At 37.1% G+C, this 58,059-nt stretch overlaps 2 protein-coding genes across 2 annotated transcripts; one reads left to right on the top strand and one right to left on the bottom strand.

Annotated features, from left to right (window-relative positions):
- Positions 1–20,334: 20,334 nt before the first annotated feature.
- On the top strand, positions 20,335–25,417 carry LOC145788501 (uncharacterized). Its single transcript, XM_082600267.1, has 4 exons — positions 20,335–20,520; positions 21,890–22,002; positions 22,935–23,461; positions 24,966–25,417. The coding sequence occupies exons 1-4, from the start codon at positions 20,335–20,337 to the stop codon at positions 25,415–25,417; spliced, it is 1,278 nt and encodes a 425-aa protein (XP_082456393.1).
- Positions 25,418–26,812: 1,395 nt separating this feature from the next.
- Positions 26,813–37,487, bottom strand: LOC145788520 (uncharacterized). The gene is made up of 4 exons (XM_082600284.1): positions 35,456–37,487; positions 31,049–31,174; positions 27,102–27,121; positions 26,813–26,944 (listed from the first exon to the last, which is right to left on the bottom strand). The coding sequence occupies exons 1-4, from the start codon at positions 37,485–37,487 to the stop codon at positions 26,813–26,815; spliced, it is 2,310 nt and encodes a 769-aa protein (XP_082456410.1).
- Between the last annotated feature and the right edge of the window lie 20,572 nt (positions 37,488–58,059).

The following is a 58,059-nucleotide window of genomic DNA, read 5'->3' on the forward strand; positions in this document are numbered from 1 at the left end:
TAAGTTCCGTTCTTAGGCGATCTTTTCTGATGGTATCGGGCAGGGATATCTAGAACAACGGGATTGCTGACTCTGTTTTGAAGTGGACAATAGGAGGGTTACTACATCAGACTATGTTGCAGTGCATTTAAGGAAGAATAAATGTTCCTCAACATGCATTTAGTGATTGGCCGTTTAACGCTTGCTTTTCAAGATCATGATTGAATGGCACTGGTTTAAGTCTCACACCAGATAAAACAAAATTAATAAAGCAGTAGCCTATACAACATTAAATTCAGCAATTTAAACATCAGAGAAATGAATGTTAAGTACGGTATTCACAATTTAGATGAATATTCCTACAATTTATTACATCGATAGGAGTTAAACACATTGCTACAAATGCAAAAGTGCATAAATATAAAAGAATATTAATTTAAACAGCAAATAGATAAACAGCGTTGAATTGAAACACAAAATGGGGTAATTTTCATTTAGTTTATTTAGCACTTTTGGAGTTCAGTTTGCGAATAGTAGCCTACGAGACATTTTTGCTGGTGGTTCAATTTCCACACGATTCAACCGTGTCAGTTCATTTTTCGCAAAGCAATTAAATGAGACTCTTAAAATTAAATCGAAATTGTTATGGCCTGAAGTACATGTTTGCGAAAATAAAACATTGTAAGACTCTGAGTCCTTCGCAAATTTGGCAGCAGCTGCAACAAATGAACCTCGCTGATTGCTGGTAGCAAGCAGCTTTTTCCGAATGAGCTCATCTGCTATTACTGCGGCATACAGCTGGTTCGCAAAGCTACAGAGAGTAAAACAGTATTCTGTTGGTACCGATAATCCGCCACGATTTGCCATCGCAAGTAGTTCATTTGGATTATTTTTTAAGCATTCGTCGGTTATGGATGGAACAGTGTTTTCTTGAACTAACATATCTTTGCACGGGGTGCATTTCCTTGTCCGTGATACACTTCTGGCAATATATCCACTCACGTAGTATGTGATGGAAGAATCTGTTTCGGAAATTTCGTCTATGGTTGCAGTTTTAAAAAATTCCAAAAGCCAATTGTCTTCCGTAATTTCAACATAGTCCTCATGTAACGGTGTATTTTCACTTTGAAGAGCAAGGTTAGATTTCTTGAAAATGGACTCTTTTTCGATTAGGCTTAAGCAACGGATTTTTTTCTCAGCTTGAAAAAGTTGATGGACATGAAAAAATTGCCACCATTAACTTGGCGTTACCACCCAAATCTTCCCTCAATCGGATCGGAGCAAAACTTTCCAGGGAGAACGTAGATAAAGTCGTGGTGGAATATTAAATGCTCAGCCAGAGACACCATTGCTTGAATACTTTGAATGCATGCTAAGAAAGTTTCTTTAGTTAGTCCTGCTTTGCCTGATTGCTTCCAAGATATCAAAATATTGGCAGCCGTGTTCAGAAAAGTGAACCTGCTGTCCGATTCGCTTTGCGTCAGTTGAAGAGGCTCGCAAGCGGCACCCCTTTTTCTGTAGCCTGCATACAAAAACAGCAACATAATATTGTTTACACAATATATAAATATAAAATGTGCTAGATATAAATAATATTATGCTCCAAAATATTATTTAAATGCAGCAAAAGCTAAATTGCTGCGCGGAAACAATCGGCCACCCCCACTAGTGGGGAACAAACCGACGATGGATTATGATGATGATGATGAAAAGTCTTGAAACTCAACTTATAATAAGTATTAACAAAAATCAACCACTCCTGATATTTTTCACGTAAACAGACAAGTCAAAAGAGGACAAAGAGACAAACGATTGAGGTTTTGAGTTTGCAATAAATTAATAGTTTTCAGTTAAACTTTATCATTTTGAAATAATTCTTCAAAATTAAGCTAAATTTAGTGGAAGCGGTGGTGCTTAACATTGTGCAGGTCATTACATGAAACAATAACTGCAAAGGTCAAACAAACAGACACACAACATAATGTAAAATCATAACACAGATACGTTTTCTGTCATGCCAGAGCTTTTAGTCTGAGAATTGAACTTTGGGCACATGAGGTGGACGTTTTAACTACGGTAATCAACCATTTCTACTGCTAGCAGATTGAACTTTGCAAGCGTAAGATATATGTACTAGCAAAAACTAAAACCGTACTGTCACTTTCAAACTCACATTTGCTCGGCGTTTTCAAGGACAATATTTTCCAAATCTCTAGTACAAATTTTAAAAATCGAGCAGTCCCCAAAAAGTCTGGATTGTCTTTTGCATAATACTCCAAGGCAGTGATTGTTGGCTCACTGAATAGCCTACATCTGAAAAGTAATAATTTTTAAATTAAAACAAGAGTAAACATAAAATTTAAAGTGAGTAAAAGTTGCACAAATTCTAGTTCTGCGATCAGCAGCAGGTGTCATCGTATACAAACGCATACAGGTACTTCTTACATGTGACTTGTAGTTGTAACCGATAAGAGTTAGGCTAATCAATAGAAAATTAGCATATGTTTTACTGTTTCATGAAACACATGCACCATCTTCTCCACGGAAAACAAATAGTTAAACGGAATTGAATGCTGTACGTTAGGTATTCTATTGCAAATTAAAACTGTTTTAAAAGCGACTTACACAAAGTATGTTGCGGAGATGTTCGTGACACATTGCTGGGATTTAGCGAAACTTTCTTCAAGGTGTGGGCAACTTTTAAACATTTGTGTTCTTCAATTGCGTAAAGACGTTTAATGTGGTTGAAGCTGGCATGGCATGACTCCCCAAGTACACTTTCAAAACCTGCATTTGGTATCGTCATGTAGCATTTAGACATAAAATTATTGAAAATGTTCTTGAAGTTGTGCGTGAAATCAAACAAAAGAAAAAGTTTTTCGCCAGATCTTGTAGGATGATCGATAAATGGTTTGAGTTCCCCTCCACACAAATCAACCATCATCTTTCTATAACAACAAAGAAAATACATAAGAATAAGTACTTCCAAAAGATCCTGCTTGGCTCTTTCCCACAATAACTACATGATTAGTTGTTAAAACTCTCGCATTTGTGCACGGTAATGTTGTAGGCTATTTAACTTCGTGCAAACTACTAAAAATAAAAACAAAGATACTAGAAATAAACCTTGATACACAGAGTGGAATTTGCTGTAGGTGTAGAACAACCTAACATAAAACAAGATTTGAGTCTTACAAGATGTAGACCGAAAGAGCAAGAACACAACTGTGATAACACATATTCATACAGAGCGCCAGATCTGGAAATCAGATCTGATAAAAATTGCTAACAATTTATCAACGCTACGACATTGCACTATGCGTGCAAGCAGCGGCGCTTGTAAAATCCGAGGAAAAGGACTGTAAACAAGTATTAATTTTACAAACGTTATTTTGTTTAAAACAAACCACATGCGAATGCCAAAATACAGCCTATTGCTACTAAGCAATTTTAGTTTACAATAACTCACGACTGCTGAAAATGATGAAACACAGTCTTGCAACCAGTAACTTAATAGAAAAAACATAGCCTACCTGTTGCAAACATGATTGTCTGTAGAAACTGCAGCCACAAATACTAAATCATTAAGGGCCGCCATCACTTTGTTAAACCAAAAGTGCAGTAGTTTTGTGTCCAGTTTGTTTACAGGAATCAGACATACAACATCACGAAATTTTGAGCATGAAGATTGAATCATAAATGTAAGAACCGTTTTAGCAGGAGCTCCATCTTCAGTGATTCCTACAAAAGCTCCATTGCTGTATTCGACTCTGCGTGCTGTGTAGACTTCATCAATTAAGAGAGTGACAAACTTTTCGTGCTCAGTCAAATCAGAAATCCGTTGCTTCAAGTATGGAAGGTCTAGTTGGCCAGACTCAACGGTACGTCCACTGGAATATGAGCGAAGCGTGCTCAAGGATGGCAAAAGAAAAACAGTTTTCAATTTTTTATATAGCGATGTACTGGTCAATTGCCACAAAAAGGCCATTGTTATTATTGTAGCAGAATATCGCCGACCTTCTTTTGGTTTAAACAGCAGTTGCAATTGTTCAATTATGAAATACAATAATGCAGCATTTGCTACATTTTCACCTCTTTCAGCCACGACGCTGATGTAGTCTTGTAATGCGCAAACAGCTACATCAATAAAAGCAGCACTAGTGGAAGTGCTCTTATCAGCCACAGCTTTGCAGTGCGCTAATAGATTGCTCAAACCAGAAAAGCTTTTGATGTTTTTGCCTTGCAACAAGTGTTGATAAGTACTTTGAGGCAAGCGGGAAGATGACGAAAAGGCCGAAACAGTCAGGTTGTCAAATACAAGCACTGAAGCAAGCAATTTTGGGGCTTCTTTCAACTTAGCATTGTCAATCAGGTGAAAAGAAATTTGGTTTTCTTCAGTTTTGAAAACATATCCAAAAAGCAGTGTTACTTTTTGAAGTTCATTCTTAAGTGCAAAAAAGTCTTTGATTTCATCGACTGCTAAAAACTCCATATTTTCTTTTACTAGTTTTGCGTTTTGTTTCTCGGCTCTTTCGGCTGCAGTGGACGCAGACGATCGTTTGATAGTTTGAACTGATGATAAATATTTAGGAAGTCCTGGAAACACTTTTGGAATTACAGTAGGTTTTAGCCGTTTTCAAACTAATTCGGTGGTTTCTCGTTTTACTTTTCGTCTTTTCTTTTTATCAAAGGAAACTGTTTGAAAGTCATTAGCATGAAAATGCTTATCGCAAACTCTATGATTTTTACTTAAAGTCCAGTTTTTGCGTGGAATAGCTGCAACCCATTTTCTTCGAATATCAGGATCTGCAGGGAATTTAAATAAAGCGGGCTTGTCTTCTTTGCTCGACTTGTAGCCACTACTACATCCCGGTACACAGCACGTGTTCACCATTGCGACAAGATTTTAAAAATGAGCGATGAACGGAATAAATTGGCAGATAACTTAATTAACTTGAAATCAACTTACACTGTGACAGATTATAGAAACTTTTAGCATTTCTAAATTATAAAATCCGACAATATTTACAGACTAGTAGGTACGACGTACGAGAACCTATAGCCTAATAGTCCCATGCAGTTGTTGTAGCTATTTTAGATTTAAGCGTTAAAATCTTACACCTCTTTTAACAACGCTTTTTTACAGTTTAAAATGTTGACTCCAAGCCTGCCTCTTGTTTATTCAATTCAAACTGTGACCTACCAGAACCGATGCCGTACTAAAATGTATCAACATACTGACAGTAGTCCAGCAATCGTGTAAAGTACAAAATGTACATTTAAAGTAACGCCAACTACCGATATTCTTCGAAGTCTGTAATAATACTAAACTTAACTGACTATGTTCTATATAACTAGCCAATTGAATCTTAACTGCCAGTGTACTGGTACTAAAACGCTGAAACTATCACACTATCCTACATCGTTAGATTCTCTACTTTACACAGCTGCAAAGCAACGACTGGATTTCTTTTTCTGTCATACAGTCACGAGACTTGCTTCACAGCAGGGATATTGCAGTGTTTCGTCATAGAAACCATTGTTATATTTCACTATCGTTTTGTAATACGTGTACAATAAAGTGGTCTGTGTGTAATCTATTAAAGTGTGGTGTATCTAAGTTAATCAAACAGAAATACAACAGATATCTAGAAAAGGCGACTTCTCAACAGCGTAATTGACACGCGCTTTCGCCTTTTTCATTTTCGGGCGTTAACAGCGCTGACCCTTCTAGTGTCCATCGCTTTATCGAAATTTGCAAAGTCAGCAATCCCGGTGTTCTAATATCCCTGGTATCGGGTAAGCTGATCTCAGTATCAGATCTCTCCTCACCGTTTGCACAGCTCAAAAGGGCCTTCTCTCTGTTGGCTGCTGTAAGCAGATCCGCCTGGTCGAATATTCGATCAAGCTCAGCTTGAACCAAATCAAGGGCTTCGATCCTATTGCCGTTTCCACGATTCTTCCCCCGCAGACGACAAAGCATTCGATTCCTCTGTGTTTCGAAATCTTGCTAGGAGTTTTGCTCACTCCGGGATCCTTTGGCATCTTTAGGTTATTGACAGACGCAAAGACGTTCGCTACTTCCTTAAGCTTGGAAACGGATTCATCTTTTCTGAGATTTTTGATCCGTTCGAGGAGAATGGTGATCGATTCCAAAGCTGAAGAAGCAAAGATTCTGTTTTGGAGCTGTCTTGCAACGGCTTCTGCAGGCTGAAAAACTTCAACGCTCCAGATAATCGCTAAATAAAGCCGCATCGTGCGTGCTTGTTTTACCAAGCCGAATATGTTTACACGTGCGTCTCCTCTCATTGCACTATCTTCTGTCATGTCGGTCAAACATGACAAAGCAATTGGCCTATCATGTATTATTGTAATGTTCAGAAGTATCGTACGCATGAAATGTAAATATTACAGAATGATGTCCAATAAACGATTGATCGCCGTGTTAGTAGGGAGGCTGACATAATCCATGTTAGTTTCGATTTGTTGGGTCAAGGTATGCCTGTTTGGCGGACAATTTTGTATTTTCTTACTTTCGAAGTAAAATTTTTAGCGTATTAAAAACATCTTATGCGTCGATATCGTTAAAGATAGGCAGAAGTGTTTTGGTGTGTGTCAGCTGTAGGTGTTCTATAACACCAAGAAATAAACAAATTTTAGTCCAATGCACCATGCTTGAATATTTTAGGAAAATAGTTTGTCATATGCTAATGGCAGTGATGTACGCGCATACAAAAAATATTGACGCCGTCAGCGTAAACGCAAACGTTCGAAAAAACATAGCCGTATGCGTCAACGCAACTTGTAAAAAAAGTTGGCGGCGTCAACGTCAGCGCATACACTAGCGTAAACTAATTTTGTTTGCTAGGTGCCAAACATTCACACGGTTTAAACCACTCGAAACAAACAAGTTTTATTTTGAATTTCCACGAAGAAACACAAGCATCTGAAAGTGTTCATCTGACATTTTGCTTTGTTTTAGTTCCAATATGTCTTTGCCCATTGAAAACATTCTTTCAACTGCAGCGCTGGAAGGTATTGGCGTGTTGTAGCGAAAAAATACATTAAAAAGTATGTGTTGACGCTATGCGCTAAAAAACCGCGAAAACTTTACGGCGTAGCCTCAAGCTCAAACTATCCAAAAAATGTGGCCGCAAGCGTTAGCGCAAACAAAAAGTCTACGCCGCAAGTCTGCGGCGTATACGTACATCTCTGGCTAATGGGGCTAGTTAGAAAATAATGGGTGGGGTTAGTTGGAAAATGTTTTGATAACGGTATGACCACGACCTACTAGAACACGGCCTAATATGTTGCTATTTGAGGAAATTTCTAAGAGTCTGAATTGTTACAATCATAGCTATGATAAACCTGTCATCTTCCGATTACCAGAAGTAAGTAAAGTAAGAAACATTTGCACCTAGACATATGTTTGGCTTGTTTGACTGGAGATTAGGTATGCACGTAGAGCACAGTATACACAATAATAATGTAATATGTAAGACTTTTCAACTGCACCCTGGAGGTACTGTAGTATCGTTTGGTGTAATTGCATGTTCCATTTAAAATATCAAGGATTTTTGTGGATTCTATGTTGTAAGCTGTTCATTTGATGTGTCAATTTAAAGTTTAAATCGTTTGTTTTTCGCCAATTTAGTATTGCAAGTAAAATATGGCTATTGGCGAAAGATCCTGCTTTACAAAAAAACCCTAACGACTGTACAATGAGACTACCTCCAGGATGCAGTTAGAAAGTCTTACATATCTTACATTACTATTGCATAAATTGTGCTTAACATACATATCTTATATCTGGCAAAACAAGCCAACAATATGTCTAGATGCTTTAATCTTGCTTGTTTTATATACTTCTGTAATTAGAAAAATGACAAGTTTATCATGGCCATGATTGTAACAATTCAGACTCTTAGAAATTTTCCCAAATAGCAACATATTTGGCCGTGTTCTATAGTAGGTCGTGGTATGACTATGTAGGCCTAGTATGATACGAGTATATCGTCGTGGTATGATAATGAGTAGTAGGCTATAAGCTCCAATGTACTTGTTTTAAGCAGACATACATTGTAAAACTTTAATTTGAATAACTTGGAAAGTGCTATAGGAAAAGTGCATCACAAGTTTTAACAATGCGTTTATTAAAAAATGTTTTTACGATGATTTAGTGTAGAATTCATTGCATTTTGATTTTAAAGCAAGTAAAAATATTTGCTTACAACCCCATGTAAATGTTTGTTGGTTGAAATAATAGCATCCAGTTCATTAGTGTGCAGTAAACTGACGTTTTTCAACTAACCCCAGGCATGGGGTAAGTTGAAAAATCAATTGTATGTTTGTTTATTTTAAATTTCCATTAAAAGCTGAATTGACTGAATACTTATTTTTGGTTGTATGATCGAGGACGCCATAGGTGATAATTTAAGCCGCTTCAAGTTGTCAGGTTATGCACCAATTTTTTTAAATTTCACTTTAAAAAAAAAACTTTCCGACTAGCTCCACTCTCCCCTATAGCTCGACCCTGTGATTGACGACTCTTTATTGCAAATGATGAGCGCGACCACACGTAACAGGAACTGGATTCATCGTAGCGATTATTGTTCGACAAAAATTCTGAAAATTGTCATGTAGGCCTACCTTAAATTGTCAGAATTTTCTGTGGGGGGCTGAAGCAATTATTGAAAATTCCAGGAGGCTGAATTTTCTCTAGGGGGGTTGCAGCCCCTTGAGCACCCCTACTTCCCGCGCCCCTGTATCTATCTCAAGTCTTTACAAGGATTATTGTTCCTAACGAATAGGAGAGACTCAGGTCCAGCAAAACGTAAAATTGAATTTGTGAGCTACAGTAGAATTTGCCTATAACGGCACCTCTAGGGGATTGCAAAAAGTGACGTTATAGCCGAATTGACGTTATAGACGAATTACCGCAAACTATTCCAAAACTGTCTTTTGATAAAAGAAAGAGGTGTATAATCCAGTCAGGTTTTCTGTGTACCACCAAACTGACAAAAGTCACGCAGAAAATACAGTAAACAAAGAAATTGTTTAAAAAAAATAACCTACAGCGAAAGGTAGGCTACAGGAAACTTGAGCAATACAGCTCGTTGCATACGTTAGTACTGTGTAACACTGCGGCTGCTAGTTTATACAGTACTGCACGTACAACTGTTGCTTTGAGTTGTTTAAAGGTCAGCTGTAGAGCTGCTTTTTGCACGTGATAGTTTTCACGCGGTAACGTTATAAACGTTATAAACGAACAAAAGACGTCTGGGGACCAATAAAGGGTGCTGTTACATGCGAATTGACGTTACAGGCGATGCTGTTGTAGCCGAACTACAATGTACGTAAAAGATAGGAATTCTGCCGGGACCGAGCGAAATGTGACGTAATAGGCGAATTGACGTTATAAACGAAGCCGTTATAGGCGAATTCTACTGTAATAACAAAACATAGCCTATTAGTCCGGTTGCCAAATCCAATTTTTTGGCTGAACCTGGAAATTTTATGCAAAGTTGTTTTTTTTATTGATTTTTGTAGCCTAGGGTCTACTCTTTCAGAATCTGCCGGGTGCACTCCGTGCATCCTTGAGCGTTTTGAGAAATTCAAGATGGCGTCCAAAATGGCCGCCGTTTCAGATAACTCCTTATAACTCAGTTAGTATTTGACCTAGGGTGATAATTTTAGTGTCTAACCGTACATCACAGGAAAATCCAACATGGCTGCTGATATATTTGCCGAATACTTACTGTAAATTTCTTAATCTCAAACTCCCACTATGCTACGTAATCACTTTGCTTTCTGACTGATAAGCGCGAACTTCGTCTCAGCAGGCTTGTAAGAAAGATCGATAAAGCGTTCTCTCTTTCGAAGCCGCAGTGCTTGTTCTAATTCAATGTTCTAGTTATAAGTTCTTATTATATATATTCTTCGAGGAGTACTTGATTGCAATACACTTGAGTCAAAGGAGGATTTCGTGGAGGTCTTGGAGAACATAGCCAAAAGGAGTAAGACTGCCAAACTGTGGCTGGACATGTTGATCAAACCAGTGTTCCTTATCATGAGGTTTGTCCGAGCTGAGCGGGAGGCTGATTTGCTGTTGCATCTTGAGGCATGCAAACAAATGCTTCCCTATTTCTTTGCCGCTGGCCATGTGCATGATGCAAGGTATGAGATGTGCTACCTAAGGGCAATGGAAGCCCTCCCAGAAGAGGTACTAGTCCTGTTCATGAAAAGGGAGCATGTGATGAGGCACCAGCGCGGACTATGGAATGGCCTGTGGAGTGATAGTTTATAGAAATTACTTTCATGAGATATGGCCATACCCCAAATGGCATCATAGGAATAACCAGAGATGTACGTATACGCCGCAAATTCTACGCTGTAGACTTGCGGCATAGACTTTTTGTTTACGCTAGCGCTTGCGGCCACATTTAACGCTTGCGGCCACAGTAGTTGTCGCTTGAGGCAACGCCGTAAAGTTTTCGCAGTTTTTTAGCGCATAGCGTCAACGCATACTTTTTATCAAGAAAATGAAGTATCTTCTGACAGGTGTCAAACCCACAACAATGCTTGATATGAACGACTAGGTTACATGTCTTGTAATGCAAAGAAATTTATTCTCACACGAGTCAGTTCAATCATATATTGCTAAAAATCGATATCGATCAGCTAGAAGCTAGATCATCTTCAGTTAAGCTAAGCTTATTCAAATAGAACTAAGATTTCTATTTGAATAAGCTTAGCTTAACTGAAGATGATCTAGCTCAGGGTTGTCCAAACTTTATGGGACGCGGGACGCATTCGGCAAGGAAATTAGATCGCGGGCCGCAGTTGACATTTTTCCTCTTATACACTGTCTCACCGTACCAGATGTAAAGTAAAACACGTACATGTGTAAATGAATCTTTATATTTATCATGAAAACATATTGGGGAATAGATTAAAGAAGCCAAGATGTGAATACTACGAATAAGAGAGTTTTGGAAATTTTAAGCAACGTCAGTAGACCAGGAAACCTTATAAATAACTGACAAGTATGAATAAGAATAAACCATAAATTTATTCGTAAAAAATATTTAAGGAAGTACGTAAAACGGTACAGTTTACTTAAAATTCAGTGAGATGGGTGTGCCTGCATTTTGGAAGCCAGCTCCTTTGTGTCAATGTCAACTGAGGTTAAGGCTAAACGAAGGCAGGCTTCGAGAGATGTTTGTTTAAGTAGATTCCTCTCTTTGGATTTAATCGACTTCATTGCGGAAAATGCTGCTTCACAAAGGTAGGTACTGCCAAACACTGACAGCAAGTGCAATCCAAAACGGCGTAAATTAGGATAATGCTCTTCAGAAAGAAGAGGCCAAAATTGAGTGATTGGCAGTGTAGCTTTGCTTAATAAAAACTGGTCACTTTGCAAGTCACACAATTCAAGCTGCAAATCGTCATCGGCTTCTGATATAGTTATAGTCAGCGGAGCATTGAATACATTGAAGTTTTTTGGATTTAGCCATCAAAAGTGATACATCATAAGAAGCAATGGTTGTAGAAGACGAAGGCTTCACTAATTGAAACATGTTTTCTTGACGCTTACGCAGGTTTGATTTGAGATCATTGAGTAGGGCTCGCCGCGCCTCACCAGTGTATTTATCATAGCCAGTGACATGAAGAGTGCTGTAGTGTCGTTGTACATTGTACTCTTTCATAACAGATATCATTTCATTACAAATTAAACATAAAACTTATATGCGGATTTTTATAAATTTACCATTTTAAGGTTGTTTTTCTAGGGTCGGCTTATATGCGAGGATATACGGTAATTTTTAAAAGTTTTCTAGAAGAGGCGGCGGGCCGCATTGAAGGAGGTCGCGGGCCGCATGCGGCCCGCGGCCAGGCTTTGGACAACCCTGATCTAGCTGATCGAAATCGATTTTTAGCAATATATGATTGAACTGACTCGTGTGAGAATAAATTTCTTTGCATCGCATACTTTTTAATGTCTTAACTGTTGTTTGCATTTTTTTTTTTTTATTAAACTTTCCAAATTTTGACTAAGTTGAAAGAATGTTTTTAATGGGCAAAGACATATTGAAACCAAAACGCAGAAAAATGTCAGATGAACACTTTCAGATGCTTGTGTTTCTTCGTGGAAATTCAAAATAAAACTTGTTTGATTAGAGTAGTTTATACCGTGTGAATGTTGGCACCTAGCAAACAAAATGAGTTTACGCTAGTGTATGCGCTGATGCTGACAACTTTTTTTTACAAGTTGCGTTGACGCATACGGCGTATGGTTTCTCGAACGTTTGCGTTTACGCTGACGGCGTCAATATTTTTTGTATGCGCGTACATCACTGGGAATAACTTTGAAGCCGGATACGTTCAAGATACATGTAGTACCGTGGAGGCTGCTCTGGGCGAAATGCTTGGAGATTCTGGAGACCAGGGAAGTGGACATAAGGAAGAAAAGAAGGCACAGATAGAGAATGACAACAAGGACCGAGAAGCCATAAGGACGAAGCTTCAAAAATGTATGGATCCACTTGATCCCGAGGAACATCCAGAAGATCTAGTGAACATTGCAACTGGTCAACATGGAACCCCGGTGGCAGTGAATGTGCAGGAGGCTGTGCAGAAAGGATTCAAACAGATGTGCGAGTTTAGAGAGAATTTACCTGATGGCTTACATGAAACAATTCACAAGACCGTGACTACCATGGTGGCTACAAAGAAACATGTGAATGTGGGAGGAAGTGAAGTGTACGACATGAATGTCATCTACTCCAGGGTCATAGGCCAACAGGTTAGTGGGCGTGATGTTGACATAAAAGATGTCCTATCCTACGAAGTGGCCCCAGTACCAACGTCTATGCTTGACCCAACAGGAGAAATGAGAGCTGCAACACCAAAGTCTTCCTTAAAGCCACAGCTTCAGGTTGAGGTATCTGCTCGGACAACAGCAAGTGACACTTCAGTAGTTGTGATTGATGGTTCAGCCCTACTCTGGGTGATTCCTTGGCCTGCAGAGGGCACCACTACAGACTACGCAAACATCTTGAAACACGCCATTGCCAAGAGAATAAAAGTTGGGGACGTTCACCTAGTGTTCGATCGGTAGCCTACTACGATTATAGTACTAAGAGTGTCACCAGAAGTGCTAGGGCCACTGGAGTTAGCCGACTCCACGAGCTGCAGTTGAACACCAAGTTACCACCTCAAAAGACTGTATTGACGGTGACTGAAAACAAGAAGCAGTGGATAAACCTGATTGTCAAACTTCTGATTGAAGACGAGTTATTCCATGAATACACCCAAAGTCACAAGTTGATAGTGATTGGTGAGGACGTTGCCCCATTTGAGATCAGCCATGGTGCTGTAGTGATCAGGAGGGCGGACCTTTCAACTAGTCATGAGGAAGCGGACACTATCATTGTCCAACAGGTGATGCTGTCTGCTCGAAATAATGAAGAGAATGATATAACTGTGATATCCGATGATACTGACGTTTTCATTCTCTTGCTTCATTATTATCACGCTGGAAGCATGAAAAATCGTATCACCATGGAATCACCAATTAAGGAAAGAACAGTCTTTGACATTGGAAAAACCGTATAGAGAAGCATTTGTCTTTTGTGAATGAACTTCTGCCACCCCATGCCCTTACAGGGTGTGGTACGGTAGCATGCTGCTATGGGGTTGGCAAAGGTACCGCATTGAAGGTTCTGAAAGATGGTCACTCACTGTCACTTTTAGGGGTCATTGATTCTCCCATAGAATCAGTGATTGCGCAGGCAACCACATTCATGTCAGCCTGTTACGGTCAATATACTACGAGTAAATCAATGTCCGAAACACGCTGGAGGGTATGGGCCTCCGCGGTACCACCAAAACTTTGTTCCCTTCCTCCTACAAGTGAGGCCTTTAAAGAGATTGTAAGAAGAGCCGGGAGCCCATTACCAAGCCATTGTGTGGCGTTCACTGGAAGACAGCAATCCGCCTGAACTTGATGCATAAATGTACGGATGGGTGAAAGACTCGAAAGTTAAAACGCTACAACCGGTCCTCCTTCCCGCAAATGTTGAACTCGCCCCAGAAACTGTCATGCGCATGATCAGATGTGGATGCAAGAGTGACAACCTCTGCAGAACGCCTTCTTGCAGCTGCACAAGGGATGGTTTGAAATGTACAATATTCTCTGCGTGTTATGCTGCAGGTTGCAGCCAGACTCTTACTTAGCATTTTAATTCAATTGGACAACGTCACAGATTTATGGACTAGCTCAGTGGTTCCCAACCGGGGTGCCGCGGCACCCTGGGGTGCCAATTGCAATGCTCAAGGGTGCCGCGAGATATTGCAAGAGTGCGGCCCATTCTTTGTTTTATCTTTAACCCGTTAAGTGCGAAATTTATTTATTTCTAACCGAGTTTCAGTGCGTGTTAAGTTTCGCGCCTCGTAGTTATTCCCGGCTCCTTTCTAAAGAGTCGCTTAGTGGGGAAGTCGCTGGGCTGGCGGTAAGCCTTCGTTTTTTCGCCCAGGAAAAACAGCGTGAAAGATATTGTGACTCGTTGCTGTTCTTTCCATAAAAACGTTTGAAACGCATCATTATTACCAGATTTCATGATTTTATTTTGCGTTTCACGCGCACATTTCGCACAAAGTCAAATTGCAGTGATGGATTATTGGATTGTGTGACCCGGCCCGATTATAAAATTGCACGATTGTTTGCGAACCATTGTAAACCGATGGTTGGGTCAAGGTCAATTGAAGGATTTGTATCGTTAGCAAAAAGGCAAAATAGTGATATTATAACAACACACTGTTTTCTTCATCGCTAAGTTCTTGTCGGAAAACATTAGGTTCAGACCTAAAAAAGTGTTAAACAAAGTTGTCAAAATGGTCAACTACATCAAAAGTACAGTAGACCACTTAAATCACGTCTATTTGCCAAGCTTTGTAAGGATATGGGAGCAAACTACAGTATGCTAATCTTCTGTTGCATACCGTCCCAAGTAAGATGGTTGTCGCGAGGAAAAGCATTGTCACGAGTATAGGATGCATGGGTTTCTCGGCAGTCAAGTGTAGCAAAAACTAGTGGTGCGGTACTGATGAGCCCAGCCTCATAGGCGAAACAAGTGTCTATCGCTGAGTTCTTGCTACACTCGACTGCCGAGAAACACATGTTTTTGGGAAAAGTCTTAATGGCTAGTGTGGAGGCTACACCGGTATGGTTAGCGAAACACAATGCTCGCTGTTCTATAGTAAGTAGTCAGGTAGTGCTGACGCCAGGAAGATCGCTCCTTTTCAACTAGGCTACAGTATATGAGTTGAAGGATGAAATGCTCCTTTTTTCAGCCTTGAAAAGCAAAAGGAATTTTGTGAATTGCTTTGAGATTACAATTGGGTCTCCAAGTTAGGGTATTTAGTAGACATCTTCGACCATTTAAATAACGCGAATGTGAGAATGCAGGGCAAAAATAAAACTCTCTTAACTTCAACCGATAAAATGAAAGCACTGAGAGAAAAACTGCAAATGTGGCCCTTAAAAGTGGAGAACGAAAACTTTGACATGCTTTCACATTTCTCTGAAATGAACAACAAAGAATTTGTTTCATTATTATAACTCAGCACCTAAAATCATTGGAAGAAAAAATTTAGAAATATTTTCCCCAGCTTGTCCACGGAAAATTACGCATGGGTGAGAAATCCACTTTTACTGGACTCTCAACGATGGAAATTTTAAGCTTATGCACAAGCAGATGCCTCTCGACGAGTTCTGGAAAAAAATTCAAAATGAATATCCTTGCGTTGGAAAGAAAGCTATCGTGCTTTTTCTGCAGTTTTCCACGTCATACCTAGGCTATGTGAGAGTGAATTTTCCGTATAAATGAACATAAAAACGAGAACGACTGCTTATAGTCGAGGAAGAAATGCGGGTGGCTTTATCGAATAGTGCCCCCAGATATTAAGGGACTTTCTGCAAGAAGTCAAGCTCAAATTTCACACTGACTTTTGAATAAATACATTTATTTAGCCTACACGCCTATACTGTATAACCGGTTCTGTGTTATTTCATACAGTTATTTGAAATACAGAAACCTCATAAAATTGATCCAGTTTTGCCAGGGTGCCGCAAACTATTTATCTCTTTGATAGGGTGCCGCAAGGTCAAAAAGGTTGGGAACCACTGGACTAGCTTAATGACGAGATGATAACCACAACTGACTGTCCTGTGACTGTGAGAGAGGCTTGTACATTCTACTAATGGTAACATTTGTGATAACTAATGGTGACATTTGTGAGTGATGTTATATGTTAGATGGTATTTCACAAGCAAAGTTGCAGAAATAATGATTTTCTGTAAGTATTTCAGCAAATATATCAGCAGCCATTTTGGATTTTACTGCAATGTAATTCATATGCAACTGTTTTAATCCCTTAAATGGAATCCTTGTCAACGAAACATGTGGATAGACACCAAAATTATCATTCTAGACCAAATACAAGTGAATTTGTTTGTTTTTGTTTGAATTTTGTAATATGGCAGCCCTATTGGCGGCATTATTGCATTTCTACATGATGCAATCCCCAACCAGTCAAATAAATAGTTTCAATGTATTCGTTGCCCCTCAAAACATACGGCTAGACACCAAAATTATCATCCTAGGTCAAATACTAACTGAGTTATAGGGAGTTATCTGAAACGGCGGCCATTTTGGACGCCATCTTGAATTTCTCAAAACGCTCAAGTATGCACACAGTGCACCCGACAGATTCTGAAAGAGTAGACCCTAGGCTACCAAAATCAATAAAAAAAAACAACTTTGCATAGAATTTCCAGGTTCAGTCATAGTTCTGCCGGACTATATGTAAAAGCGAATGCTATTGAAGAGTAGAGAATTTATCACTCTAGAAGTTGACATAGGCCTATTCTTGCATCAAACCAATATTCTTAGGTAGGCTACCTTATGTAATTTTTTAAGTTTTCCGAAAAAATTAAAATGTACCGTCTTGCCCTCCTATGCAGGTAATTTGGCCCACCATGGAAGGTAAGTTGGCCACGTGGCCAAAATGTCCATCTCTTGGTACGGTATACTAAACAGGGGAAAAGCGCTCTTTCTCCTCAATTTTACTTTTTTTCTAATTATTGCTTGGTTTTATACAGGCATAGGCCTACATACATAATTTATTATGTTTGCATTCATGTATGGTTTATGATATAATCTAGTGTAATAATAGTAATGCAGTATTTTACCTCAGTCAACTTTTTTTTTTACATGAGTAGGCCTACACCAAACAAACTTTCGAAAATAACGAAGGCTGTACCCTATCAAATATCATGTAACCTAGTTGGAGCGGCATGTCTTTATTCTTAACGACCTATGGTCACCTTAACGATACTGATAGGTAGGACCTCATTTTTGCATGGGTAGGCTACCAATATGGGAACATTTTTTAATGTATCTCGGAAACGAGGCAGGCTACGTTTTAGTTAGACCGTCGCTTGAGAAGTGGTTGCATAGTTTTCTTTGACTCACACCATTCCTTCAACATCTTTAGCCCTTCTTCATACACCTGCTGAGAGCCTGAGACACATTTCCACAATTGGTTTTCTTGATATAATTACTTACCATTATTCTAATTACAATATGGGTTAGGAACAATTTGTCGCAATCAGTGGCATAAAAACGATGTTAGGAAGTGTATTATTGTTATTGATCGCTTAATGCTGATGTAAAGCCGCTATTTAGGCTACTTACTTTGGATACTTGAAGATACTTCAATCTTACAAAAATAAGTCATCGTATTAATTAGTCAATTATTATATTCACATTATCAAGGATTGCCGGTGTAGCAGTCCAAGAGTTACTGCGGGCCAAAAGTTACAAGGGTTGCCAAATATTGCATTTAACTTTTATTTAATTTTGTTTTAAAAAATAATTAAATTTTTAACCTCTCAAAAGGTCATATTAAATAATTATAAGTATTTTGTAATGTTAACTGAAAAGCTTGCATTAGTTTGAGAGCAATGAATTCATAACACTTAGTTAAAACAATTTTCGCTTTTCCATCGATTACGAAAACGCCGGGCACCCCTGGTAACTTTTGGACTGACAGAAACTTCCAGACCGCAACGCCGCAGAAGCAGTCCAAAAGTTACTGCTATTGTAAGTGGGTGTGCTTTTTCGAAATTCGTTTGGGAAAACTTGTAAATGGACTGAAAATTAAACTTCACTTGGTCAGTTGATTAAACCCTCTGCAAGTATGCGAAAGATGAATCCCAAGGATAAATATTCTCACCACGAAACCATTATTCTTGACTTTAAGTTTCTTGCCACGTGTTTTCGATGGGAATCCAACGGAAATTCATTGGAATCTCAAAGTGTTCAACACTTTCGTAAAAGTTAAAGCCTTCCCCGCGTGTGAGACTGTGATAGCTTACTCACTGAAGGTTGATGGCGTTTTGACTACCGGTTGGCCTACATGTAGCCAAAGTTACTTTATATTTCTTCAAAACGATAGTTATGAAAAACCAGACCAAAATTAGGCTCATTGCTTCATTCACTAGAAAACTTTGGTTTTAAGTTTTATGAAATAGGCTACATAAAATATAGTCAAAGACTACGTTCGTCAACTATAACTCAAGACCAGCGGTTATAACAAGTCAGCCTTCAAATGCAAACTTTACACGATACATTAAGGCCTGTACTGTAGGCTGTAGCTTATTAAATGCCACCGATTCACGTATAGCCACGATTCAAACTTTGAAATGTTTGGATCGATGATCAATTAAATTGTTTGTTTCAACTGCGCCATATAGCCTACAACGAGTCAATAAAACACTCATAACATTACATTGCGAATCGTAGGTTGCATTCACGGCGAGCTATAATAGAGGGCGCCATGGTTGCATCATAACACAATCAGGATGACCGCAAAAGACTATAGGCTAAGTGGTCATCTATTCAATCACCTTCCCATGCAAATTTATTTGCACAACTTCAAATGGTATAATATAAACAAATCAGGTTAAAATAATAGCCTACGTAAATTGTTAGGTTACAAATGAAAATATCATTCCACACAGCAACAATTTCTGGTACAAAACTCATCTTTTAACTTTCATCTTATTTTCGCTTCATTCCCAATTAGGCTACGTTTCTGCGGTAAACCATGTTGTTAAGATGCAACGGTGGATAAGTCTTCAAGTTCAACATGTTTCCAATGTTGAAATCATTTATACTGTACAAATCTGCTGCAAGCGTCAAATCTGACAACCCTGTTTTAGTAACTTATGGACTGGCAGTAACTTTCAGACCGCAGTAACTCCTGGACCGCTCCACCGGCTATACAGACCACCTCATGGTATGGAAGGCCTAGTTTATATCGATGACGACACCAGGCAGTGTTTAACCAACGGATGCCCTGACATATAGCGACAACACGAGAGAAGAATTATTATATAATACCTCATGAAGGCAAGTTGGCCATGGTGGCCAACGTACCCAGTAACCACCCACGAAATGGGCCAACTTCCCTGCATGGCAGCCATATTGTAAAAACTAAAGTTTATGTCAAACTATCGAGCTTCACCGTCAAAGTGAGCCTTAACTACTCTAGCGCTGCACTCACTAAATAATAACCTTTCTTATTAGTCCAGTCGCTGAACTTAAAAATATGGTCTAACCCGGAAAAAAAAAAACAATATTTAGCTGAAACTTTGCCAGATGGTTCTATTGATGATGTGTAGCTGTGGTGTAGCGCGTGTCGTCACGCACCACATCTCTCTTGCTAACAGCGTAGTGTGAGTTTGCCGATTGCCTGGCTTGGCTTCTCTTGGTTTCTTTCGTGTTGGTTCATTCTCTAGTTTTCACCAGCTCAGTGGCCGAGTGGTTTCGTTTTCGGCTCTGGTGCTGGTAGATCTGAGATCGATTCCAGGTCGGGTCAAACCGAAGACTTTAAAAAAACGGTACCGATTGTGTTCTTTCTTGCATAGCGCAGTGAGAATGAGTCGGGTAATAATGTGATAACATCGTAGCCTAAACCTGATACAAATTAAAAATGAGCCCTGTCGCTAAAAGACCTTAGCTGTTGTAGAGCGACAATAAATAAAACCATAACATTATTATTCTCTAGTTTTCAGTTAACAGTGTAGCAGTGCAATCGGCAGAGTAAGAGTTTAGTAGAGTCTTGTTTTAGTTTGTCATTTAATACTTTCTGTTAACATTCTTTAAAGCTAGTTTTCAATTGCAGGATAATCACGTTTTATTAAAGCCTACTTTACTGAAATGAGTTTGTTGGTTTCAATGTAGGTCATGTCAATTTAATAAACTTGTTTAAGCAAGAATCAAAAAGATGGACAGACATATTCCTCGTCCTAAAAACCTTTCAGTTGATCCTAACTCCGCTGACGCTCCTACCATTTTCAAGTTCTGGTTTCAGACTGTCACCGACAACATCGCTACACTTGAAGAGGTTCGCCAGGAAGGATCTCCTAATATCAACAAAACTAGAATAATACGTAGCTTCTTGTCCCCAGAGGTATAGGAGAAAGTGGGGTTAGTTGGAAGGCGGGGTTAGTTGAAAAATTATCATTTTTTAAATCTCGATGACTTTTTTAAATATTTACTGCCACCATGTGATGTAGTTTATAAAAACACATAATCCATGTTAATTTCGATTTGTTGAGTCAAGTTATGCCTGTTTGGCTGACAATTTTGTATTTTCTTACTTTCGAAGTAAATTTTTTGGCGTTTTAAGAAACATCTTTTGCGTCGATGTCGTTGAAGATAGGCAAAAGTATTTTGGTGTGTGTCAGCTGTAGGTGTTCTACAACACCAAGAAATAAACAAATTTTAGTCAAATGCACCATGCTTGAATATTTTAGGAAAATAGTTTGTCATATGCTAATGGGGCTAGTTGGAAAATAGTGGGTTGGGGTTAGTTGGAAAATGTTTTGATACCAGTATGACGCTGTAATATGATGCGAGTATATCGTCGTGGTATGATAGTACGTAGTAGGAGAAGGTGGGGTAAAGCGGACCAACGGGGTAAAGTGGAACCCCGCCTTTTTTGCTATTAAAGTTTCAATATTGTGCGGATACCATTAAGTTTAGTGAAGCATGACGAAAAGTAGCTGCACACGCCATTATTCAAGGTTTCATGGTTTAGAAGACACAAAAAAGCGCGGAAGTTACTTTTGGCACCCTTTGATCTATTGAAAGATATGTATGGTAACTTAAATTGTATCTTATGTACATAAGGTAGAAGTTTTTTTGAATAATAAAAATGAGCCTCACTATATCACGTACGCATTACGTAGATTCACTCTTGTTGCTGACTAGCCTAAATTTGACCAACAGTTAAATTAGTAGTAATGTAAAAGTGGGGTAAAGTGGACCAGTGGTGATCCACTTTACCCCGTCATAAATATTTTTTCTTGTTTATGATTTCTTGACCGAATTAGGTGCTGTGTTACTTATAATCTTGTAGCTTATTTTACACAACAGCTGTGTAGGCCTAATTAGCACTCAAGTGGATAGTTGTTCTGATATGGTTGGTTGGTTGGTTATTGAATCTTTATCCTCGGACTGACAAAGACTTGATAGGCTATTTCTGGTAGTTTCGCACACTTGTAGAGGCTCTTGACGCAGGGCCGGTTACCGAGATTGGCTGAGTGAAGTTTCCGATTGCTGAGGTGTTGTTGCCTGAAATTATTCCATCCATTAAGTGCCGCTAAATGGAGAGCAGTCTTGAAATGCGTTGCTCAAGCGCACATCCCGAGAGTCGAACCAGCGCCGTGTAATCTTGAGCCGGGCTCGTAATCACTGAGCTAACGGGCGGAATATCCCACCAATCATGATCGAGTAGACGAGCTGGTTCTAAACTTAGTTATATTCTTGTTTTTCAGAATGCCTCGTTGTCACCAAAGGACATCCTGTGGGCGTATGAAGCCTGTGCTGGTTGCAATGAAGAGGATGACAACTTTATCTGTGAACTCCGTTTTTTAAAAAATTCTTCAAAGTTTGATTCGTAATGGACTTATGAACTGCAGTTGTGAAGTTTCATAATGTCTTCGCTAATGATGCTAGTTGTAAATAATTTGATTGCGTGGAAAAAAATTACGGAATTTGCTCAAAACTTACAATGGTCCAGTTTACCCCACATATGTGGGGGTAAAGTGGACTATTGGAGGTAATTTTAAAATTAAAAAAATTTATATAAAAAAGCTGGCAGTCATCAAAAGTGCACTTTAAAAATTGTCGAAATATGTTAGAGTTAACGCTCAAATAAAAAAGTTAATTTTTTTGGCAAAATCAGTGAACTGTACTGAATTAACCCTTAGGTATTCCACTTTACCCCACCTTCCCCCTATACGCTCCAATGTACTTGTTTTAAGCAGCCTACTGGTAAAATTTTAATTTGAATAGCTTGGAAAGTGCAATATATACGGTATCACAAGTTTTAAAAATGAGTTTATTAAAAAACGTTTTTACGATGATTAGGTGTAGAATTTATTGCATGTTGATTTCAAAGCAAGTAAACATGTTTGCTTACAACCCCATGTAAATGTTTGTTAATCAATAAAAAATCAACCAGGTTTGGTAACTACAAAAATTTAGTGGTAGAGCTTTCGCCGCCGTAAAGGCGGCTTCATCAGTACTCTTATTCAAATAGAATGATTAAATGTTTGTTGGTTGAAATAATAGTATCCAGTTCATTAGTGTGCAGTAAACTGACGTTTTTCAACTAACCCCAGGCATGGGGTAAGTTGAAAAATCAATTGTATGTTTGTTTATTTTAAATTTGCATTAAAACTTAAATTGACTGAATACTTATTTTTATTTGTATGATAGGGGCCAACATAGCTGATAATTTAAGCCACTTCAAGTTGTCAGGTTATGCACTAATTGCTTTAAATTCCACTTAAAAAAAAAATTTCCAACTAACTCCAGTCTTCCCTACCTCTATGTCGAGGAAGTTGACGACTATGATGCAATTGTAGATACTCTCAAGAGAACATACGTAAAGAAGAAGAACAATGTCTACGCCAGGCATTTACTAATCAGCCGAAAGCAAGCCAGTGGAGAAACGGTCTTGGAATACCTTAGAGCGCTGAAACTACTCTCTAAGGACTGCACTTTTGGAGACGTTTTTGCCCAAACGTATAAAGAACAGCTTATTCGGGATTCTTTCATAAATAGCTTACAGTCTCCTATCATTCGCCAACGTCTTTTGGAAGAGAATAACATAGACCTTCAACGTGCTTCGAAACTGAGCGACAGTATAGAAAGAGCACAACAACAATCTTGCATCATGCGGAGAGCTGCAAACACTTCGATAGCCTCAACGACAACTTATGCGCGTGAAGGTAACAACATGCGTCCAGAGCACAAGGATCACGACGTTTCTGCAGCCACTTCCAAGTCCAAGGTACAAACCAGAGAATCATGTTACTTTTGTAACGGACCACTCCATGACCGTTGGTCCTGTCCAGCACACAAACAGAAATGCTACAATTGTGGAAAACTAGGGCATTTTTCCAAGGTCTGTCTCAGTAAAAGTTCATCAGTATTTTTGGCTTCTGCTGCAGAAAACCCAGTTGCTAACGCGGATTCTCTTAATTACTCGTCAACGCTTTCCAGGCGCAGAGGCCTGTTATAATTTGCTGGAGCTTCTAACTACCTACATCGCACAGTGGTGGACGCTTTGGTAAATGGACATCCAGTTAAAGCCTTGCTGGATTCAGGTGCCTTGGATAATTTTATTGATAGAAAATTGGTAAACAAGCTGAAGATAAACCTTACGAAACAACCTCATACTGTGACCATGGCGTCGACCCATCACTTGGTCAAGACCGATGGCTGCGCTTGTTTGCATCTTGAACTCTTCGATAGAAGTTATCCAAAGATTTGTTTCGATGTCATTCCAAACTCTTGTGCTGATGTGATTTTAGGCCAAAATTTCTTTCAAAAACACGAGAAAGTCACCTTTCAGTTTTGTGGCCCCGAAAAACCGCTTGCAATTTCCTCAGCAACACCGAAGCTCGTAGCACTTACCTCAGCTCGCGTGGATCCACCAAGTCTTTTCCAATACATGCAACCTAATTATAAACCTGTTGCAGCCCAGGGATATCTATAACTACGGGATTGGAAACTCTATTCAGTGCTATACATCAGTAGGGTCATCACATTACTACGACTACAAAAAGATTAACAAAATACAATACCCACTAAAAGATATACACAATTCGATTTTACAATAATAATACAAAATGTACACTCACATTAAAACTTAATTGATGTATAAAAGATTAAAAGTATATTTACGCTGCTAGAAAAAAAAAACGATGAATCCAAAAAATGAATAAATGCAATGAGTCCAAAAACCGCCTACTGTTGTTCTTTGGCATTTTGCGTACTGCAAATCGGATCAGAAGTAAATGAGGACTGTTCAGCAATCAGTGAAATGTGCTGTTGTATCATCAACTTGTTCACAGAAACCAATCCAGTACGAAACCAATACGTTTACAATGTTATCAGAACTAAAACCAATAGTCATTCTGGAAATTTTTTAAGCAGCAAACAAAATACTACATGACTGCACTAATGGAATACAGTAGAACTCGGTTAATCCGGATGAAACTGGAAGTACAAATGAGTCAGGTTTGATAGAACCGTCATCGGTTAATCCGGATCTTCGTCTAATCCGGATGGAATCGCCGGTCAAATCGAATCCGGATTAACCGAGTTCTACTGTACAAACAAATAAACAAACCAGGCAAGCGCAGTCCTTACAATTTACAGGTGAATTGATTGTTACACTTTTGGTTGTTCGTTTAGCCTACCACTTGCTGCCCTTTGAGGTCAATTTATGTGAATATTTATCACAGCAGCGCACAAAGAAAAGTGACCCTACTGGTGTATAAAATGGTTTTCAGTTCCACAGAGTTTCCAATCCCGTAGTTATAGATATCCCTGTTGCAGCCCCTTCCAGTTCTTATTCAAAAGATGACGTTGCATATATTGAAAAGGAGGTGGAAAGACTATTAGCCGAAGACATAATTGAACCTTCAAGATCTCCGTGGAGATCGCAGGTGCTTGTTGTCCGGAATCAACATAAATGCCGCCTTGTGATCGATTATTCACAGACCGTCAACCGTTTTACACTTTTGGACGCGTATCCTCTTCCGCGAATTGAAGACATTGTCAACAAGGTTGCAAAAGATAAAATCTACAGCTCTCTTGATCTTCGGTCCGCTTACCACCAAGTTTTATTCTTGCAAGAAGAAAGACCATTTACAGCATTCGAAGCTCTCGGCCGTTTGTATCAATACAAAAGACTGCCTTTTGGTGTAACAAATGGAGTTGCTGCCTTTCAGAGAGTTATGGATGTCTTCATCAAAAGATACAATCTGAAGAAATTTTACGCCTATTGAGATGAGATGACCGTTACAGGGGAAACTGTACAAGAACATGATGAAAACTTGAATGCCTTGCTTGATGCTGCAGAGAAGAGTGGATTTACTTTTAATAAAGACAAATCGAACATTAGACAATCTACAATCAATCTACTTGGCTACCAATCTCGCACAACCAAAAAAAAACAGACGCTGAAAGACTTCGACCACTGTTGGAAATGCCTCCTCCAAAAACTCTGAAAGAATTGAAAAGAATTTGTGGTATGTTTGCATACTATGCCAAATGGATTGAAAGATTTTCATTGAAGGCTGGTCCACTCTTAAAAGCTGTTATACCTTTGGACGAAAATGCTTTGAATTCTTTTAAAACACTAAAGGAAGAATTGGCGGCTGCTAGTCTGGGAAGTATTCGTGATGACGTAAGTTTCGACATCGAAAGTGACGCCTCTGACTACGCTATAGCCGCAATCCTCTCTCAAGGCATTCGCCCTGTCGCTTTTATGTCCCGCACCCTGAGTAACTGCAAACAGAAGTATCCAGCTATCGAAAAAGAAACTACAGCAATCATTGAAGCCGTTCGAAAATGGGCCCATTTTTTAAAGGGTCGCACCTTTTCACTTGTCACCGATCAGCAATCGATCTCGTATATGTTTGATAGACGCAACCGTGGGAAGATCAAAAATAACAAAATTTTGTTGTGGCGTCTAGAGCTAAGTCAGTTTCATTACGAAATCCATCACAAGCCCGGAAAAGAAAACGTAGCCCCTGATGCACTATCAAGAGTGTCTGCAACTCTGAGCCCTGGCAAAGACTTACTTTCTTTACATGAATCACTTGGACATCCAGGATATGTTAGATTGTATCACTTTATTCGATCCTGAAACTTGCCGTAGCCTACACCGGCGAAGAGACTAAAGCCATTGGCAACCAATGCCAAACTTGTGCTGAACTCAAATCACGTTATTACAAACCACCAAGAGGAACTCTTATCAAAACTACGCACCCATAGAAGGGTCCTGTTAAAGGTTTGAAGCCCTATTTGTTAGTGATTGTAGATGAATATAGTCGCTACCCATTTGTGTTTCCATGCAAAAGAATGTCTTCCGAGTACGTTATTGATTGTTTAACCAACTTATTTTGCCTGTTTGGTTTCCCTTCTGACATCCACAGCGATCGAGGAACTGCTTTCACTAGCTGAGAGATCAAAGATTTTCTTTCTACGCGTGGAATAGCTACTAGTTGCTCATCACCTTACCATCCTCAAGGAAATGGACAGTGCGAAAGGACAAACCAAACGGTATGGAAAACAATAAAACTTCTTTTGAGAACGCACCATGTTTTGGAGGACGATTGGGAGAAAGTCCTTCCACAGGCTTTTCATTCTATTAGGTCATTGCTATGTGTCGCGACTAATCAAACACCCCACGAGAGGTTATTCTCATTTGCACGACGAGCCATGTATGGCATGGCAATGCCTTCGTGGCTTTTGGACTCCGGTAAAACAGTTTTATTGTGACGCTTTGTGCGTAATAAAGGTGAACCTGTCTGTGATCCAGTAATATTACTTAATGCGAATCCTACTTATGCTCGTGTACGATATCAAAGTGGAAGAGAGGCGACTGTTTCGACTTCGAATTTGGCACCCCTCTCCTCAAACTGATGTTGATGCAGAAGAACGCCTTTCTACAACGACGGATCTTACCTTAAATGTGCCTGAAGAACCTGAAAACCATAACATATTAACAAACGATTATAACACGCCGTCAACAGACGCTCCTTCGAATTTAACTACTGACGTTCGCGAAGACAGTAGGCCTACTTGTGATATTACAAACCCGATCACATCAACTAATGAAGGGTTTACCGACAACAGTACACCTATCTTGAGACGTTCTACTAGAATTCGAAAGTCACCAGAAAGATATGGCTTCTGAGTTAACATCTTGTCTGGTCCTTTTCGAAATTTATTTGGCTGGGGAGAATGTGGTGTAGCGCGTGTCGCATAGCATCTTTTCACAAATTGGGACTAGGTGGGCAAATTTTCAAAAAAGGGCACTCTTAGCTCGAGAGTTATGTTAAAAAGGGCACTTTTCACGCGTAAATGATGGAAAAAAGGGCATTTTTTCCCGAGCGTAAAACATGTAGGCCTAAGCTTTAAAATGTAGATTTCTCAGGCAAATTGTGGGTAAAAAGGCAAAATATACCTAGACTAAACTTTTGAGACCCTTAATTGATTCCTATGTTCATCCCCGCTCACAATATTTTGTAAATAATAATGTAATAAAATTTAATCTAGCAACATTTAGTTGCAGAGGTCTCTTGTACTAAAGTAAAAAGAAACAACTGTGATAATAGCCTATGAAATACAACTGCTAAGTGCTAAGATATTTTAATGAGTTGAATCTTTGCAAAATTAGATGAATCTAAAGAGCTGGTATTTTATTTTGATGAAAATCAGGAAACAAACTTTACAAGTAAGGTCAAATGTAGGCTCATAAGTTCTAAATGTATGCTAAAGCTTTCCATTTAGCTCAGTGGTTCCCAACCTGGGGGTAAATTAACCCCGGGAGGTAATTTGCCAAATTTTGGGGGGTAACGAGACCCGATTTGGAAGCAAGTGAAGCAAGTGAAGGTTGTGAACTTTATAAAAGCAAAGGAATTGAACAGCCGTGTTTTCAAGGAGCTGCGTAAGAAGATGGGAGAAAGATACGAAGCATTACTGTACCACACAGAAGTATAGACTACAAAGGCTGTCTTGTTGCAAAATGATAACCCGCCTGGTCGAACTTCGTAAGGCTGCCTATGTTTTTCTGATAGAAAAGAAGTCCGACTTGGCTGAATATTTTCCTAACCAACAGTGAATTTCCCAGGTGTGCTACCTGGCTGATATCTTTGGTTAATTGAACAAAGGCAATCTTTTAATTCAAGGCAAGAATGTAACTGTAATCGACACCAAAGTAGCCGTAGCTGCATTTATCGCGAAAGTTAAATTGAGAAACAAGCGAGTTGGAAGAGGCACAGTGGTGCAGTTTCAGACGCTTGACTTGTACTTCGAAGGCAATGGACTTGAGTTGACAGCGGCGTTGAAGGAGGACATAGCTGACCACTTAGGCCAGCAAGTCAAGAAGATGGACATTGGCCAACTACTTTCCGAATTTGGACACGGCTAGTCTCCAATGTTACACTGAGCCTTTCACATGTGATGACAGCCAAGTGGATGATGACGACTTTCCGGCCAAAGAAGAATTTATCACTCTCCGAATGAACGAAGCGTTGAAACTTGATTTCAAGGGGAAAGGCTTAGATTGGAATTTGGAACCCTTCTGGTTTGGCAACCAGGACGCACCAACATTAGCGACACTGCATTAAATATCTTGACATCTTTTTCAACAACGTATCTCTGTGAACAAAGGTTTTCAGCTGTCTTGGGAATGAAGACAAAGAAGCGCAATCGCCTGGATGTCGAAAGCAGCACATACATCGCCCTCAGTACCACAAAGCCAAGGATCACAAAGCTGACGGCTGAAGTCCAGGTCCAACCTTCGCACTGAATGTTTACCACGCATTGTCATCTTGTATTCAGCATTGTATTGCATTTTGATTGTCATAGTTAGCCCTTTGAAATACATAGCAACAAACACTTTTGTTTTTGAAAATTTGTCGTGGTGGACTGGGGGTAATTGGCTCACTTCAGGGTGGAGATTAGGGCAACAGCGAAAAAAAGGTTGAGAACCACTGATTTAGCTGTTCATTCTTTAACTTGGATCTAAATTAAACAAAAATTAAGTCTTAAAAATTGCCCACCTAGTTTCAAACTAGGGGGGCAAAGAAAGGGCTAGAGGGGCAAGCAAAGGGACTAGGTGGGCAATTGCCCACCTAGTTTATATGTGAAAAGATGTTATGGCGTGTCGTCACGCACCACATCTCTCTTGCCGACAGCGCAGTGTGAGTTTGCCGATTGCCTGGCGTGGCTTCTCTTGGTCAGTTAACAGTGTAACAGTGCAATTGGCAGTTTAAGTAGAGTCTTGTTTTAGTTTGTCATTTGATACTTTTTGTTAACATTCTTTAAAGCTAGTTTTCAATTGCAGGATAATCACGTTTTAAGTTTATTAAAGCCTACTTTACTGAAATGAGTTTGTTGGTTTCAATGTAGGTCATGTCAGTAGCCTAGTGACCAAGAAAAGCCCCATGATTCTCCTTTGGGAATAGTGAGTTTTGGCCATTTTTCCATAATGGCAGCAGCTCCCATAGGCCAAAAAATTAAAATCGTCTAAAAGTGATCTTTTATAACTCATTAAAAAGATAATTTTATGCTGAAATCACTTTCACAAAAGAACTGTGGTCCAAAAGTGCCCACTTTTGATGTTATGTTTCATTGAATTGTCAAAAGTTAAGATTTAAATTTCTAACGAAAACGCATGTTTCATCATTAAGTGGCGTCTATCAATTCTGTACCAGCTACACAGGATCGTTTTCTTTCGAATGAACACAACAAAGCTCAATTTATTGATCTGATTTCTGAGAGTTTGAAGAAATGTGGGACAGCAAGTAACTAACTGTGATGGTTAGGCTATGCTGACATTGAAATTGTGGAAACAGCGATCAATCTTTCTGCAAGCAGACGAAATCCTATTTTTGTAACCGACTACACAGACATCATTGTTATATTACTCTATCATTGGAGGAAATAGTTTCAAGATGTTGTGGTTTTCCAAGAAAGAGCTCAGAAGAGGTGGAGGCTGGAGCATGAAAACTGTTTCACCACCACTGGAGACAATCAAAGAGCATCTATTTATTCATGCATGGTCCAGCTGTGATACTGTTTCGGCTCCATTTGGAAAAACAAGCTTTCTCAACCATGCGAAAAATCTGATGAACTGAAAGATTTATCCACAGAAATGAGCGATGTTTGGGCAGACCAAGCTAAAATTGCGATGTTAGCAGCACCAATCTTTGTACCAATTTACAGTATGGTGGAAAGAAATTTAACACCTTAACGAAACTCAGGTTAGTTTAAAAGTATGGACTAAGTCAGTTGTCGTATACATGTATATTTTGGTTTGGTTTTGAATCTTTATCCTCGGACTGACAAAGCCTTGATAGGCTATTCCTGGTAGTTTCGCTAGATCGCATACTTCAGTAAAATCGCATACTTGTAAAGGCTCTTGAAGCAGGGCCGGTTACCGAGATTGACAGAGTGAAGTTTCCGATTGTTGAAGTCTTCTTTCGAGGAATTATCCATTCACTAGGTGCCGCTGAATGGAGAGCAGTCCTGCAATGCGTTGCTCAAGCGCACACCCCGCGAGTCGAGCCAGCGTCGCGTGATCTTGAGCCGGCGCGCACTCACTGAAGATCACTCTATATTACCCTAGTACAGAAAATTAACGAACCACATGTATTAACAAATCAGCAATTTAGCACGAATCTCAAAAACATTGCATCTGTGCATAACACTTTAACTAAATTAACGCAGAAGAGAGGCAATTCAAGATAATTTCTTTGATCTTTTAAACATCTCTGTAATAAGTTATTATTTCATATACCTTCCATTATTAATTTTACTTTAGACATAGAAAGTATATGGAGATGGCAGCCAAAGGTGTGTTGGAACCATAAAAGATGCCACCAACAAGCAGAGCAGCTTATTACCATGCTCTTCGTGCACATCATCAAGTAACCATACGGGAATAGTTAAGCAATAGGGAAATAGAGTCAAAGGAAGAGGAGTGCTATTCTCCAATAATGATGGACAATGAAGTTGCTCCAAAGTGTGTCCTGCAGGTTATAAGATGCAAATGCCAATCAACGAAGAATCAATGTGGTACAAAGAGATGTTCATGGGAGAAGCATGACCTCAGTTGTGTAACAGTATGCAGTGGTTGTCATGGTGAAGGATGTGAAAATAAAGAGATAAACAGTTCTTCATACGTTTTCCAACGATGTATTTCTTGGACAATCAAGCTTTTAGTCAATAAAGGTGAATCTAAGTATAAAACGTCATAATAAACTACAACAGAAGCAAGTCATGTGGCTATTATGTTAGTTGTATAAAGTGACTTCAACTATTTATATGTCAGGTGACATGCAGTCAGATCAGATATTTCATATCTTAAGATCAGTGTTATTAATTTTAGATACTCGAAGTTAACGAATCAAGTGATGATGATAATGAATATGGACGGAATATCTTTGATTTATTCTAATATAAAATATGGAAATGCTAGTAGGCCTACTTGGACATTGGTTACAAGATTTAAAAAAAAATTATAAACTTAAATTTGTTATCAGTAAAATGTGATCCTTTGCTATTTAGGTAGGTGTTTCTATGGAATGTCCCAAAATCTAGAATTTCACATTTTTTGACATAATTTCTACAATTTTGCTATTTACCGGTCAAAATTTTTCAGTGTGGTGTGTTTTAATATCAAAAATATGTCAATATTGGTTTGGGAGTAATTCAGGATGAAATATTCCAAATATATTATAGATTCAGCAACTTTTGAATTTCTACACTCTGCAATCGGTTTTAATTTTCCACTTTTATGGAGACTAGTTGTTTATAGTGAAATTTTATTCTTGTTTTATTATTATATTATATTATATTATTTTATATTATTATTATTAAATATATATATTATTATTAAAACAATGAAAACTATCAATACTACAAAAAAGTGCTCAATGCTAAGCAAAAAGCAAAGCAGAGCAACTTAAATCAAATATAGTTATTACTATCTGAAGCCTTTACAAATTGTTTCACCTAACGGATCATCAGAAGGTCTGCAAAAACATGCAAAAAAAGTAATGAATCGATAATTCCTGAAAAGATATTAAATATTATAACCGTAATCCAATCTGCAGAAAAAAACCCTCAGAATTACTAAGGGCTACCTTCATCCATTACTACAAAGTTTCAATTATTTTGTCCATCTGGAAACCAAGCAACTTGATGGCAACCTCTATGACATCACAAAAAAGCAAAATGCAGTTTGATGATCAATGCAACCTGTAGTAATCTGAACAAAATAAATGGAAATTGTTTGTTTAAAAACCTGTAAAAACCAAATGAGATTTACAACCTGTAAGAATCAAATGAAATCCAACTTCTTCAAAATTACAACCTGTGAAAATCACAAAGAATTGTGATGATGTAACCTGTAGTAACCTGAACAAATGAAATGAAATCTGTTTCTAAACCTGTGAAAATTAAATGAGATTTATAACCTGTAAAAATCAAATGAAATTTTTTTTAAAAATAACCTGTGAAAATCAAAAGGAATTTATTTTATTTTGAAGTACTTGAGTTTAAATTTGTTTCTATGTCGACATTTACCCACCATTTCGGAACGCTTGTTCAAAAGGTGGCCACTATCAGCCTTCAGAATGGCCAGCTTTTCAGCCAAACATAGGCCACAATTATTACGACCACCTCCACTATTAGGCCGAGCACAGCTGTGGATGGACCAAGTTATTTTAGGATCAACACCCTTGTCCTTAAGGTCCCAAACTGCCTTAGATAGTTCGGTGCTGTTTCGTTTAGACCTATTATTGAAGGTACATTTATGGTTGGAAAAACGTATTTTAAAAGTAGTTTTACAACAACCAATGTAATTAAGGACCTTAGGGCCGTTATCAATGGTAGCTTTGTAAACAACGGCCTTCTGCAAGCATTGCCCATTCAAAGGACAATCTGGCTTCACCCTGCAATTGCAACCAGGCTGCGATGGTTCATTATCAGTCTGCAATATTGCTTTATTGTGGGAGGATATGATGCTTGCAACATTCGGAGTACAACTGTAGCTCAGCTTAATAGTGTTACGGTTGAATATTTTATGCAATCTGTGATGGGGCGGAAAGTGTATGGAAACAAGTTTGAAAAATTCCTTACCAATATTGCTATCAACCTGCAAGCTAAAAGGAGGGTTAAACCATAAAATTTTCCGACTCCTTTTCCTAGATGTTCGTAAGTTATTAGCAGGGTTGTAGCAAACTCTCTCCGCAAAACCACTTTTCAATAGGGCATCATTATAAACAGATGCGGTCTTATCAAATTCATTTTGGCCAAATGATGTGGCGGACAATCGCTTTGCAATCATAATCGGGATTTGTCTCTTAATGTTGGGTGGGTGATTGGACTGGGCATGGATGTAAATGGGATCATTATTGGGTTTTCGATAAGGCCAGAATTTACCAGATAGCAAATTCAAAGTGACGTCAAGAAAATCAGTTTCAATTAGACCAGTATCCACAGTAATATTTAAGCCATGTTGTTTAAATAATTGAATGACATTTTTTCTCAAACGATCAACTTTAGGACCAGATAAATTACGCAAAATAGCCAGACCATCATCACGATATAACCCAAGCATGTCTCTGTCAACAATAGCAGAAAGTGCGTTCAAAAGAAACAAGCCGACCAACTCACAAATCTCAGCACCATCAAATGAGCCCATTGTAACATCGAACAAACCATCTTTCTTAGCCCAAGTTATAGTGGAGGTGGTCGTAATAATTGTGGCCTATGTTTGGCTGAAAAGCTGGCCATTCTGAAGGCTGATAGTGGCCACCTTTTGAACAAGCGTTCCGAAATGGTGGGTAAATGTCGACATAGAAACAAATTTAAACTCAAGTACTTCAAAATAAAATAAATTCCTTTTGATTTTCACAGGTTATTTTTAAAAAAAATTTCATTTGATTTTTACAGGTTATAAATCTCATTTAATTTTCACAGGTTTAGAAACAGATTTCATTTCATTTGTTCAGGTTACTACAGGTTACATCATCACAATTCTTTGTGATTTTCACAGGTTGTAATTTTGAAGAAGTTGGATTTCATTTGATTCTTACAGGTTGTAAATCTCATTTGGTTTTTACAGGTTTTTAAACAAACAATTTCCATTTATTTTGTTCAGATTACTACAGGTTGCATTGATCATCAAACTGCATTTTGCTTTTTTGTGATGTCATAGAGGTTGCCATCAAGTTGCTTGGTTTCCAGATGGACAAAATAATTGAAACTTTGTAGTAATGGATGAAGGTAGCCCTTAGTAATTCTGAGGGTTTTTTTCTGCAGATTGGATTACGGTTATAATATTTAATATCTTTTCAGGAAGTAGGCTACAGGTTTAAAGGTTTTTTTTGCAGATTAAATTACAGTTGTAATATTTAATATCTTTTCAGGAATTATCGATTCATTACTTTTTTTGCATGTTTTTGCAGACCTTCTGATGATCCGTTAGGTGAAACAATTTGTAAAGGCTTCAGATAGTAATAACTATATTTGATTTATATTATTATTATATTATTTTATTTATTATATTATAGTTTTATTATTTTATTTTAGAATTATTTTGTTATTGTTGTTTTATATCTATAATTAATTTAGTTGTTTATATATTGAGTTTCCAAAATCAGTTTGAGGAGTAACTTCGGAAGGAAAATTATATGCTTTTTCGTAAGCTCTGGTTTAACCATGGAATAATTCATTTCATGTCACTCACAAAAATCCACCACGCTAAAGCCTATAATGGTGGATGCCGCCTTATCATCATCATCATCATCATCATCATCAGCCGGTCATGCCACTGCTGGCAGATGGCCTCCACATATGTTTCCACACCATTCTGTCTTTTGCTGTTCTCATCCAGGTGATGCCAATCTTTTCTTTTATGTCATCTCGCCATCTTCTTTTTGGTCTCCCTCTAGTTCTTCTTGCATATCTTGGTGTCCATTCTGTGGTTATCCTGGCCCATCTGTTGTCTTTCATTCTTGCTACATGTCCCGCCCATTGCCACTTTAGGTTTGTTGCTGTTTCTATGACATCTTTGATACAAGTTTTGTTTCTGATAACTTCATTTCTAATCTTGTCTTTTCTATTTATGTTCAATATTATTCTTTCCATGTTCCTTTGTGCTGCTGCCAGTTTTCTTGTTTGTTGTTTTGTGAGTGACCATGTTTCTGCTCCGTATGTTAATGTTGGCAATATTACTGTGTCCATGATTTTTCGTTTTAAGCTAATTGGAATATTCTTGCTCTTTAAAAAAGTGTTATATTGACCAAATCTTCTCCAGCCTGATGTTATCCTTTGGGTGATCTCAGTTTCCATGTCGTTTCCTGGCGTTATCATTTTTCCTAGATATTTGTATTGATCAACCTCCTCTATCTTTTCTCCATCTATCAAAGTACCCGTCCTTGGTTGTTTCCCTGCTATCTCGTTACACATTATTTTTGTCTTTTTCTTGTTCATCTTCATTCCATCTCGTTTCCCTTCTCGATTCAGTTCCTCAAGGAATTGTTGCAGAGTACATTCTGACTGTGCAAAAATTATGATGTCATCTGCAAATCTGAGATTGGTCAGCAGTTGTCCATTAATGACAAGTCCAATCTCAGATTTCAGCCTCTTGAATATCTCTTCAACTGCAGCTGTAAACATAACAGGTGAAAGAGTGTCACCTTGGCGCACCCCTTTCTGAATCTTTATTTTATCACTTAATTTCTCGGTTCTGATTTGTGCAGTGCCATTTGTGTATGTATTTTTGATAATGTTTACTATTTTATCTGATATACCATGAATTTGAATTGCATTAAAAACAGAGGAGTGCTTGATGGAATCAAATGCCTTCTCATAATCAACAAATGCCATAAATATGGGTAGTTGGTATTCATTCATCTTCTCTAAGATCTGCTCAACTGCATGCAGGTGATCAATGCAAGAGAATCCTTGTCTGTAAGCTGCTTGTTCAGGGGGTTGGTTTTCATTTAGACTGCTGCTTATTCTGTTCTTGATGATTTTCATAAATAGTTTGTAAATATGAGAAAGTAGGCTAATGGGGCGATAGTTTGCAAGGTCTTTCTTGTTTCCTTTTTTAAAGAGAAGAGTAATTATAGCATTCTTCCATTGTTCTGGCACTTTTTCGGTTTCGATCACGTTGTTAAATAAGTCACAAAACTTTTCGAGTAGAATATCCCCTCCTGCTTTTACCATCTCTATTACTATGTGGTCTTCTCCGGGTGCTTTTCCATTTTTCATCTGTTTGACTGCTTTTTCAACTTCGCTTTTCAGAATTGGAGGAATTTGTTCGACTGGATTTTTAGTGACAATGTTTTGTGTTTGATCATTGTATAATGTTTGATAGAAATCAGCACATCTTTCAATTATTTTTTCTCTGTTTGCTGTTTCTGAGCCATCTTCATTCTTCAGTGCCGGAATCAATGCTCTGTTTCCATCTTTTTCAGTGTTGCATTTTTTCAATCCCTTGCCTGTCTCAATTGCATTTTTCACCTGTAGGGTGTTGAATTTTCTTAGATCTTGTCTAATACTTTTTCGTATGTTCTTGCATAACTCTCGATACTCACTATTGCCTTTTGATGTTTCTCTCATCATTTCTCTACGTTTCTTCAGCATCTTTTTAGTCTCTGGTTTGAGTTTCTCTTCTCTTTGGCTCGTGACTATTCCACCAACTTTCTTTGCGCTTTTTTGAATAATATTGTTCAATTGTTTTGTCTTTTCATCTAAATCTTTGACGTCGCTTTCAAGTTGTTCAAAACGGTTTTGCGACTCTATTTGGAATTCATCTGCCTTTTGAATCAGTCTCTCGGTGTCAATCTTTGGGTTTGATATTCTCATCATCCTAGTTCTTTCTTGTTTTACATTTAATCGTATAGTGCTGCGAACCATCCTGTGATCACTTCCGATGCTAACCCTTTGAATGACTTCAGTGTTAAGGACAATTTCTCGTTTGTTTGTTAAAATATAATCAATTTCATTTTTCACCTTTCCATTTGGACTTTTCCAAGTCCATTTTCTTCCATTTGACTTTTGAAAAAGAGAATTTGTGATGATCAGTTTCTCTGATGCTGCAAACTGGATCATCCTATCTCCCCGTGCATTTCTCTTTCCAATGCCATATGCTCCAGTGGTATTTCCGTCACTCTGTTGGTGTTTTCCTATTTTTGCATTAAAGTCTCCCATGATAACTTTGTAGTGACTTTTATTCTTTTCCATTTCTTCATTTATTTCTTCATACAAATCCTCTATTTCTTCATCATCATGGCTTGTGGTTGGTGCATATATCTGTATTATTTGCATAGAGTATTTATTTTACTGAACTAGTAGTATTTACTGAACCAGCGTGGTGAGTAAAGGTTCAAACCCACAATGAAAAATGAACACACATTCAAAAAGGCCCTTAGTCCCCGGCAGCCGAAAGGCAGAGGGTGCAAAGAATCTCCGGGTTCCCAAAATCTACATCTCTACGTATAATATAAGAAGCTTGAAAGATGAAGACAGGCTTTTAGAATTAACACACGAGCTAAATGAAACAAGGATGAAGTGGCAAATAATTGGTCTAGCAGAAACAAGAAGACAAGGAGAGCATCTGGTACAGATTGGAGGAGGACACATGCTCTACACCAGACTACTACATACTCTACTTCAACAAAAGGAGTCGGTTTTTTAATCCATCAAAGCATAAAACACAAAATTACAGAAATAAAAGGAATTAGTGATAGAGTGGCTTCCCTCACAATGAAAATTAACAATAAATACTCTATGCCGCCTTATAGTACGTATTTAATGGCCAATAACTTCAAACGTAACTAATAAAACTTTTTTGTTTTTGTGAACCAACCCAGCAAACTGTCCACTTGAAGCAGTTGACTGTCTCGTATCATTCCTATAAGACTTGTTACACAATGCAACAAACAGTGTAGGCTACCAGCTTCATTTTTCAATCATAGATCGATTTCGCTATAGCGAGGCAAGGAAGCCAGTCTTCGTGTCCACCTTCAGGTATGCCTTTAAGTGTCCGGCCAAAGACACAGCCGCATGCTCTTGAGCGGTGTCGAATCGACGCCCTTTCGATTGCCGTTCCAGGGCGCTCACCACTCGGCTATGCAGCCGACATCTGTTTGATACCTAGCGCCTTTTTATTTTGACGTAAAAAATTTTTTTTTTACTTTATTTTTATTAAACTTTGACTTTATTTTGACCTAACGAAATTGCTTATTTTGTAGAGTGCACAGTTCTTCCTTGAATTGATACCAGTTACCCAAACATAACATTTTGCCGATTTCAGACCCAAACGTAATATCAAAAATAGTTCTGAAAGTAGCCCGAAAAATAGCAAGTATAAAAGGACTGTAGGGGATGAGTTTTAATCCACCACATTACGAGTATTAAACAAGTATAGAACATGTATTGAACAATGGTGAATATAGTTTCATCTGGTAAGGTTACGATATATGAGAAGTATTGGTTAATATGCATTTGAAGAGTTAATTACAAAAAGCCAAATCTAGAAAAAGGCCAAATGTATAATTTCTAAGGCTAACTGACTATAAAAAAGCCAAATTCGAGTAATTTGGCCAATCTGGCAACCCTGCGACCGAGTAAACAATTCAAAAATGTAGGCACTAGAGATGCAGCGAACTCAAAATTTTTATCCGCACACCGCACCGCAACTGAATCACCTATCTGCACACCGTACCACACACCGCAATTTATCTGGAACTTTAACACTGCACCGCACACCGCAAATTAAAAAATTTTCAAACAATATTTTAACGCGTTATTTTTTAGAAGTCAATTGTTGCAAAAAGCACCCATGGCATACCGTATAATTGGTAACCTACCGGCAGAGGTGGGCAAAGTTACTTTCAAAAGTAACTGAGTTACAGTTACTTGGTCAAAATAGTAACTGAGTTACCGTTACAGTTACCGATTTCAAAAATGTAACTAGTTACAGTAACAAGTTACTTTCAGTTACTCATAAATCTCAACATAAAGTTCTGCACCTGGCCAGCTCTGCATGTAAGTCCAGTTTAACCGCAATGTTTGATATATAGGCCATTGACTAGTGTTAGAGCCATCCATGCTGACATAACAGCACAAGTACAAAACCAACAATGTTTTATTTAAAAAAGTTACTCAGTATAAATATGCTTATATCCTTTGAGAAACGAGCATTTCAAAGTGTTCGTCACTTAGGCCTGCCCTTTTGGGCTTTAAAATGTCCTTGCCCAACGAAAACAACCTTTCCACTGCAGCACTTGACGGAATGGGAGTGTTATGTTTTAAAAACAGTTTTTTCATCGGTCCGCTTGTGAATCTGGAACCGCTTAACTTGGGTTCAGGGTCAGCTTCCAAATACTCCTGCAACAGATTCAACGCGCATTGCTTTCTCTTTTTGGTTTTTGCATATAGTGGTGCAAAAAAGTCCTCTGTGGCTCTATCACCATCCACTTCAGTGTCGCTGCTGCTCCCCTCTTCAGCAGAGCAGTTAGCTTCTCAATTGCTTAAAGCATGTTTTGTTTTATTGTGGTCTTCAATTCAGCAGTGTCGCTTGTCAGCCATTGGACACAGGTAGCCTAAGTCTAAATTGTGGGTGGAATGCAGTAGCAAGCTGAAAGTTGCTGTCCTCGAACCAATGACCAAATCTGGTTTGTATTGCTTCCACAAGAACGTCCACCAACGGCTAGCAAACAGCAATGCTGTTGCTGGTTTTGATGTCAGACAACCTTTTAGAGTCATTGCAAGCGTGGGTAGCAATACGACCAAATCTGGTTTGTATTGCTTCCACAAGAACGTCCACCAACGGCTAGCAAACAGCAATGCTGTTGCTGGTTTTGATGTCAGACAACCTTTTAGAGTCATTGCAAGCGTGGGTAGCAATACCCCCAGGTATGCCTCCTTCTCGGAAATAATTTGTTATCCCTGCTATGACTCGAAGTTACTTAGACATCGACTTGCGATTTTGAATCGAGAAAACAATGATGTAATAAGGGTGCGAACAGTGAACGTAACACCGAGACTCCGGGTCCTAAATACTCCAAAACTACGGCTCCTGTACACCTCTGGCAGCTATAGGCTACGACAAGCATGAACTGAGCTATCAAGTGTTGCCATACACTTTTGCTAAACATTGCATAGAAAGTCACATATTGATCAATCACCAAAAGCAATTAATTTAGCCAAATCAGTTCTCAAAAAGCGCCAAAAAAGAGCCAAATTGCCAAACCATAAATATGAAGCCAAACTTCTTAAAAAAATCGCCAGATTTCTGGATTTTGGCGATGAATTCGCCAATATGGCAATCCTGCTCCATAAGATCACAAAACAAGAGCGCCGCGCATGGGCAGTGCTGCTCCGATACAGCTGCGAGAAGAATGCATTATTGCGTAACGCGCAGCAAACACGCATAAAGCATGACACAAACATGTGCAGAGAAATGGACGGCAATTAGAAACAGAAATTTCAATACAAAAGTAACTTGTAACTAGGAAACAAATCCATTTCATATGGAAAATTGTAAACCTGCAAGATGTAGTAGTATCCATCTTGAACTCTGAGCGTTGCGCGAAAAAAAAACAAAAAAAACTTGTAACTGTTGAAAAAGTGCTAAAATAGGAACTAGTTACCGCGTTTCGTTACTTTTGGAAAATAGTAACGAAGTTACCGTTACAGTTACTCAAAAAGTAACTAGTTACAGTAACCAGTTACTTTTGTAACTAGTTGCTGCCCACCTCTGCCCACCGGTACAGTTGTGCACTAATTGACTAGGCTAACCAGATCATATTCTCTTATCAGCAATGCATCTAAGTTCAAAGATATCATGCTTTTTCAAATAAAATGTTTCTGGATCCAGTATCAGGACTTTTGAACACTTTTTGTAAGCAATAATGCAATTTTAATGTCAGTGGCTGTATGAACTACACAGACAGACAAGATGTCAAGAGTAAAACTTATAGCCTAAACTCACTAAGCTAACTGTTACAGTAGCCTAACTAATGCGGTAGTTGCGCTAGGCCTAACTGGGAGCAGTGCCGGTCTTTGGAGTGTGCAAACCGTGCGATCGCACAGGACCCGCAAATTAGGGGGCCCGCAATTTACTCAGAAAATGCAGTAACTTTGTCATTTCCAATAGAAAAATTCAGCAAGTGAATTCAACAAAGGAATTAGCAACAAGAAAACATAGAGACTCAACGGGTGCAACCTATTTCGTCCCCTAAAAAGATCGAGAAAAAAACACAACATAGCCGAAGTTGCTGATCGGAGTTGCCGCAAACATTTCAAATTTTTCTCGATCTTTTCAGGGGACGAAATAGGTCGAAATTTGATTTTGTTACTCCGATTTCAAGGTGGGAAATTGGGATACGAGTTTTTGAGGGGACGAAATAGGTTACATCTAGAGTTCTAGACTCAAAATGGCTTTATTTCCGAAAAATGTCCAAGAATGCATGATCTTATCCTTTTACTATGCCACCATTTTACAGTAATATTCATACCCAAGTTTTCAACATGCTCTCAGAATGCCCCAAATTCAAAGCAATTTTTCAAAATTTTCTGGGGGAAGGCCCCCAGACCCCCCGCCGCTGGGTGTCGCTTTCGGCGGTCACGCCGTCAGGCTTCGCCGCTGACCGTCAAACCACCCCTCCCCTTTCACAATATCTAGCTATGCTACTGAATTGAATCATTGTCATTGGGGCCCGCAAAGCATATTCCGCACAGGGCCCGAAATACCCTTAGACCGGCACTGCTGAGAGCTGAGCTTATCAGCTAGGCTATTAACCAAAAACACTCGTACAGCTTCCCTCACAAGTCAGCCCCAAAAACCCTGTCAACTGCAAGTCATACAGTAGCCTATGCATATTGCTAGACATATTGCATAGCTTTCCAGCTTAGTGTTTCCGAAATTCCGAATCCGAAGGGAAAAAACTGATCCGTGTTTCCAATTTAAATTTGAAGTTTTATAACTGATTTTCTTGAAAAGTTGAAAGTATACGTTTACGAAAGTTTAATTTCTTGAAAGTTTACGCGGCAAGTGGCGCGGCGCGGTTTTGTTATTTCAACCTTTCACGCGGCGCGGCGCGCGGCGAAAAAGTCAAAAGCGGTCGCGTACGCGGCGCGGCTTGCATCACTAGTAGGCACTTTGACAAATAGTCTGAGCGTAAAACGTATTGACCTGGAATAAATTGCGACCTTATCAAATTAGGTATCGTTGGAAAGCTTAACTCTTCTAGATTAAGATTTTTACTCTCCTCCAACCAGAGACCCTTGGCAAAAAAAGTTACGGCCGTTTTTTAAGTAGCACCTTGCGCCGCTAGTGGCGAAAGTGCATTTTTCCTTTTGCGCAAGTTTCTAGTCTCATTTTCAACTTTTTTTCCTACGTATATGAGAAAGAGACAACTCACATTTGATAAAACATTTTTTATATTTAAATGACGTCACTCTGACGTCATTAAATTAAAATTGCTTACCTATTACTCCCAGCCCATTGATAATTGCAGATCCAATACATTTGTTCTAAAAGATCGTTTTTAGACAGAACGGAGCTTCATAATATGAAGCATTTTGACCCCAGGTCCGGTTTAATGACGAAACTAAGCGCTACCAAGTGGCGAGAGTATATTATCGGCATTATACAAAAAGTGCGAAATTTATGCCTTCGAGGAAATGGTTGTCAGTTGAGTGCCCAAGGCGTGGAACTATTGTTCTTGTCGACGGTGAAAATTCGACTCACACTGCTAATATCTGAAGAGTATAACTCAACTATCCAGTGGAATCTTTCGGGTAGCCCAAATTCGGGCAATACACAAATATCCATCAAACAAGAAAAATTGGAAAATCGTGCGTGAGTCTGGGCAACCACCCAGCAAGGGTGGTTAACGCAGTTAACGTAGCTGCGGTATTAACGCAGCAGGCGCCTTCCTGCCATAGGATAATAAAGATCGCCATGAACTATGTGGTACCGTACAATTGTTTTCATTTGATATTGTTTTATATTTTATCATCATAAGCAAACTTAAGAAAAAAATTACATACGTTTTCTGGGCTCATTTTCAGGTTCAGTCCAGCCTTTGCAGTAGCATTCTCATATCACTCAACTGGTGTAAACTTCTATGCTCGGTCGCTCATAAAATCAAAAGGGCAAAACGTTCCATTTTTTTATGAAATTATTTATTGAAACATGATCAAAATGTCACAATCCTCAGGACAGTCTTCTTATACAGTTTAGTTTATTGTTTTGCTGGCGATAACAAACAAAAAGTAGCCTACATACAAATTGAGTGTCTATCAGCACAACAGGATGGCAACGAAAGACCTGTAAGGTCATCTATGTCAGCTGCCACCCTAGCCTGTTGCAGGTAACACAATAATAAAAAAACAAACAAACAAAAAACAACTAATCACACTAAAGCAAAAAACGGAAATATGAACACCAATACAGCAAATATGAACTAATTACCATATTGACCAAGAAGAAAACACTTGTACTTAGCTATAAAGACATTATATGTATTATCTTTCAGTTCATTAGAAATGTCACTTCATAACTTCACACCAGTAAAACATAACATTTTTTTCCCACTATTTGATTTAACAGGCGGTAAAAACATTGTAATGGCGAGTGTTATAACTAGGGCCATTTTTATATGACCTTAAAAAATCAATAATATGACTTTATTTTTTGGAAAATATGACTTTATATGACTTTATGTGAAAATCTTTATTTTTACATGCGAACAACGTCACTCACGGAACTAAAGAGTAAAACATACGCAACATAACAGTAATACACATCCATTTTTATTTTAAAACACTGTTGTAGTACAGTTTCATGTAGTGTGGAATGTTGGAGTCTTTGAAGTTACGATTTGGACGTAAAAATGACTTTAGTAAGGAAAATGAGCGCTCCACAGACGCTGATGTGGGTTGACACTTCTGCAGTTTTGCATAAAGCGCTGGTGAAATGTCTTGTCTTTGTAGCTCCATAATTTGTTTCACATCGTTTTTGTCCAATCGCTTCTTAATGTAATTTTTGAGCTCAAGCGGATCTTTTCCGAAATCAAGGGCATTTAGATCAGCATGGGCTTCTTTGATGGTGTACGTACAACTTTCCATTTTGAGTATTAAGTTGACCTCAATGTGTGACCTCATAAAATATAGGTCTGTGACTATAAGTGTTATGTAGGCTAATCCTATAGTTTGCCTTCGTTCAATCAGAAATTGCCTTACTTTCTTAGTGCTTAATTGCTTCACCGCTTAAATTGGTATTTTTTATTTAAAGTATACAACGGTGTGACTTTATATCTCCAAAATATGACTATATAACTTAAAAAGCTGATTTATGACCTAACCAGGAAAATATGACTTTATATGACTTCATAACTTTCTTAATATACCTCATAGGGATGCGGTTTTTGCATTAAAATTGATTTCACGACTTACTGATGCATAGAAAAAAATATGACTTTAATGACTTTAAATGGCCCTAGTTATAACTATGGATAGTAGGCCTATCTAAATTGGTGAAGTAAGTATCATAGAATTTTGGCAACATGTCATGCACAATTTTAAACATAAATTTTCCATATTCAAATTTAATTAAGTCTTCAATCTTTAAAACGTTAAAAGCACGATAGAGTTCAGTTGTAATTTTATTAATTTATTTTGAAGTACTTGAATTGAAGTAAATAAGTGTTTGGTTAGACCTCCCCCAGTTCAAAATGGAATATTGAACCTTAGATTGAAAAAGAGCAAAGTAGCCTACACAATTTTTAATGCAGTTAATGGAGCACAGTATCGAAGCCTGTATGCAATACCACAAACCTTTGCTAGCTTATTACGTAAATTATTTACATGTTCCTTCCAATTTAGTTTTTCATCTAGTAGTACTCCTAAATATTTATACAATTTTTCCTTTCCAGTTCATTTCCTTGAATGTGTAAACTAAAATTTTGTGTGATCTTTTGGTTATAACAGACATAACTGAGATTGCAACAAGTTTCCCCACGACACTCTCCACATGCTGTTACGCACTTTAAGCAATGTTTTCTGCAGCTGGCAAGACATTGTGCCATATTACCACATTGGCAAGACAGCTGGCAAGACATTGTACCACATTGATTTTTTGTTCCTTCTTTGCATTTGCATCGTACAACGTTCAATAGCCATTTTGGTGCCGGATCTCAATTGGTCTTTATTGGCATAACTGCACCTGCTGTGTCAGCTTTCCATCCCCACTGTGCGAGATCCAAGATTTCAGTGTCAAGATGCTTCCACTGACATACCTGAAACAACAGTTTTATATCAACTTAGATAAAGCAAGTCTTTCTGCCATAAAATTTTTGATTTGTAGTAGCCTACACCACTTGTTTATGCTAGCCATGTTATAACGCAAGTTGTTTTGCTATAACTTGCATTTTTTCCTTACAGCAGTTTAAATAGCACAATTTGCTGTAATATTTTGAAGTTACCGACAATAAACAATTCTTGAAAATTATCTTCAAGTGATAATCTATAGAGCAAAGACGCTTTTATACTAAACGATTACTGGTACCGTATTGTGTTACAAAACCATCAGGGTACGCACTATTATTTCACCTGCAAATGTACTCTGAAGGAACGAAAACGAATTGCAGCTTCGGTGGGTGGCAATCTTTCAGGATGAACAGTGGAAGCTGTTGCAACCATCTGCATGTACTTGACGTACTGTAGTTGGCCAAGTGAATCTGCAGGTTTTGCACTAAAGCTTGATAGATCAAAAAAAATATTGCAGTATTATTGGTGAATCTCATTCAGACTGGTACTCAGCAACATTTTCATTTCTTCTTATTTAATTAACTGTACACCAATAGTCCTAGTACGGTAACCAACCTTTTCAATAACAAATCTCTTCCAGCATCAGCTATTTGCCCACGTGTAGAATCTAATCTACCAAATACATCAGCAGATTGTTAAAATTTTTCCTTCTTCAGGTAATTGAACATCTTTAGCTTTCCTAAGCAACAAGACAGATGAAATAATTAATCATTGTCACCAAATAATGTGTGCATACACTCCATAGGCTACATTCATTGGCATGACAAAAAAAAGTAGGCCTATTACAATATTAGAATAATATATAGTGGATTTGGTAATGACTGCCATCTGAATTCTTCGGAATGGCCCGTTTCGGTGAGTCCGATTCGATGAGTCCGATCCCTTAAGGGGGGATTTTTTCAATTTTTTTAAAAATTATTGGGTAGCCTACCGTAGCCTAATCATCATTGCCGTTTTAGGGTTAGAGGTTAGGACCTCACCGAATCGGACTCACCGAATAGTAGCAGACCCTGAATTCTTGCATATCTTTTAAAAGCTGATCAGAAAATGGTAAAAATGTACTTTCAGACAAGCATGGTAAGTAGTTCAGGAATGAAGAGTGGTGAAAAATCCAGAAAATACTGAAAGCAAGATTAAAATGTAGGCTACTGCAGTGTACTGCTACCACAGCTGATTAGTTATATTGGTACCTTGTTGATAGCCTATATTGCAGAAGTTGTATCACATCCACTCCAAGCATGAGCAAACAGCATGTAATTTGGCACCTCTAGTGAGTGGACAATGTCTGAAATCTTCCAGTACTTCAGCTCTCCTTGACTAGAATCACTATTCCGATCAGCACTGAAGTAAATTGTGTTTTGTTTGTCACTCCAATGATGACATCAAAAAACTAAAATGTCTGTATCATCAGCAGCCACAACCACGGTGTTGATTGTAGATAATTGTAACATCCTATTCACAATCAGAGTATCAGCATCATTTTGAGCTTGATATACAAAACAACCATGAGCTTTCAAATGCTCAAATAACAGTTTGAGTAATTGCTCTTTGTTGTTTGTATTGCGAAGAAACATTCCACGACTCATTGTTACCAAATCATCAAGATTGTGAAATTGTTACATTTGCTGATAAATTGCTTCCACGCCTGCCTTGTTCGTAAGTCTTTGTTGACTTGTGGGTTGAGTATCCATCAAACACAATGCTGATGATGGGGTATTTTCCATACCATCTTTGTACAAATGCACAGTATTCTTTTAAAACGTCTCCATACTTAGATTGTGAGGGCCATTTCACCTTATGCAACAGTGCATCACCAACTCAAAAATTTAATATAAGCTAGACGATTAGACATGCTGCATGTAAAGAACATTTAGACCTGTTTCCTTTAACTTTCATCATAGCCTAGCATACACTGTTATAGGCCTAGTGCACATGTGTACCGCCTGCTGCCCGGTACCATAGGCTACTTAACGTTTTGACTTCTGTTGCAAACCAAATTAAATGAATAACCTGACATAACTTACCGATAATGATGTTCTTGCAAACAGTTCCCAAAACAAATTAAACTAGTCTATAGGCTTGCCTGGTAGGATACCCAGTTCTGTGATATTTAGGCTAGTAGGCCTACTGGCTACTGCAGCCAGTGCAGAGTGGTAGATCAAGAATCTTTGCTGTCCCAAACCTACTCAGTACTGCCTAGTTACTTACAAACCTCATGGCTAATAAGCTGGTCAGTGGTCACCGGAGCAACTTCGACTGCCAGAATTTTACACGGCTTGCTGACCATTAGCTTAATCATTCTGCTACAATTTCAACCATGTTTCTGCTGAAAGCATAGCTAGATTAGCTGCGCCACTAGCGGCGCAAGGTGCTGCTTAAAAAACGGCCATAACTTTTTTTGCCAAGGGTCCCTGGTTGGAGGAGAGTGATAATCCTAATCTAAAGGAATTAAGCTTTCCAACGATACCAAATTTGTTAAGGTCACAATTTATTCCAGACGGCCCTATATTTTCGCATTTTACGCTCAGACTAAAAGGACAGTTTTCCTTGCGAATCAGCTGATTTCAGTCATGCGACTCAGGACGTGATATTCTGACCGATCTACTCGAAAGAGTTTTGATACAAAGAAAATTAAGTGAATGTATCGCCACAAGCAGCGTGCCTTTTGGGTTAGGGTTAGGGCAAGGGAATAGTCATTTCGATTGCGTGGGTTCGATTCCCACCCTCCGCTAATGTTCTTTTTTTCATCTGCAACTGAACTGAGTGCAAGCATCTATGGTGCAAGAAGAATCTTAATGACTGTAATCAATTGAGTTTATAAGGAAAATTGTCCTACCTTTCTTAACCATAGAAGTAGTGGGAGAGGATTGCCAGAACCCCCAAACACGGCTGGCGTTAGAGAGCAGGATATTACGTATTTCCGGTCGGTTTCCGGTTTGATCAAAATTTTATAGGGGATTTTTTAAGGGGAATTTTTTTATGAATAATTATATAGTTTAAACTTGACATTTGAATTAACATATAAATTTAATTTCAAGATAATAATAACTCAAATTTATAATATTATGATGAATAGTTTTGTTAAAAATTATGATAATGTTTAGTTTAAAGTACTTTATCAATACTTAATTAATTCTGCTTGTGATTTAATGTGACTTATTCTTAGCTTAGTTGTTGGTTTGTAGTTCAAACACACGTTTTAATTTTTTCACATTAAAACAATCTTTTTTTTTCATATAAACATAAGTCTTAAATGTTCCTAAAGTATATTGGAAAATCATAAAGGTTTAATATGCTATATCAACCTATACTGTACATATTAACATTTTCTTGCTGTGGATGTACGAACTCAGCCTGCTTCCTGTTTAATGATATGTTCAGAATAGCCTAGCAAGCAGCTGGTGCAATGCACTCTTAGCCAGTCAACATTATCCAGTTTTTCTTGTGTTGTTAGATTGTCAGAGTATGTTAGTAAAGTTTAGATGTAATAATTTGTACTGAAATATGTTAGCAAAGTGTAATATTGAGTTGGATATAGAATAATTAAAGCTGAAACATAGCCCCAAGTTGATTTCAATTAGATGTTAAATCTGCTTGTAACCTTTTACAGAGCTTAATTACATTTTTTTTTTTTAAAGCAAGGAAACAACCTATGTTTGCGGTTATTTACCTTTGTGTCATCGCTTCTGTTTCATGATGCTGCACATTGAATGCTTTAATCGCGTAATCGTTTTAATCTTGTAGGTGTTCATAATTGTCTACAATACAAGTCCTAAATATACCAAAATGTACTTGAAAGTCATAAAGGCTTATTAACGTTATTTATGCTTCTTGCTCAACCAACATAAAAATATCAATCTCACAAAATATTAACTAATGTAGTGTTGTTGATTTAAACTGCAGATCTTTTGGTTTTAGGCACATAGAGCATGACGATTTAAATAACATATGTCAACGTATGTTTGTTTTTCTTCTCGTACAATATGTCGTGCGGGCTGATCGCGTGTAAGTTAGCAAACTGTCTGTATGTATATGCTTTGTGTATGTTCTGTATGTGTCTGTATGTTTTGTTAATATGTAGGATTTAATTAAGTTTATTTTATTAAAGTTTTGTTAATTTTTGTCGGTTTGGGTGTAGCCATGTTTTTTCGTAAAGCTGTTTGATTGCTTGAATAGAGTTTTCACTATTGATTCTGGTGGATAGGTCTATTGGCTCGATTCCGGATTTTTCCAAATGCTGGGTTTTGTTCTTGGTGAATCTGTTATTTCGGTAAATCAATGAGGTTGCATTGTTTTTTGGTTTGTATGGATTAGTTAATTTCGTTATACTTTGATTCTTTTAATCAGTGGCTTGCTTTTAGTTTATTGTAAAGTAAATGGTCAAAGGGGTGCTTAGTCGCTTATTAGTTAGTTATATATATTATAATCTATGTCTTGTTCAAAAGCTTAATAATAATGCATTTTGGCATCTCCATTTTGGTTAATCTTCGTTTCGGTTTATGTTGGTTTTGGTAAACCTTTATTTCTTTAGGTCTACGTTTCGCTAAAACAGTGGTTTTAGGTTATCATTGATAGTAATTTTGATAAATGTAACTAATCTGGAAATTATTTTTGTTGATATAGTATCGCTTAAAGATTGTAAGAATAATGGCTTGGTTAAAACAATGTAACTTTAGGTTTATCATGCAGGAATAAATTTTACATTTTTATTTTAGATGATGCTAATACCAGCTAAACAATCAACATTTCTTTTATACAATGAGAACACCCAAATGAACAGCTATAGAACAAATTGTTGCAACATATACTTCTACAATCGGAGGACTGAAAAAAAATTAACAAACCTAGCACAATCTACATCACAAATTTATAAGACAAGCATGAAAAAATACAAACCTGCAGAATGAGAGCTCAAATTTTGCAACACGTAATGACACCTGCTGATAAAAACACACAAACAAACCTCCAAACACAGATGTCAACGTTACAAATTATGCAACAGAAACTTGTGATATTTTGTTGTAGTTTCTTAAGCTTGTAAAAATAAAATTGGAATTTGTTGAAAATATTTTTTAAGTTTGTAAAAGAAAACTTAAGTTTGTGACTTAACATAATTTTTCATGTGTATGTTTTCAGAAGTAAACTTTCAGATTACAATTTGTTAAAACTTTTTTTTTATGTTCAGTTTGTAAGTTATGGAACTTATAAGTTTGTAGTTTGTTAAAACTATTCTTTAAGTTGTAAATTATGGAACTTAAACGTTTGTTAAAACTAATTTTCAGTTGTAAATTATGGAACATAAAGTTTGCACCTCGTTAGTTAATGTTTTTTTTTTTGATTTATCAATCATACAAACTGAAAGTTTGTAGTTTGTTAAAAATATGTTTGGTTGTTGGTTTGTGCAATTAAAAGTTTGTAGTTTGTTAAAAGTATTTTTCAGTTTAATAAAAGTTATGTTTGTGATAAATCTTTCGTGTGTATGTTGTTAGAATAAAACTTTTTAGTTTACAATTTGTCAAAACTATTTTTTAGTTTGTAAAACAAAACTTAACTATTTTATTTTTATTTAAAATAATTTTTCGTGTGAATGTTGTTAGAATAAAACTTTTTAGTTTTCGATTTGTCAAAACTACTTTTTAGTTTGTAAAAGAAAACTTAACTATTTTTTTTTTTTTTTTTAAATAATTTTTCGTATGTATGTTATTAGAATAAAACTTTCTGATTTATTAAAATTATTTTTTCAGTTTTGTAAGTTGCAGAACTAACATTTTTAATTTCTTAAAAACTTTTTTTCGTGCTAATGTTTTAAAAAGTTTTAGTTTACAGTTTGTTGAAATAATTTTGTTTTTAGTTTTAAATTATGGAACTTAAAAGTTTGTAGTTTGTTAAAAGTATTTTTTTTTAGTTTTTTGGTTTTTGCAATGAAAACTTTATGATTTATTAAAATTATTTTTTTCAGTTTTGTAAGTTACAGAACTAACATTTTCAATTTCTTAAAATTTTTATCGTGTCAATGTTTTTAGAGCAAAAACTTTTAGTTTACAGTTTGTTGAAATAATTTTTTATTTTTCTCAAGTATAATAAATCTGCTTATTTATTTATTTTTTTTTTAAAGATGAGGTATTTCCAACAACCATAAGCTTACTTCCACCAACCTTAAGCGTATTTCCAGCAACTTAAAGCCCACTTATGATTTGCAAACTCTTATATTATTTTTATAATCTTTATCTAATAATCATAAAACACTTTGGATGTGTCACATGAGACTTTTAAATGACAACACTGTTTACTTAGGGTTTCACCTCCATTCGGTTCTGAAGGTTTTATTTGGATCCATGATCGATCCCACGCTTACATTTGTAAAAAGGTTTAGTATCTTGTTTATACTATGGTCACAAGTATTTTTTTCACATTTTCAACCCCTGTTATTTTTGTTAAACACACGCATGGTTTTCTTTGTAGATGCTAAAAATTTTATACTGGTAGTTTTATGAAGCATATTACTTAAAGTGATTTATATTGTCTACTTGCTACAACTGAAATTTAATTTCACATTCATTCTTAGCGATTTAGAGATCACTTATGTATATTCTTCCTATTCCATAAATACAATGCATCTCTAAAGATAATGATTACCTATAACTTACCGATTTGAAGTAACAACACAATATTTTTTGAATCGTGGTAAATTGTATTGCATGAATCAGTTTTAATGCTGTTTTATTAAAAACGTATTATTGGTAGGCTACATATGCGTTGCATTTTGCAAACTCCAGAACCACTGTACAAGATTGTTTAAGAAACAGAGGAAGTCACGAAGTTGCATTGTTTTGATGAAATGCTTTGACGGGTAAAAATTTTGTAGTATTGACGTAAATTTACCATTTAAGGGTTGGTAGTTTATAAGTTTATAACACAAAATTCACTTTATTTATAGCTTAAGATTCACTTTAGTTTCCTTGTTGACTTGCATAAGTAACTAATCAATGTTGTTTTATGAACTTTCATAACTAGGGCCATTTTTATATGACCTTAAAAAATCAATAATATGACTTTATTTTTTGGAAAATATGACTTTATATGACTTTATGTGAAAATCTTTATTTTTACATGCGAACAACGTCACTCACGGAACTAAAGAGTAAAACATACGCAACATAACAGTAATACACATCCATTTTTATTTTAAAACACTGTTGTAGTACAGTTTCATGTAGTGTGGAATGTTGGAGTCTTTGAAGTTACGATTTGGACGTAAAAATGACTTTAGTAAGGAAAATGAGCGCTCCACAGACGCTGATGTGGGTTGACACTTCTGCAGTTTTGCATAAAGCGCTGGTGAAATGTCTTGTCTTTGTAGCTCCATAATTTGTTTCACATCGTTTTTGTCCAATCGCTTCTTAATGTAATTTTTGAGCTCAAGCGGATCTTTTCCGAAATCAAGGGCATTTAGATCAGCATGGGCTTCTTTGATGGTGTACGTACAACTTTCCATTTTGAGTATTAAGTTGACCTCAATGTGTGACCTCATAAAATATAGGTCTGTGACTATAAGTGTTATGTAGGCTAATCCTATAGTTTGCCTTCGTTCAATCAGAAATTGCCTTACTTTCTTAGTGCTTAATTGCTTCACCGCTTAAATTGGTATTTTTTATTTAAAGTATACAACGGTGTGACTTTATATCTCCAAAATATGACTATATAACTTAAAAAGCTGATTTATGACCTAACCAGGAAAATATGACTTTATATGACTTCATAACTTTCTTAATATACCTCATAGGGATGCGGTTTTTGCATTAAAATTGATTTCACGACTTACTGATGCATAGAAAAAAATATGACTTTAATGACTTTAAATGGCCCTATTCATAACAGGTTGCTGTTTCGTTAGGGTTCTTCAGTTTTATATAGCTCAGTGCTTAAACTGTTTTGTAATTATATCTAACCTAATATGTAACCTCTAACAGATATTCTAAACTGTTTTATCACATTGAAAGATGTTTTCTAGTAACCCATTGTTTTGCACGTTCTGTATGCCTCTAACTTTATGTAATGATTTTTCCACATCTACTTATAACCTTTTCAGTGAGGTAGGGTATGTTTAAACCAACAACTTTCCATGAGCATTAATCCACAACTAAATTTTTTCACTTCAACTCATTGCTGAGTGAAAGCACACAAGCAGGTCTTGAAAACGAAAACTATTTTATACCTGTCCTGATACATTGTCTTGTATTGCATCCAAACTACAAAATTTATGTGTTACACTGATTGATTTGTATAAAAACGAACCCATATTTCCTTAAGTCCTATCAAATTCGCCTTACGAAGTGTATCATACAACTTAATCACTTCCCTTAATTGGATGACACCCTCTAAACTGCTAACACCTCCGGTTTGAATAGCTTAGGCTCCTGCTATAGCACATAATTTAATGATCACCAGTTTTCACAGTCGAAGTATGGCTTAAACGTCTTTGTGTTATCATAGTCAAAACATTTTTAAATAACATTGCAAGAAACTGTTTTATGTTGTTTGAAACAGACCTTAGGTGGGTCATGCGTGCTGAGTACTAAGTTAAGGTGTTGATCTTAAGAACCAAATGAATGAACTAGCGTCCGCATGGGGTCGAATCCCACATCTAGTATTTTGATTTTGGGTTATTTTTTAACGCATAATTCGATTTATTTTGTTTCTTAACATCACTTCAGTTGCTTGTACACACGGTTGTCTTTTTTCTCAGTCATAACAAGATTCCTTTTTTACATAAAAACATAGAAATCTAAAAATTTCCAATAAGTCACCTTTTGTTTGCTTAGATTTCAACATAAATAGATGAAAAATCTCTTTGCCTTTGATCTATTTTACTACTTTCTGACAAACAATCAGGTTTTGGCAACACTTTTGCAACAACTTATTAGGTTTTTACGTGTGTTCTAGCTACAATCTACTTATCATGAATTTACTTATAATAAAAATGGCGCATAAAAATAAAGAAACTCAACTTAGAATGGTGTAACCTTCGTGATTTGCGATAAGATTGTGCCTACAAAATGTCAATTTTGAAACTAAACCAATGTTAAACAAATGTTACGATAACATTTTACTTGTTTGTATACAGCAATACCAAAAGTAGTAATTATTTTCAACCATATAACACCACCCATTCGTTTAGAATCGACATAACCCCATTTTTTGACAAGTCTGAACACGATTTATATGAAATTAGCGGTTTATTTTAAATCGATCACAATATCGTTTCAAATTGATTTTGTCAAGAAAGACTAGAATATACTATATGGAAAAATACTTTATATATTATATATAATTTTTATAGGTATAATATGGTATATATATATATAATAAGGATATAATAGAAAGATATAATTTTATAGGATAATCTAGTTATAATATGTTTTTCTGCAAATACGCTTTGGTGAAAGTTTTACATTGTCTTAAAATTTGTTTGATAGCTTACAGTTAGCATAACCTAATCATATTAAATACAAGTACATCACCACAAACATCTCGAGTAAGTGTTGTGGAAGGAGCACCACTTTGGTAGACAATCAGTGTGGAAAGGTGTGTACAGATGTGTGACTTATCTAAAAGAAAAAACGTTTTTCTCAAGCAAAAGATAGATTGTTATTGTGTAACAGACAGTGATCATCAAAACTGAGTGATTTAACAATATTGCATGTGTGTTTAGTGAAAAGTATTGCATAGATATACATTTTTTTTCTTTTTGTTTTAGGTTGAAAGATAATTTTATGATATTTTATACATGTCTTAAATAATCGTTTGAGGTTATTTTGAAAATGTTACACAAAATTAAATCTTTACCTTTGGATTAATATCTGTGAAAAAACATACGAGTGGTGGTAAAATACGATGGATATGTAAAGACAGAAAAACTAGTTGGTAAACTTATTAAGTTTTGATCCAATATGATCAGAGAAATACCAAAGAAGAGGTGTTTGGAAGAAATTAAAGCAGTTGTACTGTAAGATTAAGTGAAGATAAAGAGGATGAATCTACTGTTTGGAAGTAAAAGCTAGTACAAAGTGTATACGTCAGTATTATATAGACTAACCACAAACCAGTGTATTCTAAGTGAGATAAGGTAATAAAGATGAAACACCAGGAACATGTGACCAAAAGACAGTTCAAGAGGAACCAAACAATAAATTTAGATGTAGGAACAAGATAAAAGAGTTAAATGAAACATGGAAATTTTTACTAAAATATGGAAACAATTAAAATATGCAGTCCTCACAAGCAATCTATTTGAGATGAGGATAAGCATAAAAGCGGAAAATTGTTCAAATAACATATTTTTAAGAATTAAACATTACACAACATACGACAAAAGAAAGTCTGAGGAACTGATTCGATGGTAAATGGTGAAAAGACAATAGAAATAGTTCCGGATAATGATAAACAAATCTTTACTTAATGGATCTGTAGAATAAATTGGTGTTATTGGTTTGCAGTTGTTAAAAGTAATCATCAAGCGTAAATGCTATGGTACCATGTAACAAGTAGAGTGTTCAAGTAACTTTCTTATGTTTAAACATAAGTTGGTGGTAAACAAACCGGTAAAGTCGATTACAGACCAAACAATTATTAAAATCTACGAACACAAAGTTTTTTGATGTTGTGAAACAAAATTATTGCAACTGGTTTGGTTCGTGGTTGATATACGTGGGTCATTTAATAAAGCATCATCATGTGTTTTCAAGCATATTTTCATCAAAACCTGTTTAGACCTGTTCAAAAGTTACCATGAAATGTATCATATTGCTTGATTTTTGTTTAGATCATACAAAACACTTAAAGTTACACAAAAGGCTGAGATATTAACAAATATTTACCAAGCAATAACACAGTGAAATGAAAAAAAAATCGTACCTTTACATCATGTAAATAAATAAACATTTACCGAAAACTAAAATAAAATCTTAATTGCCACAAAATCAATTTGAAACGATATTGTGATCGATTTAAAATAAACCGCTAATTTCATATAAATCGTGTTCAGACTTGTCAAAAAATGGGGTTATGTCGATTCTAAACGAATGGGTGGTGTTATATGGTTGGAAATAATTACTACTTTTGGTATTGCTGTATACAAACAAGTAAAATGTTATCGTAATATTTGTTTAACATTGGTTTAGTTTCAAAATTGACATTTTGCAGGCACAATCTTATCGCAAATCACGAAGGTTACACCATTCTAAGTTGAGTTTCTTTATTTTTATGCGCCATTTTTATTACAAGTAAATTTATGATAATTAGATTGTAGCTAGAACACACGTAAACACCTAATAAGTTGTTGCAAAAGTGTTGCCAAAACCTGATTGTTTGTCAGAAAGTAGTAAAATAGATCAAAGGCAAAGAGATTTTTCATCTATTTATGTTGAAATCTAAGCAAACAAAAGGTGACTTATTGGAAATTTTTAGATTTCTATGTTTTTATGTAAAAAAGGAATCTTGTTATGACTGAGAAAAAAGACAACCGTGTGTACAAGCAACTGAAGTGATGTTAAGAAACAAAATAAATCGAATTATGCGTTAAAAAATAACCCAAAATCAAAATACTAGATGTGGGATTCGACCCCATGCGGACGCTAGTTCATTCATTTGGTTCTTAAGATCAACACCGTAACTTAGTACTCAGCACGCATGACCCACCTAAGGTCTGTTTCAAACAACATAAAACAGTTTCTTGCAATGTTATTTAAAAATGTTTTGACTATGATAACACAAAGACGTTTAAGCCATACTTCGACTGTGAAAACTGGTGATCATTAAATTATGTGCTATAGCAGGAGCCTAAGCTATTCAAACCGGAGGTGTTAGCAGTTTAGAGGGTGTCATCCAATTAAGGGAAGTGATTAAGTTGTATGATACACTTCGTAAGGCGAATTTGATAGGACTTAAGGAAATATGGGTTCGTTTTTATACAAATCAATCAGTGTAACACATAAATTTTGTAGTTTGGATGCAATACAAGACAATGTATCAGGACAGGTATAAAATAGTTTTCGTTTCCAAGACCTGCTTGTGTGCTTTCACTCAGCAATGAGTTGAAGTGATAAAATTTTGTTGTGGATTAATACTCATGGAAAGTTGTTGGTTTAAACATACCCTACCTCACTGAAAAGGTTATAAGTAGATGTGGAAAAATCATTACATAAAGTTAGAGGCATACAGAACGTGCAAAACAATGGGTTACTAGAAAACATCTTTCAATGTGATAAAACAGTTTAGAAGATCTGTTAGAGGTTACATATTAGGTTAGATATAATTACAAAACAGTTTAAGCACTGAGCTATATAAAACTGAAGAACCCTAACGAAACAGCAACCTGTTATGAAAGTTCATAAAACAACATTGATTAGTTATGTGAAGAGAGGGGCGTTCTTCCCGGCTATCAGCACAAGGCTGAGCACTCGCTAGTACAGCGAGCAGCTGCGATTCGCTAACCATAACGGTGTAGCTTCCACGCAAGCCATTTAGACTTTCCAATCAACGATATGTTTCTCGGCAGCCG

Source organism: Aplidium turbinatum, chromosome 1 (assembly GCF_918807975.1).
Source record: "Aplidium turbinatum chromosome 1, kaAplTurb1.1, whole genome shotgun sequence".
Taxonomy (NCBI): domain Eukaryota; kingdom Metazoa; phylum Chordata; class Ascidiacea; order Aplousobranchia; family Polyclinidae; genus Aplidium; species Aplidium turbinatum.

Excerpts from the sequence above, each read along its gene's own strand:
- LOC145788501 (XM_082600267.1), top strand. The coding sequence starts at position 20,335 with ATGGACAGACATATTCCTCGTCCTAAAAACCTTTCAGTTGATCCTAAC. Across the intron at positions 20,521-21,889 it reads GTAGCTTCTTGTCCCCAGAG|AATGCCTCGTTGTCACCAAA; the intron begins GTATAGGAGAAA and ends CTTGTTTTTCAG. Across the intron at positions 22,003-22,934 it reads TTTTTAAAAAATTCTTCAAA|TCTTCCCTACCTCTATGTCG; the intron begins GTTTGATTCGTA and ends AACTAACTCCAG.
- LOC145788520 (XM_082600284.1), bottom strand. The coding sequence starts at position 37,487 with ATGCAAATAATACAGATATATGCACCAACCACAAGCCATGATGATGAA. Across the intron at positions 27,122-31,048 it reads TGATGTGCACGAAGAGCATG|GTTCTTCAGGCACATTTAAG; the intron begins GTAATAAGCTGC and ends TATGGTTTTCAG. Across the intron at positions 26,945-27,101 it reads GTTCTTCAGGCACATTTAAG|ACAGGTTCACCTTTATTACG; the intron begins GTAAGATCCGTC and ends ACTGGATCACAG.